Source organism: Pristis pectinata, chromosome 3, assembly GCF_009764475.1.
Source record: "Pristis pectinata isolate sPriPec2 chromosome 3, sPriPec2.1.pri, whole genome shotgun sequence".
Taxonomy (NCBI): Eukaryota; Metazoa; Chordata; class Chondrichthyes; order Rhinopristiformes; family Pristidae; genus Pristis; species Pristis pectinata.
The window spans coordinates 43,226,783-43,281,645 of record NC_067407.1 but is presented as its reverse complement, the minus strand read 5'-3'; the positions used below and the strand labels follow the sequence as shown (position 1 = coordinate 43,281,645).

The window sequence follows — 54,863 nt, the reverse complement described above, 5'->3', positions numbered from 1 at the left end:
ATATGGCTTTACATAAATATGCACAATATGATCCTCACAGCAGCCAGTCATCTTATCTCATTTTTTAAACTATCCTCTGGGATTTCTAATCTCAACCCCAGGGTAGCACTTTTCCTTTTAAATAGTTTGTCCTCACCCATGTTCCAGTTTTCCCTTTTTATCTCTTTCTCCTCACAGGCACAGAATTCTCAAAGGACTGTTTGAAAAAGTTGTTTTAATTACTTAGAGAGGCTTTAGATCATTGATTACTTAATCTCTAAAGAAAGACTTCTGTTTAGCATATTAACCACCATTCTTCTAGCCAAATTTTACAAAAACATTAAAAGTAACCACAATTTTTTTAATCCATGGAGCTGCATGTTGTTATTCTTGCACCTTGCCCTTTTTTTTTAAACTTCGTTATGTTTGACTTTATTTTCCAGTTAAATACAGTGCGAGAATAAAATATGGAATTTCTAATGGTTTGTTTGCCCCTCCCTCTCCAGCATTGTCTTCGAATCAATTACTCCATTCAAAAATCTGGAACTTGGCCTTCTTGCCTCAATTAACTCCTCAAATCCGTCCCATACTGATTAGGAATAGGCTACTCAGACCCCCAAGCCTGATTTGTATTTCAGAAGATCATGGCTGATCAGATTGTAACCTCAATTTCACATTCCTGTCTGCCTATGGTAACCTTTTTACCTCTGCCTTAAAAATATTCAAAGATTCTGCTTATTTGGAAGAATTCTAGGGACTTATGACCCTCTGAAAAAAAACTCATCTGCCTTAAATGGTCAACCCCTTATATTTAAATGTTTCTAGTGTCTCCAAGGGGAAACATCTTCACCCCAGGTACAAAGAGACAACTGCACGGCATCTCCTGTTTCAGTCAAGTCCCCTGCCATTCTTCTAAATGCCAGCAGATACAAATTTAGCCTCTCTAACTTTAAAGACAACCTTGCCATTCCAAATATTAGTGTAGTCAACTTCTCTGAACTGCTTCCAAGGCAGTAACATTCCTTAAATAAGGAGAACAGTACCATACATGGTACTCCAACTATGGCACTCCCACACATAATGTATAGGCGATGTCATATTTTTCCAAGTTGTACTCCATTTGCCACATGTTTGTGAACACTCAACTCATGCATATTACCCCTTTTATAGCCTCCTTTTGTCCTTTTTACCACTTACTTTTCCTAACTACCTTTGCAAGGACCTGGACCTCCTGCAATTCGCCTGCTGCCACAAGTCTACAGCAGACGCAATCTCACTGGCTCTCCACTCTGGAGCACCTAGACAACTGGAAGACATACATCAGGCTACTATTTATTGATTACAGCTTGGCGTTCAACACCATCATTCCCTCAGTACTGATAACCAAGCTTCAAAACCTGGGCCTCTACCTCCCTCTGCAAGTGGATCCTCGACTCCCTTATTGGGAAACCATAGTCAGTGGGGATCGATAATAATATCTCCTAGACACAGGTGCACCTCATGGGTGCATGCTTAGCCCACTGCTCTACTCTCTCTGCACTCATGACTGTATGGCTAAGCACAGCTCAAAGGCCATCTATAAATTTGCTAATGACACCACTGTTGTTGGTAGAATCTCAGATGGCAATGAGGAGGCGTACAGGAGTGAGATAGATCGGCTGGTTGAGTGGTGTTCCAACAACAACCTCGCACTCAATGTCAGCAAGACTAAGGAATTGATTGTGGACTGCAGGAAGAGGAAGTCAGGAGAACACACACCAGTCCTCATTGAGGGGTCAGCGGTGGAAAGGGTGAGCAGCTTCAAGTTCCTGAGCATCAACTACTCAAAGGATCTATCTTGGGCCCAACACATTCATGCAATTACAAAGAAGGCACACCAGTGGCTCCACTGGAGGAGATTATGTCACCAAAGACTTTTACAAATTTCTATAGATGTACGGTGAGAGAGCATTCTGACTGGTTGCATCACAGCCTGGTGTGGAGGATCCAATGCACAGAATCGCAAGAGGCTGCAGGAGGTTATAGACTCAGCCAGCTCCATCATGGGTACAACCCTCCCCACCACTGAGGACATCTTCAAGAGGCAGTGCCTCAAGAAGGAAGCTCCCATCATTAAGGACCCTCACCATCCAGGACATGTCCTCTTCTCGTTACTACATCAGGGAGAAGATACAGGAGCCTGAAGACCCACATTCAATGATTTAGGAACAGCTTCTTCCTCTCCACCATTTCTAAATGGTCCATGAATACTACCTCATTATTCCTTTTATTGCACCATGTTTTTGTAATTTATAGATTTTTATGTCTTTGCACTGTACTGCTGCCACAAATCCACAAATTCACATCATATGTCCATGATAATAGATCTGATTCTGATCTCTATCCCTAATCACTGTCTGAATTTAACCAGGTGGATCACAACTAGTGCCATTTTCAACCCAGAGGTATGATTGGACTGTGTATCCATAGGTACATTAAGTCTGCTTAGTTTTACTTCTGTAACACAACTTGATTCAGCTCTTCTGTTGTTGAAACTATCACCTCCATTCCAAAGCACTATTTACTTCTCTGTAAACTTGAAGTCATTCAAAATGCTACTGCCCGTTTCTAATGCGCATCAAATTATGTTTACTCATTTCTCCTCTGCTCACTGATCTATGCTGACTCCCTGTTAGGCCAATGCTTCCAGTAAAATCCTCAGATGTTTTCAAATATTTCCATGGTCTTGCCAAATAGTGCACTAAAAAAGACAAATCAATTCTCTAATGGTATAATGAAACTATTTATATTAGTTCATTGTTAGGGTATGGGCATTACTGAAAAGAAACATGTTTGCCCTGGAAAAAGGCAGTTGTAGCAGCTTTATATTGCAGAATGGTTTAATAATCATCATAATGTGGTTAAGAGCATATCATGTTGGTGTGACATTGCAGTCACAAATAATCTGGACTAGTTAAGAACATCAGAGAAGCAGTAAAGATTCGACGTCAACTGCTTGATTATCACTTTTACAAATATCTTTTTACTTTTTTTTTACTATTTAAGTCAAATTCCCAAATTGTCATGTTGGGATTTGAACTCATTTCCTGGTTTATTAGTCCAGGCCAACTGAATTGCTATTCCATTAACATAGTCATTATATCACTTCATCAAATCATTAGAACTGAAGTCAATCATTCAGCCATGGCTTTATTCCCTGTTGTAAGATCATGACTGATTGTACCTCAAATCTATTTAGCTACTTGTGCTCTATTGTTGACCTGATATACATAACATTTTAGGCTTAGGAATTCTAGATTTCTACTGCCAGTATGTGGAAAAAGGATTTCCGGATTTCATTCTTGCCTAGCTCACTGAACTGGATGGATTCAAGATTTTGCATTAATTTTAAAGGTAAATGTATGGAATTAGCACGTTTGTTTGCTTGCAAGTTCATTGAGAGCTTAGAAACGACTTAGTTGAGGAATAATCCTTTTCCATTTTAGTAGCCAGCAATTATTTTAAGCACTCCCTGGGTAGTATATAGTGCACTTCATCTTCTGAACTGTTTCAGAACTATTCCTTAACTAACAGCCTCAAAAGAACACCCCCTACTGCATTTCCATTTCACACACCATCCATCCTCGTGGCCTCTCTACACGAAGTCGTCCAATTATGCCAATAACTTGGGAATTATTTAAGGTTTATTGCAATGGGTTTCAACGCCACGGCGATTGGTATTGATCCTACCCAAATTAGGATCCTTAAACTCTCACTTCATTCTTGTCTTCAATATTCATCAGCGAGGAGCCTTCCACCCAGTGCCCAAGCTGGTTTTAAATTCGGTACTAGGTTTGAAATGACTGATAACATGTTGCCAGGTTGAAATAAAATCCTCTTCTGTGAAATTGTTTTATGGAATTGGGTGCAAAGAAAATAGGAACACAAAAAGATCTTGTACATCGCACGCCATCCGTATAAGGGGTGAATTTATATTTGCATGGAACTGTATCATCTACGGAGAGAAAGTGGCTCTGTTCGCTCGGCTGACACTTTTCAATTAGCTGTATACCAATATAATGGTAAGCATTAGCCCTTAAATGGGTGGGTTTAAGCACGATATATAGCAAGTACTCCACGTAATCAAGGTTTTCCACCCCCGCAGCACATCAGAATGAGAGTTTAAACATTTTTTTATCTCAGTGACTAATGCAGCATTTTAAAATTAAAGTTAATGTTTCCCATCTCAGCAAAAAACGTTATGGAATAAGGTTTGATAAATGCGCAATCCGAAGCTGTCGGGTTATGACCTGAGCCATTCCGGGGGTTGCTGCCAAGTATTGTTTTCAGTGTATAGCTCAATTATGTTCGCATTGTCCAAAAAGAGATAAGAAAGCCCTTGTTGCACGTTATAACCTGGGCACCACGAGTTAATGGGAATATAAATCCTGAAGCACATGATTGGACTCGTGTGGTTTTCTTTGCCCTGATCATTTTAAAACTAACAATATTGATATGAAGTATGTATTAGGTTGAAGAAATAATTGATCCAAGCATGTCTTAATTTCCAGTAAACATGTTTCACTACAGAATGTAAAATTGGGATTTTCAAATAAAGCAGTGGTCGTCACTAATTTCTTGGCAAAAATAGGTTTTAAGCAGTTTTGATGGAGCAACAATAGTGGGAGCGGGATTTCGCAGTAATTCCAGGGATGGTGCAGTTTATAAATGAGCAGCTCCGGATTACGCAGATTAATAGGATTTGTCAAACCTTTCTCTGAAACACATTTGCTGAGATTGAAACGTGATCTTTAACAGTTTAGAACTTTCTTTTCAAATTAAAAAAAATATGAGCATAATTAGTTTAAAATCCATGTTCGATGTGTTACGGAGGTAGAAAACCTTGATTATAGAGATGTTTATTGAATACAGTAAGATGTTTAATTCCGCCCATTTAAGACACCCACCGAAATTTGGTTTTCAGTGGGTTTTCAAAGCTAGCTAATTTTGTATTCAACTTGAAATAGGCGATTATATTTACCGAAGCATGAAATTGCATGTGTATTTATTTGCACAAAATAATTCAGACGTAGAAAGGGAATTGGTGTTCCATTCTTGCTCGATTTGTATTACAAGGTGAGTGGAGACGGCAGCTGTGATTCTTTGGAGTACCATTTACTGATGTATCTAAAATGAGCAATATGGGGTTAAACTACAGCACTGGAAAGTGCGTAACCTGGAGGTTCGATTCAAATGCTAGAGGATTATGTTTATCTCATTTGCCAATTAAGAGTAATGATTATAAAGTGGGCAGGATGATCGATCGAGTTATTCTGATCAGAATAAAGATCTGCGTCCTCCCAAATATTCCGTTGCATTATCAGTAAAATATAATGTGTACAGATGTTGAATTATATACCAAAGCGTTGCTGCAGAATACCGAATTATGCCGTCAGGATCTCTGTTCCAATACTGATCAGACTTCGGCCCGAACGGCCTGTGGCGAGTGAACAAATTTACGATGCAGGCTGTCAATGTCAAAATGATCTTGGTAAGTATTCCAAGGTGTCTCAGATCTACTGTACTCTTCAAGAACCAAGACATAGTTACTGTACTTTAAATGTTTCGAACGCCCAGTCTGGCGCTCTGAAAACACTTAAAATGTAACGCACTGAGGGAAGATATGCGCACTGATGTGAATGTAGATCCCAGAACTCCGTCCAGTATCCTGAAGACTGCGTTGACAGCCCGTCAATAAAATTAGGTTTTTCCAAGTCAAAATCAGTTCTGGATCAGTAAGGATCGCAGATTATTAGGCGCAGTATAAATATAGCCAAGAAATGGGGACGGGACGATTAATCTCTTGTGTCTAGAACGGCATCTTTAACTGAATAATCCCCAGTTCTCCAGGGGCCCCATTGTAACAGTCTACGTAGTGCCATTGGGTTACCATAGTTAAATAAATCAAATGCATGCACTCTTCAAGTAAAGATCTCAGAAAGGGTCAAACAATCAGATTTAATCTAAACTGGTTGCTTCAAACACGTGGGAGGGACAATGAACATAAACAATGCTGGAATTTCTATCCATAGACGATAAACCCGCAAGTTCTTTTCTGTAACGAACATATAGTGATGCAATGCACTGTGCAGCGAGAGTAAATTAGCTTGGTAGTTTTCTTTCCCCCGACAAAAGAAAACATTTTGTTGATGCTGTAGACGATCTCCCGTTAAAAGTCCTTCTGATTTTTGTGGAGCCAGTCTTTCCAGACATGTTGGAACGGATTATGTAATCTGAGAAGGAGCTGGACAGTGAATTCAACCTTTCTTCTGGAAACGTTGCCTCTGGCAGTGCAATCGCATTTTAGTTTTTAACTATTGTATACATGAATTTAATATTAAATCGCATTAAATCCCGTTGCTATTTTTAGAAAGAGTTGTGCACTGCACCAAATTCATAAAGTATTAATTCCTTGCATTTGGCATTAATTACCTTCAGTGTTTCCCTTATTCAGTCTGGTAGTAAATTACATAGTTACCTTTTAAATTTTGTGTGGATAGAAATGATTTTTAATTTTTTTTTGTGTTCGGGGCGGAGTGCGGAGCGCCATAAATCGCCCTCCAAATCCTGGTTCTTATCAAGATATAGTCAGATAAATGTGAAAGAAATTATCGCTAGCATTTTGCTGTAAGAAAATTATGCGATTGACACACTGTTATTAGAAACATTTTGTTCCATGCCTGTGTCTTAAGGTTATTTCGGTTTGGAAAAAAAACTTATAGTTTTACAGCATAACTCATTTTAAATGGATGAGTCAGAACAACCTATTAAACCTTTCAGGTTAAACAGTCTGTGAGATCTGTTATCTAGATTAGCAATCGGGCAAAGAAACATGGTAAAATATTGTAACACAGGAAAACAGGAATAATTGGAGAAAACTACAGGTTTTGTTTTCTGTTCTGATAACAGAGTTTTTTTAAAGTAAGCCATTAGAAATATGTCTTCATTCAATAATCGAGTTTATGTATTTATTTATTTTCCTTATTTGTTACTAAAACTTTCTAAATTTATAATGAAAATGACCCATTATCGTCCAAATGGTATATTTCAGGTCAAACTAAACACCCTCTTCCATATGGCATCTTTAAGCAGAGGACTGGTTAATTACTTAGCTATTAACAAACCTTGATATATATTATGCCATTTACTAACCGACATGAATACTAATAAATGCGACCTAACTTTAAAAATCAAAGAGCGTGTACCTTTGTTCTGAACGCCAAAAAAAATGCGTTGGATATGTAGAGAAGGTAAGATCATCTAGTTCAAGCATGTTTGGTTAGTTCTGGGGTTCTAGAACGTCTCGATATGCATGGCAATGCTTAAAATCAAATTGATTGATTATTTGCCAGCAGAGTAAACCTTATGTACGATATGAGAGCAATAGATTTTAGACGGCCTAACCACCATCGTATCAAATATATGGGCAATTTGAAAATCACTATTACCACTTTTTTATGCGCGTATCATATATACGTGGATGTCTTTGCTTCTGCAAGTGACTATTACAATTACTGCATCATTAACCCGGTTTGTGTGCACTGTAGATATCTTCTGTCAAGTTATTTGAAACTTTATCACCTCAAGTAAGAATGGACAAATAACTCTCCAAATAACGCCAGTTGTTGCGTTACATTCCCTAAACACAGCGCAGGTACTGATCAAATGGCAGGGCTGACCACGTGATTTTCCTTGTCTTAATACCTGTACGGCGTTTCAGATGGAAAGTAAACTTTTATGCGATAGTCATCGTTTCTTTAAAAAACATATTTGAAAATACTTTCTATTGTCCTGGCACTGAAGGATGCGTTTCATGTTCGCTAATTGCTGTGTGTGGGCATTTATATATATGTATACTGGGCATTTATATATCTATATATATACACACACAGTGATAAACAAGAACATGTACATGTGCAGTCATAAGTAATACATTTGAATGTTATCTCTGTAGTTAGCAATTATACGTATACACTTCAGACAAATGCAAAAGGGTGTCCACTTAGCCATTCACCTACCTGTCATCTGATTTATATCTCTTCCAATCTAGCACTACACGAACAATTTTACAAAAATCGCTTCTATAAATGTATTACAATGAAATAAATGAGCCGAAGTTTGGGGAGGTTTGATGTAATCGCATTTAAATCTCCAACTCTCATTATTAAGGCTGTGATGATAATGAGATATGCTGATCCCGCAGCAACTGTGAGCGTTGGATGCCTTCAGTCACAGAGTCGCAAGGACAGGGGTTGAAAAAGTGCCTAGGGATATAGATAGTCGGCGACTTGTTGTAGTCTTCAGTAAGAATATAAAATGCGATGTTAACGGAAGTGAAAAGGAGGACTGTTTTCAATAATGGGATTTAGTTCTGATGTGAGAGGAGGATAATCCAGAAGAAATGCACATTCATGTTATAATCAGTTTCCTTAAGAGGTAAACTTTGAATAGGATTCATCGAGGAATGTTTACATCCCATTTTATCTGCATATTGTTCCCGGTGCTTGTCACCAACTAATCTAGATTTCAAATTGATTACTGAGTTTAAACAGCCTCGCTGAAGGTATGTCATTGATGAACGGAATTTTAAAAGATGCAAGTGTATTAACATTACCCAAGAGTATTTCCGATTCCGGTAAATTCCACAAATCACGCAGTAAATGTGCTCAGGGGATTGCAGAGTTTAAATTTATTCCTGGTTTAATTGTGGCATCAAGCTTGTCTTTAATACCAATCATCGTGTGCTAATTGGAACGTGAAATATACCGGCTGATTCATATTCATGGTAGATAGGTGTTTGCTACTCTGGGTATCTTAGATACTAAATCTTCACATTAACATTCCCTTTACCAAAGCAAAACATTCGGTATTAGAATCATTTGGGAACAGCCAAATATTCAAAATATTATTAATTTTTATTATAATGATATTATTAATACATTCAGATTCATTCCCATTTCGCAAATTAATTTGCTTAAATTGTATTCTAATATACACTTACGGAAATATACCTGATTAATACTCAGAGTATCAAATACCTATCTACCATGAATATGAATTTCAATATTTTATTATATTTATATAGTAACATTACAACATATCACGACAAAGGAAATACGAGTTTCACGGCAGTCCTGCCTTGAAGGTAAATTTGTTTCTATGAAGGATTTATCTGTGATTCTATGAACTGAATTTAACCATCAGAGAAAGGAAACCCGGATTAGCCATTTATCCAAAATTGGTATTTACCTTATATGCATTGTGCCATTAAAACCTAACTTGGTTTTATTTAAATTATTACAGTAACAACATCTGTTTCAGATTCGCTCTGGAAATCAACAAATACAAATCCCCCTTTTCCGAACCATCTCTTTAATTGGCCCGTGTTGTTAATTGGAGAAGTCACGTAAAATATCGGCCTTTTAATTATTGCCTATTCGGTTGACTTAAAGAGACCATTTCAAGTATCATTTGGGAACCAAACAGTCCAATCTGTCAGTTCCATTGCTGCTTTCCTTTTCACATTTCACAAGAATATATGAACAGTTAAGGTCGGAAAATCAAGGTCAAGGTGCAGTTGGAGCACCGGGTACATTTGAAAATGTATTCTCAGTTTAAACCGAGAGAGAAAATGATTTTTACATGGTATGAGATATTTACCCAACACAATCAACCCTTAGGAGTACATAAAGCAAATGGAGTCAATCATCTTTCAAAGGCAAATGATCACTCTCTGGAACAGAAACAACACCATTTATTTTTAAGGAGTAATCGCTAATTTTACCCTGTGTCAGATCAAATATTCACTTCATTTATTGGCACGGACTTGTTTCTCAAATGGGCTCATTGCGAACTTCTGAAACAAACCAATATTTTGCAGATGTGAAATTGTGCTGACCATAATTTCATTTCAGAACTAGTGGTGCCAATGCGTCTGCCGTAAGGCAGATTTTTCAACAAAGGGTTTTGGGGTGAATCAAATCGTGGGAATTTACCCCGCCGCCCCTTCCAGGAGAAAACGCTGATACCCAGAGGCCAGATTGGAGCCAACCTTAAAGTTTTATGAATAAAATTCTTGGCTGTGTTTCCAGTAGATTTTTGCGGTTTCCTTAGGTAAAGGGATAGTAGTTTATGAACCAAAATTGAACAACTGTACCAGTTTGGTTTTTTTTTCGCAATGAAATGGATTGCACCAGCCGTTGACCTGAAATCCTAGCGGGATTTCATCTTGCAGGGGCTGACACGCACACTTGGAGCAAAGTTTCTGTTGAAGTGCTGGGCAGTGACCTCTTGTGATTATTAAAGAGCCGCCTGACCGCCACTCTGTTCCGTTGCCCTCATTTATAATAAAATATGGTTTTAGTGGCACTTTATTCGTACCACTTATCTTAATTAGAGTTTGGTCTACGCGGGGTTTTACTAGGATTGTGGGGGCGGGGTGGTGCACTGGGGGCACACAGATACAGAATGTGCTGTATATGTCTCTGAAGGATTTATGTGGAATAGAATGGTACACTGCGTGCAACAAAGTGAGTGTAAAAATAAGCCGTGGTTACACGGTTAACATATTGTAACTTTTAGGTAATCGATTACAATGGAATTAATTTCGGATGTTTTGTTTTAAAACATTTTAAACCGAGACTCCCGGTTAATTCCAGATGTATTGCCTTTAGAGTTTTGTTTTGCTTCTGATCTTTCACCATCGGAAAAGATAGCACACATTTCAGGAGTAAAGATTTGCATATGGGCTATATGGCCAAGTAGTTGTCAAAGGTTCCGACGAAGGCGGTCATACCAGGAACTTTAATTTCTCGTTTCTCTTTACAGGTACTGACACGCCTTCTGTCGTTTCCTGCATTGTTCTTCATTCCAAGTTTTCAGCATTTTTTAAACTTGTGTTCTGTAATATTCTAATGCTAGCATTCAACGGATTCAGCAAAAAGTTGTATGGATCATGGAAATAATGGATCACAGTGACAGGTTTCTATCGAGATAAATATAACTATTCACGGAGAGGATAACATTTAAAAAATCAATTCAACTTGTTTTATTAATAAGACTACGAAGGGACGTTGTGCTGATAACACAGTGCAATCTGATTACAAAAGCAATGTATATGTGTTCCAGACAGGAAGAAATGTGGTAGATTGTGAAGCAGTGTCCTTTGCAATGTACCACGCACATAGTACTAAACTGTATCAAAACCTTAGAATGCTCTGCTTTTCCACCGAATGTTTGTTATTGGACCTGCACCAGCGAATTCAACAGTATTTGATGACCACGTGAATTCCATTCATGTTCTAGATTTGACACTAACAGAGCTTTGCAAGAAATTGCAATGAATCTGCCCAATTCCATTAGGCGATGTGTTAAATTGTAAATTATAGAGAGTCTGGGGTTTCAACCAATCGGCACTAAAATCAACCGGAATTTAACACCAAACCAGGATAGTTGTATAAATTCACACGACTGCATCAATTTTTTTTTACTTGAGTCTATTTGGATGATTTTATTATAAGCGCACAAACACCCTTTTTATATTTGCGAACTTAAGAGGCCACCTGTAACCGAAACGTGAAGATTAGTAGATGCTTTTCACTCCCAAGAGAAATAATGTAAAACACCAACACAAATTAGGGAAAGAGCGTTTGTTTATATTTATAAACACAATGCATTAACCATTTGTTCTAAAACATTCTCTGTATTTTAGCGATGCCAATTATGTTAAGCTTCGCCTTTCAATGGTAGACAGATAAAAATGTGAAACAATCGGGAGAGTTTCTATGTTACATTGCTTCATCAATGTGAATTTTTAAATGATTCAGCTTTTGTGGATGTTTTGTTCAACAATCTTCTGAATAAACACTATCTGCAAAATTATTTGAAAGGGACTCGGAAACAAAATTCTAATTTTTCATATTTTAAACGACCACATCGACAAGACTCAAGGGGCACATTATCTTCACAGTTTTTTGATGAACACAAGATGTGAGCGCGTCAGGTGACAAAACAGATAAGCTAATTGCTATTTTAAAGGACCTCAAGAGAAATCACATACAGGAGTTAATCCATAAAATGAAGTTATACATCAATGAATAGATAATAATATACGATAGTAGCATTATTTGTTATATCAAACAGCTTTAATAAATGAAGAATAACTTTAAATATTAACGATTCCAGCATGGAAGTATCCCGGAATGAAACCATATATAATGGTGCATCCCCAATATCTGCTTTTCCTTTTTTGGAGGGCGGGCGTTTAAACTAACCCTTTATATCGTAACGCTTAAAGCGTTTCTTTGCAACATTCCATCACCATCCTTCCAGTTGACGGGACACCTTAGCACATGTATGTATGACATCCACTAAGATTAGTGAAGCGACCAGCCTGTATTTGACTGCCTGTGAATTCTAATCGAATGTTTGGTTCCACATATAAAGTGATCCCGGAATTGAAGGGAGGTGCCTCATTGATTCTACAGCCACCTGAAAATCTGAAACGAAGAAACGATCTAAATAATTCAATCACATAAAGATATTTTATGCCTGTAATTAACTCGAAGAATTTCCTCTCAAGTTTCCAGCATCTGTTTCTGTGTTTTTCTTTTACATTCGAATTCTATAGTTAGAAGCATTTGAAAATAAAAACTGGACAAAAATGCCAACGGCCAGGAAAAATGCAAACCAACTAGCTTTGATTGTTTTGACTGGTTAGCATCATGTGCGTTTTCATCGTCGCTTTATCAGCGCTTAAAGAAGAGCAGAAAAACCTGTGTTCAGTGTGTTGGGAACTTCTATAAAAGCAAATCTGACATGGATCTTATTGGGTAGAGCATATCAGACTGTATCCCGCCAATGATTAAACAAATCCATTCTCAGAATTATACCTCAGGTTATTATTAAGAGAGGTACATACTGAACGTGTTAAATTCTGATTCTACTTTATATGATTCTATTTTAATTTTAAATAACAGAATTCAAGTCTGTTCAACATCTTCAACACGAAGTGGATGTTTTTGGGAAGGAAGGGGTGATTTTTGTGGTACTTTAAGTGGGTCCCTCCGACGCACCCACGCCTGTAGAACTAGTAATAAGGCATTTTGACATCTGGCAAATTTCTTCAAAATAAAGGTTATAACGCGATTTGAAAAATAAACACGCACGCCGGTTGGAGGAGCAATTAGAAACCGTACAATATCAGGTTAATAAACTTCCTGGCGAGTTCATTTGACGTTTCCTTCCGCGTCTATGAGTCCGACTTTAACAAATAATGGGGAGAGGAGGAAAAGGAGGGGGGAGGGGAGCGTTTTCTCCAAACAGATGTTGACAGAAGTCTCAATTCAATGATATTTGTAGATGAAAAAGACAGACATATTGCACTGGCACCGAACTGGCCGCCCAAATCTAGGAAAATGGTCTGGAGGGAAACTAATGATGAAAAAAACGTCTACTCCGTCTCAGTTGCCTTAATTAAATGCATGGAAAGAACCGAGAGGCTCACATCTGGTTTCAATATGGTTCTCTTTGATGGCATCAAGTGTTCTTTTCCCATATCAGGCCGCTGCAAGTAATAGGACGTCTATTGCAGCTAGGAGCCCAGACTCCTGCCATTTCCACACATGGGCTCCCCTTCAGTCCTGTTGAGTCCTATTTCTGAAACCTCACGCAATCTTCGGAATGAGAGCAGGGTATTTGGGAGTGGGGGGGGGGGGGGAGGTGGTGAAATGACCACTTCTCCACGGCTATCATACATATTTGCAAAATTGTAATAAAAGCGAGAAAAAATTGAATCTTTAACAGTGCCCCCCCCCCCAGTATTGCGTTTAAAAGCACCGCGAGGTATTCATACAGATCGCCAACTCAAAAAAAATGCAGAAAATGCCTATCCGTGAAAACTTCGGGTTTTTCCCTCCCCCTTCTGATCCGTGTAGTTCTGATCGCTGCTGCACAAGTGAAACAAAAGCTAAATGCTCGCCGGGCCAGTTACATACAGGCTGGAGCACTGGCTGTGCGTCGCTCGCTCGCAATCGGAGCGCCCCGCCAACTACCGAGAGGCGCAGGAGCCTCGCACACGTTCAAACGCAACGGGGCACGGTTTCTATATCTACATGTAGATTTAAAATGTAAGTTAGGGCCATCGGATTAGCCTCTTCTTGCCACAAAGTTGACTTGGCGCTGCGTGTGTAGGTGAGTACATGGCCCTTGTAATATTTTCTTTTGCCTGAAGCAAGGAACTATTTATGGCCGTATGCAAAGGAAAAGCGGATTCTTTTTTGAAGGGGAGGGGGAGGGGAAGGTGCCCAACGATTGGTATAAAACATGCAAATTAGTTCTTTAACCGCAATACAAAACAAGTCTGGGTGAGTTGACGGGATAGATAAACAAGCTGACTCTTTGAAGTATTTTCCTGGCTGTCAGTTTCTCTCTTTTTAATATATTTTTCAGATGATAATTACGTCTTCTAACGAATTACAAAGGGATCCGAGGCCAGATTACAAGAGAGCAAAGGTTTCATTTGCCCGCTCTAATCAAAGTGGTGGGAGTGCTGTGATGGAGAGGGGTCTGTAGAACGTCAGAGGCACAGAACACAGGGGCTTTGCCACGTAATTACAGGCCCGTATTAGCAGAATCTCGTCTCCCTGGGGTCGCCAATTTTAATTTATTCGGCGCAAAACAATCCCTGGACGGCACTCTGCTGGCTTTTGAAGTGCCAGAAAGGCCTTTTTTTTCTGCAAGCAGAAGTATTGCACACTTCAGAGTTCCCCCGCCTAGAGTCTTCCAACCAAAAACTATTTTACCCTCCTGTGTGTGTCTCTCCCTCTTAAACCAGAGTAAGTTGAGAAACCTCACTCGTACATCTGCAAAACATCATTCTTTCTAAACTGATGTCACCTATGTGAGTCAAGAAGGAAGGACAACTTTTCCTCAAGTTCCTGACTATGTACTGCTGTTGCATGGGCGCTGGAGAAGTTACCAACTGTAAGGAAAGTTTGCTCATTTTTTTCCTTTTTTAACGTTTTGATTTTCCGGCGTGGGGTTCAAGTGCGTGGAGACCTATTCTGACAGTATTAGCCTAAACTGGAGGCGAAAGGTGCCGAGGTTCAGAAGATTTATAGAATTTGTATAGATAAATTTTGTTTTTTAAAAGAAGTAGTACCTAAGCCATGACCTCGAGTTATCCCCACGTTATGGACAGACAAGCGTCCTCTGTACCCAGTCGCTTGGAGAACACTATCACAGCAAGTATGGACAATTTACAGTCTAAAAAGAATTTCACGGTGAGTCACCTGCTGGATCTGGAAGAAGTGGGGGAGATGAACCTTCAGCAGGCCGACGAAGGTGTGAGTGAGGCGGGCAGGAAACTGCTCGAGTCTCCGGTGGTGACCAGCGGCAGTGACACTCCCCAACAAGAAAGTAAGTGTGAACAAAACATAAATAAAACGGGGAACAAGGGTTTACTAACGGGATTATCACTGTGGCGCAAAGAGTGATCATCGCATTAACACGTACGTGTAAATGTCGTGGAGCCGTTTGTTATTACGGAAGCGTGGAGATGTCGCTTGGCACAGTCCCGAGGCGCCTTTTATGAGGCAGATGGAGGTAAATGTTTGGGGGGGGGGGCGGGTGAAGGAAAACAGAACACTGAAAAGTTGATGATACAGCATTTCACCTGTAATAGCAAGGTTTTCTACATTCTCGCCTTCTATTTTAAATTCGTCCCTAATGCAAATACATTCTCGATGTAGTGGAGATGTTTAATGGCATCGAGATGGAGTATCGCCCCCTTGCACGCTGTGTTCTAACTAACTAGTGTTTGATACTAAAACCAAGTACAGGTATGCAGAAAAATAGAAACGACTGAAAACTGACAACTAACCAGTACCTTCACGCAGTAAAGTTGCAGTGCAATGTGAGCATTGGAGAGACATTGCATGGAGAGGTAGACTGTTACGTTCAGATGGTTCATATTATCCCACTGGAGAATATTTCAAGGTCATGTCTATATGGATAATAACATTGAATACAATTCATTTGGCAGAAAAGGGAGTATTGTAAATTTAGAGTTAATTATACGAAGAGAAATACGCCGTCCAGCTATTTAGCAGTGCGTCGCCCCCATTAGCAGAACCATATTGCTTTTGATCGTTCATTGTCTGGGAACATGTGTAGCCATTACAAAGTGGACGTATTGGATTTGACAAAAGTGCTTTAAGTGTCCCCACAGACAACAACACTGGTAATGACAGCTAATCTGATTAGTTTGATAAATTGATTGGTCATGCATCAACGATAAAAGACGACATCTTTGTTCTCAATGAATCATGCCTAGCATGTAAAGTTAAGGAAACATTTACTTCTAATTATCCACGGCAACACGCTGGCCAAAACTCACTCGCTCCCCGTGCACAGAATAACTCTGATTTTATCACTTTCTGAAGTAAAATAATTTCCATCTCCAGTAACACTTGAATCTTTTGCATTTCCTGTAAGCATTGAATATAAAGGAATGCGTGATCGGCCGCGGGAAAATATTTAAAATATCTACCCACATATCTTATATAGACGGAGGCCCACATGAGTAAAAGAATGTCAATTCGCACATGATTTGATCTGGGACAGTCCGTTTTATTTGCTTCAGATCTATGAAAAAATTACAAGCCCCCTAAAAAAAGTTTAATTCGATTCTCTTCCAGGTCTGGCACCAGTTCGCTAATAAAAGATAAGGAGGAAAGCGTGTAAATTCTTAGTTCCTTTCATCCTGGTGCAGTTAAGATAAAGATTGTTAGAAGTTTTCCGCCTGCCCCTGGATCAGAGTCTTGATGCTGTCTGATTGATGTGTGGTGTTCAGAATGTCCCCCTCTCTCTCTCCCCCATTCTCTCTCTGTCTTTCTCTCTCTCTCTCCTTCCCTCCAGAGACCCCTACTGACCATTAGATACGGCTTATTGAGCCAGCCTGGCCTAAATTCATCAGCCCCCACCCCTTTACATTTCTCTGACAGCACAGCAGATGTGGATCGGCGCCGGCAATGTGCCCCTGACCGGAGATCTGCCTTGATCCCCTGGTCTGAGAATCTGCCCCAAGCAACACAGCCAGCCTGACTTTCTGAAGAAGGCCCCGGAAAACGTTCGCTAACATTTTATAGTTTATAGTTCTTCCACTACATTTTAACAATCCAATTATGAAACATGTTGCTGGTTGAGAACATTTTGTATCTATAATGTATCTTAATGCCAGTTATTAAGCCAAAGGAATATTGAAAGAGAGGGAAGGGAGTCCGTGCCATCAAGTTAATTCATGCTTTCAAATGGAGACCCGTCTATCCCAATAAAGAATTTAAGGTTAAAGGCACAGTATTAACCGCTGGCCTCCAAGAGATGTGATATTAATCAACGCCTTTTAACAAAAGTAGCAGAAGGTAATTGGAAGATGTGTCCATGAGGGGCTCATCGCGATTTCATTCCGTTTTAGCTGAGCAACCAGTGTCACTCCCGACACGGTGCGGAGAGAGTTCGGGTGTTTTCACATAAACCCAGGGGATGATCCATTCAGTCTACACACTTCACACATTTAAACACTTGCGGCATCCACGCCAGACAGGCACGGACCGACTCGACGGCAACGTCAGAAAGTAAACGGAGTAACAATGCAGAGCGTTTATACAATTAAAACAACGTGATACCATTTCTAGAGGTGTTAGAACCTGGTTTGCTTCCTTTTTGAAGTAATAAAGAACTGGAGTTTTATCTGCACAATGAACATTAAGCGTTCTCAATGGTTCGCTTGAGGTTGAAGGATAATCACAATAATGATTGAATGAGTCTCTTAACAGAAGGGCCGTTACATAACCTTTCACCATTTGATTTTCCCTGGTAGAATGGAAGGCAAACATTGCAGAGACACGGCGATTATAATATGTTTCTATCAAGAAAGTTGTTATTTACTAATTTGATTCGGAGTCTTAATCATCGGTTACAGCTGTAAATAATTATTTAATGCTTGACAATAAGAATTATTTCAGTAGAGGTCTCCAGTGGATTTATTCGGAGATTATGATTTGCTGAAGCCTTGATCTGAAGCGTTTTCGTAGTGAATCAATCCCCCCATTAACTATTGTTCTGTGCGGCCACCAAGGAAATCACAAAATGCCTTGCGCAAGATTACAAACCAATTAACGTACCCTTATATAACAGCACTAGAATACAGGTTCTCGACTAGAGGAGGCGGTGGAATGCAAAGCCTTCACCGCGACAGAAATCAATTGTCTAAAAATTCCCTAAATTGGAATGTACAACCCGCTGGCACTTCGGGCATTATAGCCATTTCTTCAATTAATGTGCGAATCAGGGACATTAATTAAACCAAGCACATTAACTGATTCAGGCAAGTGGCTATATTCTTAAATCAGCATGTACCGCATCTACTGTCATAAAATTGTGATGCCTTCAAAATTTTCCCATTAATTCCAAAATATTCACCATGAACGGGTGGTTATTTCTTAATGCAATATGATGTGCAGTCTATTGTGACATAGAGTTAATTCGTACAATATGTAACTCACATACATCATATAAATATATTGTTCCTCAAACTGGAAATGCTTGGATACCCCTACACGAAACACCTTTCAGTGGTAGGAAGATGGCCATTTCATTGCAGTCTTAGCCATTGAAAGAACAGCCCTTTAACGGACAAAGAATTTATATTTCTCGACCCTCACGCAACTTCCCTGTGCTAAAGAAGATCCCTGCCGTGGTTTCAGTTTCAGTTACAGCTCGGGAAACTTGTAATTCTTGGGACAATATTGATGCTCAGAATCGCAAATCCTCTCATCAATCAAAGCATGGGCCTGGTTTTGGAAAGGGGAATTACAGATAAAAGAAACTGAGGTTTATTTAAGTAGAGGATGCAGCCCCAGGCATACAGAACAGAAATAGTGCTGGAAAAATATGGAACACACAGACCTTATTTTATGACCCATTTATGATTTATAAACAAATACCATCGCAAAGGGGCTCGAAAAGCAACAGGAAAGATTCATTTGATAAACTGAAGTCATATCAAGTACCAGAGACATTAAACTCGCATGGACACCTATGGTTAACATGCTACGTTTAGTAAGTAGTTGTTTAGGATCAGCTAGGCGTTTCGACTGGATATTTGCCCCTCACTTTGGGCGTTTGAGTAGTTTTGCGGACAATGTCAAGTACCCATTCCAAGTGTGGAAATCGAAATGGTTTTATTTTTGTGGCACACGGATTTTGTTGTCTCTCTCTCCCTTCTCCATTAGAGTTGTTTTAAAACAATGATAGTGATTGACCTTCGCGAACAGATTGTTGACGGGATAAGCGCAGTAGTGAGATAGAGAGACGGGCAAACACAACTGCCGTGGTGCACAAATAGCATGTTCTTCAGGTCCCTTGTACTCCTAGTGGAGTTTTTTTTCTCTCTTTTAATTCTGCAAGTGCTAACTGATTAAACGGTGCGTGTAATTGTTTTTATGGAGTGTAGGTGATAAAATAAACACAGAGCAGAAGAAGAAGCGGAAGCAGAGGAGGAACAGGACCACATTCAACAGCAGCCAACTGCAGGCTCTAGAGAGGGTTTTCGAGAGGACGCACTACCCGGACGCATTTGTACGCGAGGATCTGGCCAGACGAGTAAACCTCACCGAGGCCAGGGTCCAGGTAGCATCTTTTTATTCCGTTTTATATTTAGAACAATTGACTTTCCAGTGCAGATTATTTTCAATTTTCCTTGTTTGAGATAAAGGATGACAGAAAGTGAATAGAGAGGTAGAAAGCTATTTTCACAGGTTATTTACTCACTGTTGCTGCCCACATTTGTTATCAGTGTAGGATATGTTGTTTTCCCTTATGCTAAGAGTGGCTGAATACTAAATTATTTTCCCCCATCCCCAACCCCTCCAAATTCTTCGCTCTCAGTAAAGCGATATTGCCACAGACAGGTTGGATTTGGGCACTGAATTATTAGTGCATTCTTTCATGTTCAGTACGCATAATTTTTTTAACATTTATCCTTTTACGTGTACAAGAGCCAAAATGTGCGTACAGTTACAAGAACTTATCAACATGGACAATTTTATTTATGTACCTTGTTTAGTCTCCAATTCTCCAACAATGCTCTATTCCAACAATCTATTCCAACTCCAAAAATGATCGGATTCCAAAGTTGCAATGTTTCATATATCGTATAACGGCATTAAACAAATCAAAGACCAAACGATATCTATAATTGGCGGCTGATGTTGGGGCGAGCCCTTGTATTCTAAAGACTGACAGCATATATGAAGTGGGATTCAGAAATAGTGTGACTGGAAATGGCCACTGGCTATCAGGCACTGTGTTCATTTCAAAAGTAAACACAAAGCCCAGAGCAAACTGTAAGATTGGTAACAACGGATCTAAACCGCAGGAACAGAACTGGAATGAATATACTCTTATTCACTTGTCCTCCTGATAGTATTATTATTATTATTATTTCCAGGCAGTTTACCGTCTGTTATTTCAAACACACAACATAATTTTGACCAGTTTTGTTTTGCTCAAAACATTATCTCTCTGTGCCGGAGCTCCAGCTTGTTAAATTCTACAATCGAACTAATTTGTGCTTTAGTGTTAGATTTAAACCCATTATATCAAAGGGCGGGATCCAGGAGCAAGGAAGCTCCCTTTTAACAAAACATTTAAGTGTTTCAAATGAATTCAGTTGCGCGCGGCATTGATATCATTTGGTTTCTCCAGTTTCACTGGTCAATGTTTACTTGGATGAATTAACAGTATTAATTGTCCTTTCCTAAATTTCAATATTTTTGCACCTGGGCAAAGCTCCCTGATAAAATAGTCGAAGTGGCGCATTGCTGGACTATCTTCAAAAATTCCAAACAGGTTATACCTAGGCGGAACGTGTCCACTAGTTGCACATTTTCTCAACCAGCACACGGATGTTAGGGCTTCAATAGTATTAATTCACCACACAATGAAGTGAAATGGATAAATAGTTTTGATTAAACATGTGAAACAGAGCGACACACCACAATATACAAAGCCATTATAAAAGATGTATTTTAAACTGTGTACGAGATAATGTTTTTGTACCAGTTTATAAAGGAAACCTGAAAGGCAGAACTTTTTTCAATGAAATTTAATGGAAGTTTCCTTCCTGATTAGACTAGGTGTAACACACTAACAGAGTACACACCTACGAGTAGAAAGTATGTCGCAAATTATTGAATATTTATAGTACGGCGGCAGAATATACATTAATGCCCTTTAAATAATAGTGTGGGTAGGTTGGTGTGTTCACTTGCTCAAGTCCAATGAGATCCGCCGTGTAATATTAAAATCTGGACTCCCATAGATTCAAATGTAAGAAAACAACGAGGGGAGCTTTACACCTGAAGCAATGTGTACCTTCAAGTTGAGAACCAAATCTCGCTATCACGTGACCTCAAAATCAATAAGTATGCGTAAACCAGAAGTTGAAAGCTTTGTATCGGTGGATTATCATCCAATCCACCCACTCTCCAATGTAGATCTAATATGCCATGTTCCTTGGGAGATTTCATTGGACTGGAGCAAGTGATCACTTCAAACTGCCTACATTGCATTATTTGTTACGTTAAAATATGCACATTGTTACGAACCAGCAACAAAAGAAACACACTGAGTCATGATTCAGTGTTAAAAACTACTTTATTAATAGCTACTTATGATAATAAGAAAAATAGAAGTAAAAATGTTAGAATGTTAGAAGTAAAAATGTTAAACCTTAAACCTTAACCCCAAAAACTAAACTCGTAGTGTGTGTGTGTGGCAGATTCCCAAACTCCAAGTCCAGGAATGGTTCTTAAAGTTCAGTTCAGCAAGCCATAAAGTGAAACGTGAGCAAAGGCTTCTTCAACAACCATCGTTGCCTGAAGATAAGACCTAGATGTAGAGAGAAAATAGAGAGTAATTACGAAATCCACAGGTTCCACAATGGAACCCAAAGGACACCTCAGTGTTTACTTGGTAGTGACTTCCTCACCCCGAAAGGCTCTCGCATCGTGGCCGTCCACACAAATACCTGTTTCCTTCTACAGGTCAACAACAAAGTGAACTCCACTGTGTTGTTCCCAAGTATCTGCCACCCCGAAAAGCATCTGAAATGTGGCCGTCCACACAAATACCTGTTTCCCTCTGCAGGGTACCAACAAAGTGGACTCTACCAGATTACTCCAAAAATCCATACATGGATTGTAGTGACAGACACAGTTATTGTTTCTCATCCATAGAGAGAGAAACTAGCAGGCTAGTCTCTCTCTCTCTCTCTCTCCTTCAGACTGACTCTGACTGACTGCTTCAAAAACGTCATTACGTCCTTTATCTTCTGTTGTCATAACCACACCAACACACACACACACACACACACACACACACACACACACACACACACACACACACACAGAATGCTCTATCTTAAAGGGACATTCACCAATAGTAACCCAGTTCGTAACAACATTCCCTTCAGTGGCGGCCAGTATTTATTTCCCGATGTTTTGAGAATATGCCTTCTCAGCAGGTGTGGGTGGAAGTCCGGGAGCACTGGTGATCCATCATGCAGATGAGTGAAGAGGTTATGTTCCCCGGCATTGGGCATACGTATATATTTACACTCCATTTCTCTCGATTTTCAGACTCAGCAGGAAAGTTATAATTCCTCATCCTCCCACTGTCCACTGTCATTACCGTGGTCTAGGTCAGATATATCAATAGTTCCCGGTCAAGCCCTTCCAGGTGCGAGCCAGTTCGCAGGATAGCCTCTGCATTTTAGCCGTGCCATTAAATGTTATTCTGTGAATTGAAGTTGCTTCCTTAAATTTTTTTATATTCCTGTCAGGGAAAGGCGAAACCAACCATTTGTTTAAACAGTTAAGAGGTTAGAGTTGTGGACATTTTTTAGTGGTCAGCAAGGTCACTCAAAATGGACTGTCAACTCACCAACTTCTAAGTGGACCTCTTTGAATCTGTAAATGTTCCTAGCAGTTTATCTTCAAACTATTTCCAAAATATTGTATATTTTGAAAAAAAATCCCAGGAGTGTGATTTAACTGGGCACTGACTAGATTTCTATTTACATGGATTTTTTAAACTGAATAAAGGAAAATATCACAAATTAAAATGTACTATGTGGATTCACCCCCGTACGCGCGACGGTGTAGTTTCGTTTTGTTTTAATTGGACATAATGTGGACCGTCCTCTGTCTTCTAGTTTGCAGGGAGGGTGTCGTTAAAAATGAGTTATTGTCGTTATTGAGGGTTGTTCTTCGATTGTTTACAGTAGAAAAAACAGCCCGTTCTGCGCTGTACTGTATTAACGGCACTGTTCATAAAATGCGATACTGCATACATCTTGTCGCCAGTAAAGCAACATACCCGTTCTCTTGATTAGAATTGCAAATTACACTGCGGATTTGCAGAAATGCTAAAAGTTATATTCCTTTTAAATCTGAAGGACATTGGTTCTCGAGATTTATAAGGGTGACTTTCAGCTCCCATGAACATGAAGAGCTGTAAATTACAGTCCTTTCAGGTCCCAGCCTGTGAAGGAGATGGCTTCGTTGAAAGGATCTTCACTGGGAACAAGGTTAGATGTGTGCCATCAAAACACTTTTACATCGCAACTCTCAGAATAATAAACTTCTAGCAAATACTGCAATAGTTGAACCATCGAACGAATTTAAAATATGAGCTTTAAATTCGAATGTATCAACTTGAGAAACCAAATCCGATGGAATCTTAACACTCAGAAACTATTGAAGCCCTAACATCCGTGTGCTGGTTGAGAAAATGTGCAACTAGTGGACCCGTCCCGCCTAAGTAAAAAACCTGTTTGGAATTTTTGAAGATGGTACAGCAATGCGCCTGGCTTTTTCTTCGCGCAACGCCCCGTTCCACCGCCACCGTCCCAAATCAAAATAAAATTAAAAGATATAGCTTTAATGTTGTCCCCCAAAATGCCCCCCTCCCCCCAGGAGATTGCATCATCAAGGCCATTTTCTCCCTATCAGATGACGATCCATCAATGGCTGGCAGAAACCTTTTACTCGGGATATGTCCCGTTACAGAATGTAATGAGCAATGTATCTTTGGCCTGGCAAGAAAGTGAGCCAACGGGTTTTGGGCAAAGCTGGAATGGATAATGATGTTTAAGTGCACGGGGTTTATTGTTTTATTCTCTCCTCTCAGGTTTGGTTTCAAAACAGAAGAGCGAAATTCCGCCGAAACGAGAGAGCCTTACTGGCCAGTAAAAATGCATCCATCCTGAAATCATTCAGCGGAGAGGCAGTGGAGCAGCCCATGGCGCCGCGCCCTGCACCCAGAGCCCAGGACTACTTGTCCTGGGGAACGACATCTCCATATGGGTAATCTCTTATTGGTAATATATATATATAATAACCACATTGCTGGAAATTGCCACTATATAGTAATAGCCAGTCAGTCCTGAACTCAGCCTCCAAGATTCAGAGTTAACTTCCCCAACATGGCGCTCAGCATAATATCGCCTATAAACTCATTAAATTCGAAGCTGTATCCAGATCACGCAGCCTAGTATTAACTTCCCACTGTGAGTAATTCAACTGTGACTAACAGTTTCACTCTAAGCACAACTAAAATTTGACGTCCAGAACCCAAGAACACTTGTTCTGGTTTAGTCCTTTGGTTAATCCACAGTATGAAGGTAATATGCAACCTACTTAACTGCAGTATATGGAAGAATATGTATATAGAATAATGGATATCTGCCGGTAGCAGTATCAAAGTTATAGAGGTGACTGTATTTCAAAAGTACTTTGGCTGCCAAGCTTTTTGGAACGTTTCCATAAAATGGAAGCTGTAGAAATTAGAAATGATTTCTTTATAACAGACAAGCGGCAACATCACAAGGAAGAAACAATTCAATGGCATCACGAAATTAGACAATTACCTACAGGCCAGGGACTGGTGGTTGTCGTTGCAGTATGTGCTCATTCTCAATATAGTGGCAATAATCCGGTAGAGATTTTGTTGTGTCCTGTAGATCCAGACTGAGAAGTGGTTCCGAACATTTTCAATTTCTAGGGGATATTTGACAGAAAATTTGAGTTAAATCCAGTGTAGATCCAGAGAAGGGCTACCCCTACCCAATTAGCTCCAGCATAACTCCAGTTCCCCATACCCACTTTGAACCTCTGTTGTCCTTGATACTGGCCCTAAAATGGCCAAAGAAAAGTGCATTTGTGCTACTTGCAGTTTTTCTCTGAAAATTGTCTGGATATAGCCAGTATTCTTTGCTTCAGATAATCATGACCCAAAGTAATAAACATGTCTGTAGGCATATTTCTTGGCAGGCAAGGCATCAATGTCTCCATGGCAATTTATAATGGCAGGAAAATAAAGCATTCTGGTGGCAGATTTTGGACTGTTTGCTGTGGTAACAAGGAATTGAGTTATACATGGACTCAGTTCCCATTTGGAACTATAGACAAGGCAAAAATGTTAATTAATGTGCAGTATCTGGATCATCAAATATTATTCAATAGATTGAGGATGGTATAAAAACCTCTAAAATATTTCATATAAATGATCAGTTTATGAATGGAAACTCAAATTCAACTCAGTGGCATTAACTCATCTCCAGTATATCATTTTCACAATTCCTGAAATTGATATAGTATGCTCTGTACATACCACATATTTATTAAGATAAATTAAAAAAGAGATAAGCTGAATATTTAAAGTGTTTTGCTGAGGATAATAAATATTCTTTGGAGAATAACTATTCAGAATTCACATTCAATTTCAACCCCACCTGGAGCATTTGGCTCCAGTGAAATACAGGTAATTCTAATACCAATGTTCATTATTTAAGAATGAAACTTTACAGTAAGTTTCGCGTTTAATTGTTTAAAATCAAAGAAGATCATTCACTATTGCACTACATGAGAACAACAGTAATTTTCTTTTCTTTCAGTACCAGTACTACGACCACCAGAACAGTAAATAGCTTCATTGCATTTTTCCATAAATTCCGATGACTACACCATACACACTCTGGATTGAATATCATAATTATAACTAGATTGAGAAAGTTTTGCAATGCATTTCCCTCATTGGAGAGACTGAGTTTAAAACAATAATTACTGGCTATTAATTATACACCCAGATTTTGAGAGATTTTTCTGTTTTAATTGGAATCTGTAATTAGGTGATTAACTTTTTGATGGTTCATCTCATGCTTGTCAGGAACCAGCTGTGACTTGTTAAAATAGTTTGCTCTTTGTTAATTAGTGGATTCAGGAAAGAGATCATTCCATTCTGTGTTCCTCATAGCAATCATAGTTATGGATTTCAGCTTGGTGGTTGTAAATAGAAAGCAACAGAAATATTGTATAATGTTGAAATTCACAGCTAGATCATATTCAGCGGATACATTTTCCCAATATTTTTAGTATCATGCTAGTGTGAATGCATTTTTTTGATTTAACTTACATTGTTATGATTTTTACTTTGCTGTCAGTTTCATGATTTTAAAACTAAATGAAGATAAGTAACGCTCTTAATGGGGAAATGTCAGTTAATGGCAAATATTATACAATGAAATGCAATCTCTCACATCCCTTGCCTTTGCTTTGTTTTATATTTTAAAGCTGTAACTAAGAGGTGGCATGGGAACAATTATTTTGTTTACGAGATATAATGAAACAATAGATTAGTGATTTCATCAGTATTGAGGGCCGGATACAGCCACGCCCTTTTCTCGAAACTATTTAACATGAGTGGACATCACGATATTACATAGAGAAACTATTCAAATGTATGTCCTAGATTGCCTTTGCTAACAAAGAACAAATTAGATAAGCAGCATGTAAATAATTATACATTATTTATCATTGTTGTAATTCAGCATTGTATTTTGAAGTGGATATTTACCATATTTTTAGTGCAAAATGCTATGCAGAAAATACAATGAAGAAGATTTTGATTTAATAGTCAAACACTGTAGATAAAAACAGACAGCTTGGTGGATATGCAACTAGGTTGAAATAGTGTGTGGGATGATTAGTTTAACTTGCAACCATATTGGAAGCTGATACTTTTATTGACCTATTGTACATATTGTAAATTTGTACAAATTGGGTTGCTTGAATATTGTGTGCAAAGTGGTTGAACTATCGCAGAGTAGAACTTTGCCCTTCATACTTTTGAATATTTGCTCCACTTTCCAAAAAGTAAGTAACAACAGAAATCATCACTAACTGAGATGAATGTTACTAACATTACTACAGCCATTAGCTCAATAATTTTTTCATTGTAGTCTATATCTGTTGTAGACAAATGCTGGCTGTCTAACAAATGAATAGATTAGAAAATGAGCCCATTTAAAAATATTACAATAAAAATAATCTGAGAATCCAGTTAATCTTAATTAAACTGATTGGATTTAATATTTTAGCTGCTTCTATGAAAATTAATGATTCCAAACCCACCTGCTAAGTGTTAAGAGAACAATACTGTTAATGGGATTGTCAAAGAAAAAAACCCACTTGGTGACACTTTATTTTTATTCATGACCTGGAGTTCCTCTTATAACTATTTTCCACATTACTCATGTGTTTTACCATATAATTCAGTTTTCAAGTGGTTAACCTAGACACCTTGTTAATGCTCTTGCTTGATTCTAAAGGGATAAAATAAAACTAATTTTTCCTTATAATAATTGCACCCATCCCTTTCAACATCCTGGCCACTCTTATTGGAACCTTTGCTAATGCCATTGCGTCTTTGCTGTAATCTCATCACCAAAAGTGGACAGAGGACTTTAGTTGTCCAGTTAATGTTTATTGCAACTCCCTTTGCATTCTTGGCTCCACCAAGAAAAACATTTTCTGGTATAACTTCTGAAATACCTGCCCTCCAATCTTCAGGTATCTGTGGACAAGTTTTTCCTGGTCCCTCTGATTCTCTACACTTCTCAGTATCATACCATTTATTGTGTATTTCCTCTGTAAGTGCCTTACCTCACATTACATGGATTGAATTCCATTTGCCATTTTTCTGCCCACTTCACTAGTCTGCCAATATTGTCCTGCAGCATGCAGCTATGTTCTTCAATATCAACCATAAGCCTAGTTGGTATCTTCTACAAATGTTTTAATCTATTTTTAAGTCTATTCCACTGATGTATTTCACAAAAAGCAGTGGGTCTACCAATGAGCCCTGCAAGCCTCAAAGTAAATGGCGGCACGGTAGCGTAGTGGTTAGCACAACGCTATTACAGCGCCAGCGATTGGGGTTCAATTCCCATCGCTGTCTGTAAGGAGTTTGTACGTTCTCCCGTGTCTGCGTGGGTTTCCTCCGGGTGCTCCGGTTTCCTCCCACATTCCAAAGACGTACGGGTAGGTTAATTTGGGTTTAAAAAAAATGGGCGGCGCGGACTCATTGGGCCGGAAGGGCCTGTTACCACGCTGTAAGTAAAATTTAAAAAAAAATTTAAATAGCCTTTCAGTCACTAGCAATAGTTGGCAATAGACTCTGCTTTCTAACTGAGGCATTTTGAATCCAACTTGTCACCTCCTCTTGTACCTTTTTTGTGGTCAATCTCCTATGTGACCTTGCTAAAATCCACATATCCCTTTCCCACACATCTGGCACTGCAGCATTGAAAATAGCTGGAGCATGGCGGAGAAGCTTGGCCTACAAATTAAGTCTTCCTCCCTTTGTGCAGTAGTGGGTCCCACTCTAGTAGTGTGGCTGAAGTTTATATTGAAGCCCTTATAAGGTTTTCAGAATACAATGCAGCACTCAGTCAGACTGTGATACAGAAAGAGTCAAATCATTTTAAGGATATGTCCCCATGAGCTTTACAAATTTTAGGGTATGTGTCCAGAGCACAAGATTAATCCCATGAAAAGTTACTCCATACAATATGAGAACAACTTGCATTAATGTAACACCTTTAATATAGAAGTATATTCTGAGGCACTTTAAAAAGTGTAATATGACAAAATGAACCTCAGATAATCATTTAGTTGCCTTCATATAAAAACTCTCCATATTTCAGTCCATTTTTCCTTAATCTAGGTATCCAGGTTAGGTTGAAATTCCACATTCCTAATCTTGACAATCTTCTATCCTGTGGACCGATATGTTATTGCGCATAATCAGTAATAATATATGATGTTTTGAAACAATTAGTAGATTATGATTCAGCATATAATCCTTACATTATGTATCGTAACTATTAAAGGCGATGCCATCTGTACATATTCCTAACCCACATATACTAAGATCTTAACATATGGAAATCATTCCCTCCCTTGGTCCTTTCTTCATACATTCACTATGCTTTCAAGCTTGATATTACCTAACCACTATTTCTGGATTTACCTACTCATTTCAAATTTGTTGACCTGGAATATGAGCCATGGATCATCTTCTTTGTGCATTTATGTGATTGGCACAAAGTCCTAATAATAAGTCCTTTGAATCAGTTAGTTAACACCTATAAATATGGAAGGGAAAGATGGCATGGTTAAAGACCTAATTTTCAGGTATTGGCTTACAATCAATGTCTAGGACAATAATTTATATAAACATCCTATCCACAGTTATTTTACATTTATAAATTACTTACTCGATCAGCTCATTATTCATTTCTACAAATGAAGTTCATCTCATTTTCACACTTCAGATGAAATACCTACTGATGACAATTTTACCAGTAGGGTCAGTATGTACAAATTGGGATGGAGAAGAAATTTCACACTGATAGTAGCTTAATCCAGATTTGTTTTTATGTGCACAAAATTCCATCAGTTTTTGCTGCAGTTGCTAGAAACTGAAGAGTAAATCAGACAGATTTCATGAAACTAAGAGAAATTGATCATCCTCATGGCTAATTCAATAGGGTAGAGAGGGGAAATGTGGACTTTATGTGCTTGCAGTCCTTGTAGCCTGCAAAGTTTAACAGAAAAGCAAATGTTTTAGGACTATGCATTTTTGCATCCTACATACTCACTGTATAACTTAATCTATTCTTTCATTACATGGACTCATGAACCACAGATCTTTGTTCATCAAGGCACTGGAGTGTTAAGGTCTGAGGCAGGGTCTCGCCAGCCAGCTGCTTCAATGTGCATTATTGAATAGTCTGACATTTCTTTTCTCTCCTTGTAAATAAAAATATTGGCCTCCATTCAGCCCCTCCTTACTGGTGTGATTAAAATTTATTGAGTGCCATTCCATGAGGTCCAGTAAGGCATTTTGTTTGAATTAATTCATTTTATTTTCAATTTGCATTTTAGTCCCTGTTTGCTTTCCCTGTTTTCCTTTTAATCTTCTCTCTTCCTTTCCTCAGACAGTGCCACTAACCCTTTAGTATTCAACCCATGTGGCCGTTTTCTTGTGTGAACCTGGGTTGTGAATGGTGATGTCAAAATTGGCAGTGTCACAGCCCAGTCAGATCCTTTCCTCAAACATTTACAGTGTGTAATAGGAATCACCAAATACCAACCGCAAAGATAACAACTTGTACTTGTGTTGCTGAAGTGATTAGAATTTGAAACACTGATTTTTTTTGGGCAAACTAGGTTAAGTTATTTGAAACTTTGCAACATGTGTCCCAGATCAGTTAATTATGTGCAGACTGGGGACAGCCTGTAACAACCTGATTTTTATTGTTTGATGTTACAACAGGCATTTATCCACAATAGTGTTTATCCACTAAGAGGCAGCAGGGACTTGAAAATTTAAATGTTTCTGCATAAATGATCAGTTAGTGTGGGATGTAGTTTAAACATACACTGTACATCAAAAGCTACCTCCAACTTATTCTCAGCACACTTCTTACAATGTGTTCGATCCATACCCAGACTGTCTGTCACATAGAGTCATTTGAAAAATAATACTTGTTACTACTGCCATACTATTGCCATGGGGGCTGTCTTAACCTTGCTATTTATATTTCTCAGCACTTCTGATTTTGATGACAGAAGATCCTTTTCTTCCTGCCTGTACATACTGTTATTACTAATTATCACGTGCAGGCTTTTTTTCCTCTTGTTTTCTAACCAGAGAAAAATAAAGGCATTGGGGTCCCCGCTATTTTGGGGAAATTTGCTGTGGGATTTAATTATGTCCAAAATTACTTGGAACTCACATCTTATATATTTCAGGTCATGACAATTAAAGTTTCCAGCCAATTGTGTGGATTAGGCATAAAATGCTTCAGGACATGCAAACTTGGAAATGTTCCAAGTTTTAATGTGCCATAAATATGTTTAACATAATATAAAATATAGTGTATAATGCAGCAAGAATTTTTACTTACATTTCTTTAAAATTTCATTAAAATATCTGCCAGTGGAAAATGTTAAAAAAAATTATTGAAGTTATAATAGCAGGGCACATAGAAAAATTTAAGGTAATCAGGCAAATTCAACATGGTTTTATGAAAGGGAAATTGTGTTTGACCAATTTATTGGACTTCTTTTAAGAAGTGAACTGCTGTGGATAAAGGGGAAACCAGTGGATATGTTGAACATGAGACTACATCTCAAATACTGTTTACTTATATTAGGAATGATGTATGTATATTGGAAGCAGTTCAGGAAGGTTTATTAGACTGACACTTGGAATAGGTAGGTTGCCTTGTGAGGATAGGTCAGGCTTGAATCTGTAGGAGAGGTGACTTGATTAAATATACACGTTCCTGAAGGGTTTTGCAATTTGGAGAGGATATTTCCTCTTGTGGGAGAATATAGAACTAGGCGTCACTGTTTAAATTAAGGGCTCACCCATTTCAAACAGAGGTGAGGCTAAACCTTTTCTCTTAGAAATCTTGAGTCTTTGGAACTTTCTGTCGAAGAGCAGTAGAAGCAGAGTCTTTGAATATTTTAAGACAGAAGTAGATAGATTCTTAATAAGCAAGGGGGTGAAAAACTACCGGAGGAAGGAGGAAGTATGGAGTTGAGCTTACAATCAGATCAGCAATGATTTTACAGAATGCCAGAGCAGGCTTGAGGAGCCGGGTGGCCTACTCCTAAACCTTATTTGTATGTTCATGTTCATCAGAATAATGTTTTGTTTCCTTCTTCCCCTAAAACACTAGATGTAATTTTACACTGATTTTAAACAAAAGTAATTTTGGGACATTTGCATGTACAACTCATAATGGCTTCTCCCCTGTGACAATGAACCGAGATATATTTGCGTGCAGGAGTCAACATACCTGTAGTAGTTTACACATTTATAAGCATGTCAAATACAAATGTTTCCTTGATATTTTACTCTCTGTATTTATGAATCAATTATGTCTGTTGGCAATAATAAGCAAGAAATGTCCCCGCTAAAGTATCCACTTCCAAATAATAATCTTACCTACTATGGTCCTTGAATTTTGTCTTCAAGCACAGCAATATTAAAAATATACACAGAAAGGAATATCTTAAAACATAAATGCCTCACATTTGAACTTTTCATAGAAGAATATATAAAATTTTGCAATAAAAAATATCAGAATACATTGTGTTGAGTGGAATTTGAGAGGAAAGTCAACTGGTCTGAAGAGAATCTATTCTAGATTTATGCAGGAAACAGTGACATAATTAGCAGAAGTCACAATTTTTCAGTATCGTTGACTACAGGAAGATTGCAAGAGGTTTGGAGAATTGTTAATGCTTTACCACTATTCAACAAAGGGGAGAGTGATAACCCAGAAATCTACAAGTCAATTACTTTAACATTGGCAGCAGGGAAATTATTGGAAACCATTATCAGTGCAAAATAAATTTCTTATTTGGAAATGCTTGAATTAATACCACATTATATCTGACTTATTTGACTAAATTCCTTATGGTATTGGGAAAGACTTATCAGTGTGCTGTGGTAGATAATGCTGTTGTATAGATAAGATAAGATAACTTTATTAGTCACATGTACATCGAAACACATAGTAAAATACATCTTTGTGTAGAATGTTCTGGGGGCAGCCCACAAGTGTCGCCACGCTTCCGGCGCCAACATAGCATGCCCACAACTTCCTAACCTGTATGTCTTTGGAATGTGGGAGGAAATCGGAGCACCTGGAGGAAACCCACGCAGTCACAGGGAGAACGTAAAAACTCCTTACAGACAGTGGCCGGAATTGAACCCAAGTTGCTGGCACTGTAATAGCGTTACGCTAACCACTATGAAACACACAGACACAGACACACACACAGAGTTCTCTCCAAACCCCTGCCCGAGCCCCCCCCCACCCCTGCCATACCCAGTTTTATTCCCCTATCTGCCCATCACCCACACACTTCATCTACTGGGTCTCCCCCTCCCACCTGTCCATCATCCCTCCCTTATCTGGTTCCACCAATCACCTTCCAGCCCCCGACTCTCCTCTCCTTCCCCACCTAGCTCCATCTACCTATCACCCCCCACCCCCCCCTTTGCCTGGCTCTACTCATCACCTTCCAACTTTGCCCCCCCCCGCTTCACTTTGTACCGGCCATCTCCCTCTCCACAGGATTGTAACTAGGTTCAACAGGGACTAACAATGAAGGCCGAAGCAATGCAATTAAGAGGAACATGGTATTATGGAGATTAAATTTGAATTAGAGACAGGAAGCAGGACCTGGTGAAGGAAGATGAATACTTTTCATACTAGGAGCAGGTTTGCAGTTTCCAAGGTTCAGTTTTAGGTCTATGACTCTTCTTAATCTTACAAGGAAATTGGACTTGGGAGTCGGAAGCAATGTTTGAAGATGCAAAACTTATGAAGATGGTTGTTCACTTCTGGATGATGTAAAGGTTGTGAAATGGGCAGAAGCTTGGTAGAAGAAGCTTAATGTGGCAAAGTGTGGCAAAGGTAATTTTTGAGAGGAATAATATGGGAAGACAATAAGCTGTAAATGGCCCAATTTGGGTGAAAAGAGACCAAATGCACAAATTCTTAAAGGTGGTAACACAGGTTAATATAATTTCAAAAGTATATGGATGGCTTGGTTTTTAATATAAAGACATAGAATATAAAATCTACGAGATCAAAGCTTTATAAATCATTGGTTAGATCTGGAGCATTGTGGACAATTCTGGGGCACACACTTCAGCAAAAATATAAAGGATGTAGAAAGGGTATAAGGGAGGTTTACTGAGATGTTACCAAGGATGAGGAACTTCAGTTATGAGAAAAAACTGAAAAACCTACAAAATTTGTTTTGTATCAGAGAAGGTTAGGATTTGACTTTACTGAGGCTTTTAAGATGATGCAGGCTTTTTCAAGATAAACTATTCTCTCTGCTGGGTGAGTCAGTCTCCAAAGGCCATAGGTTTAAACCCCTTTGCAGAAAAAAATGATAAGGAGACTTCTTTTTTTCATTAAGTTTTTGATATCTGTAATGCTCAGCCTAAAAAGGCAGTGGAAGCTGATTCAGTTAATGGTTTTAAGAGGGTTGAGCGAGTTCTTGAGGTTGAGGAACTGTGGGCTTACAACAAAAAGCAAGATGTGAGACCAAGCATGACTGCTATTTCAAATAGCTGGCAGAGCAAGATGGGACAAATATCTTCCTTCTTTGTTGTAAGTGTCCATGATTCTCTGTGGTAGAATTATCCCAGCATCCATAAACAGAATGAAAGTTCCCTATTGGTGTTTAGACTCTATGGTTTCAATTAAATCTTGTTCATGTTTAGAATTACTGGTGCTGATAATCAGAACATTGATGCACCCACACATAGACAAACACAGACATAGCAACACGCGTATGTGATTCTAACTCTCGTGCTGTGCTACGCAATCTGAAATGTATTTATTCACTTGAGACTGAAGTTATTAATTTGGAGTGATTGCCTTGTCAATTATCTGATGTCAATAGAACATTATACCAGTACATCAAGGGTAATTTCCACATTTTCTGTGCAAAACCTTTCTGAACAGACTTTATACACTTGAGGATCAACCTTACCCTTCAGCTAGTCTCTTTGGCCGTACATCCTATTGGACTCCATAAATCCCATCCACAATTCCTCTGTACACAATAGGTATGTATCAATCACATTAATATACACTGTACCCATAAAACCTTGATGTAAAGAGCACTAATCAGTAACACTCAAGCAATGTACACCTGTTATTTTACAGAACTGTAGTTCAGGTGAGTCAGGAAGCATGTAACAACAGGGATCAACTCATGTACTGTATACTGTATACCCTGGTGTTCTCCTGTCTTTGTCTGTCTCAGAAATACACACACACACACACACACACACACACACACACACACACACACACACACACATAGACTATACACATAATACATCTGTATTATTCTACTCTTTTTGAATGTTTGTTATCTATCTTTGTTCCTTAAGAAAATAAAGCAGATGTTTATTCAACTGAAAGAGAAGTTACCATTGAGAACATTAAAAAGTTATTCTAAAATTAAAAGACACAGAGAAAGTATCATAGCATCTATGCAATATTAATGCCTTCCATAATAATTTTTATGCCTATGATGAAATTATGTGTACTCATGATTATGTTAACTACTTAATAATATGAATTATTAAATTCCTAAGCAAATATAATCATTGTTAGCCATTGTGACAGCCTGTCAGTCAATAATTTTTCTATATTGTTTATGAATTGTGTTGGAAGTCATGGAAACTAAGTGAATCAGATTTAGGATAGAATTTCAAGTGAAAAGTAAAGAATATATGCAAAGATAATGTTTTGGAGAACACTGATATCTATCATTTAGAATCTTTATAGATCAGTAAAAAGTTGCACTCTTGCATGAGTTAGGAGCCATGCTTGTGGTTGATATTTTAAGTCTATGGTTTCTGTTGATTGCTTGTGTTGAAATATGTCCTCTTATGGCCACTTGAACAGTTTCAGTGCTGATAAGATCATAAGTACTTAAAGACATAGGAGTAGGAATAAGCCACTTGGCTCTTTGAATCTGCTTTGCTATTCATCGAGATCATGTTCATCATGTTCATCATATTCATCTTCGACCTCAGTGCCATTTTCCTGCACTATCCCTATGACCCCCTCACCCCACCAAGAAACAAAATACTATCTGCTTCTGTTTTGAATGAACTCAGTGACTCAGCCATCACAGTTTTCCGGGATAAAAAATTTCAAAGATTCACTTCCATCTTGAGTGAAGAAATTTCCCGTCAACTCTGACCTCAATTTTTCTTCAGTTCAGTGCTAAGTGGCATACCCTTTATTCTGACACTGTGACCCCTGGTTTTAGACTCTCAACCAGGGGAAACATCCTCCCTGCATCTACACTGTTGAGTCGTGTAAGAATTTTTTAAGTTTCAACGAGATCACCTTTTATTCTTTTAAACTCTGGAGAATACAGATCTATTTTACTCAAAGTCTCTTCAGATAGCAAGCAGGCCATCACAGGAACCACTCTAGCAAATCTTCACTGCAATTCTCTATGGAAAATTTATCTTTTTTTAGGTAAGGAGACCAAAATTGTACACAATACACTCGGTGAAGTGTCACCAAAGTCCTATATAATTGTAATAAGATCTCTTTGTTCTCCCAATAAAAGCTAGCATACCATTTACCTTCCTAATTGCTTGCTGCAATTGCATGTTGGTTTTCAGTGGTTTGTGTACAAGGATACCTAGGTCCCTTTGAATATCAATAGTCTTACACGATTTAAACATTACTCTGCTTTTCTGTTTTGTGCACCACAGTGAATAATTTCATATTTTTCCATGTTATATTCCATTTTCCATGTTCTTGCCTTCTCTCTCAGCTTGTCTTTACCCCCTTAGTTAACAAAAGATCTAAGTGATCCATGTTGAATTAATGTGAGTAACAGGGTAATCAGTTCTTTATTAAGTTAAACACTTTTACTCACAATCTGATGATAGTGAGCCTGCAAAGTGCAAATACGATATAATACATGAATGCAGGATTCTGCTTTATTTAAGCTTGGTTAAGTTGAGGGGGGGGGGGAATGTAACAATCATATTGCACACTGAACAATGAAATACTGGATAGGTAGATTGAATGGCTAGGATTTGAGTGAATTTCCATGTGAAATTAATGAATAAATAGTTGAAAACTTGAAAATTCAGGCAGAGGCATAGCATGTGGCAATTTGGTTATTGCTTAGTGGCATCAGACTCCCAGATAACACCCCCTCTTGCTATTTTCCATTTTGAAATGCCATGGGGTTCAGGATATTTAAGATTCCAATATTTTTAGATACCCATAAAATTAGATGTTGAGTAAACAAACCCACCAGCTCCTGCGTGCATTTCTGCATTGTCTGCATCAGTGAGCAGTTATCTTGTCCCCAGGATTCCGATTGTTTAACCAAACTGAAATTTGAAAAATGCATGGAAAATGAATTCTCGATCATGTATGTTTTTGTTTGGTGGGCCACCACATCTTTTTGCTAAGAACTCCACCATCTCTCTCATGTGCCTCTTCTTTCCATAAATTGCAGGTAAACTTCTTTCTCTTGTTCCATATTTGCATCTGATTGTGGTCTAGTTGAACATCTGAAACCATTACATTAAAGTGGGTTGCTGTTGTACTCCCTGTTCCCCCCTGCTTTTTCACTCCTCTGCTCCATAGCAGATGTAAAGGGCTCAAACCTGCAGCAGAGTGCATTCTAGATTTCACATTTCAACAATTCCTTGGTTCATTTGTTGTTGCAGCTTTATGCAGACATTGCATCACATAGCCAAATTGGGGACTGTTTATTCATGTGAAATGATTCAGACCAGTATTTTATGAGCAGCATCAAAACGCATTGAACTGCAAAAGAGCAATTCATTTTGCAAGGTGATAGCATTTGTACTGTCAGTAAGAGAATATGAATGTAATAAGATCTCCATTTTCCACAATAGATGTTTTCTTTGAAATAGATCCTGATCATATTTTATGCCACTTGTAATTTATCTCTGTAAATATGCAAAGACTACTGATCTACAAACACATTGGAAATTACCATGGTAACAAAGAAAATGTGTAATTAGGTATTATTTCAAGGCATGGTTTTGTTGCTCACTAGCCAACATTGTGTGTTTGTCCCACAGTGCAATGGCCAGCTATTCCTCCACCTGTGCTACCACTAGCCCGACTCAAGGAATGAATATGGCCAACAGTATTGCAAACCTTCGCCTCAAGGCCAAAGAGTACAGCTTACAAAGAAATCAGGTGCCCACCGTGAACTGAGTACCCCTCATGGACTATAGCAACCACGGGTCCGTTCATTCTCCGCAAACAGACATCATCAGAAACAGGTCTCAATGAAGGGACAAGAATGAAAACTACATACATCAACATAATCCCAATGCAACAGGCTAATAAAACACACCGACGCGCACAAATACTTGACCTGTATAGAGCCAGAATTGCTGACGCGTTTCATCCCTGTGGATTTTTAAGTAAAGGCAAGAGTAAGTATATATTCCAGTTTTGTCAAATAAATGTTTTTCAACCCAGATTTAATATACTGGGACACAATTTTTCAAACTTTGGCTAGACCAATTACAAGATTTTTTTTGGTGTATGTTTTAAAGGGACTTTTATTGGGTCTCCAACTGAGTGTTGTATTAAAGTTATATTGTATTGTTTCTATACAGATTTTACATTTTGTATCCATGACAAGGTTATTGTTAGCAATGCATTTTTTTCTATAGAGAAGCTTGGTATGGCTATTTTTTTTGTTGACCAAACATTTTCTTTCAAGATAAGGCAAATCTGATTTCCTACTCTCTCCATGTCTGTAACAACCTTTACCAATTCTGAAAGGGAAAATGGTTCTTCTGTGTACAATAAACAAGCACTCAAAGACGTGGGTTTATATCTGACTAGAAATACATCAATAAATTATTATGAAAATATTGCTGGTGCCAAATGGGTCTTTTTCAAAAATATTTTGGTGAATATTTTGTTGCAATGATGCACCTTGCACAGAAGTCATGCAGGCAAGGACCAATGGGCATTAATGTCTATTGGGTGGAAAGCATGCATGCTCTGGACTGTTTAGTAGCAAGTTCTCTAAGTTTCTGTTGTGAATGTGAGAGCATTAGTGAATAAAAGTGAGCAGGACCCCTTCCGTCCCATACTTCATCCTTCCCCAGGGCACTTTCCTAATCATTCAACAACGCTTCAGACTACTTAGCCTCTGCCAGTTCTCTTTTAAATATGTTGTTAGCCACTATAAATGTTAGACCATAAGACACAGGAGCAGAATTAGGACGTTAGGTCCTTGGAGTCTGCTCCGCCATTCGATCATGGCTGATTTATCTTTCCCTCTCAACCCCATTCTCCTGCCTTCGCCCTGTAACCTTTGACTAATCAAGAACCTATCAACCTCCGCTTTAAATGTACCAAATGACTTGGCCTCCACAGCCATCTGTGGCAATGAATTTCACAGATTCACCACCCTCTGGCTAAAGAAATTCCTCCTCACCTCTGTTCTAAAGGGATGTGCTTCAATTCTGAGGCTGTGCCCTCTGGTCTTAGACTCTCCCACTAGAGGAAACATCCTCTCCATGTCCACTTTGTCCAAGCCTTCCAATTTTCGGTAGGTTTCTGACATACTTTACCAATGGATGATTTGTATAATGATTTAAATGTTGGCCAGAAACTGCAAGTTTATATCTCAAGGATGTACATCCAGATGCAGAATAGAACAAAATTTAAGAGTTGTTAACACAGAACTGAGAATATTTGATATTTGTAACACTATCCTGACGGAGATAGAAAAAACAAAACACACCTGGTTTCTCTCCTGTCAGAGATTCACAGAATTAAAGGAGGCCTTTATGTCCACCAAGTCAATAGCCCCTCTATATAAGAGCGATCTAACTAGCTCCCCGGTCCTTTTCCTACAACCATGCAAATTCATTCATTTTAGATACTTATTCAGTTCCCTTTTGAACACAACAGTTGAATCTGGCTTCACTGTCCCCTCTGGCAGTGCATTCCTGACTCCAACCACTCATTTTGTAAAAATATTTTTTATCATGATATTTTTATTAGTGTCCAGAGCAATTCTCATCATTCAGTAAATGTTGGGATCTATTGGCCACTTACAGCAGAGAAACACAACATGGGGTCCACCCCCTCTGTGTCAACTTGTGTCCCACACCCCAATCATCCAATCCAACCAGCATATCTCTCTCTAGTTTATGGTTTTCTCTAGATTCCACTTTGATTTCTATGGCATTCACCTTAATTACTTCCTGCATTCTAAACAATGTCTGGATAACAAAGTTTTTAGTCTGGTTTTGCAGTAAGGGTGAAAGGTAATGAGTAGCAAATGGTCTCAGAGAAGAAAGGAAGAAGTTTGACTACTTTGGTCATGGTGAGACAATGACTCGAGGATGTTGGTCTGGGGATATGTGTTCCTGGTAAAACGGTGCACATATGGAGAAGCTTTTGTTCATTTCAGTTGAGTGGGGTAGATTTTCAGGGACATTGCTTTAATATACCAACAGAGCATATTAGTGCAAGAGTGGACACCATGCAATGTAACTCAAACAGCTGTGAAGTTCTTTAAACTGTTGGGACATTCCCTAGGTGTTAAATTTCTAAGTTAAATCAATTCAGAGTGTACTGGAACTTTGAAAAGAGTAAAGTCATCCTCTCCCCAATCTGATGGAAAGAAATTTCCTAAACCCATCTTGCCCAACCCATTGTTCAAGGCAAACTCATTTGTTAAACTCTTGAAGCAAGAGCAGAAATGAACCATCTCAAGAATCAGCATAGTTGGGTTAAAAAGGAACACTTTCAACGCCTTGGTCTTTGACAGAAGTCCCTCAAGGATTTTCTCAAGAATCATTCAAATAATTAGAAATTGTTGAAAATGGACACAGACCATTCAGTATTAATTTTACAGGGTGAGGGTTCAATGCTGAAAATTATATTCTTTGTGAAGTGACTTTTCACTTCTGTAATTTGGAGCTCCTGCCATTAATCCATATGTTTATCATATTTCCATCCTGTCATGAAGATGGATTTAGAATTAATTTCTTCCAAAACACTTTTGGTCCTATCTATATTCACACAAAATGCCATTCAACCATCACCTCTGCGTCCTGGCTAAAAAAGACCAGATTTTAAAATTTTGATCTGTTTTCAACTTTCTCCATTTCCTTGCCCATCTCTATCTCCCAGCCTCTGTAATTCTGCATCTCTCCAATTCTGCACATTCCTAATTTTAATTACTACATCTGTAGCTGTGCTTTCAGTTGCAAGGCCCTAGCCTCTGGAATTGTCTTCCGAAATGTTTCCATCTCCCTTGTCTTTTTACCTTAAAGATAGCCCTTAAAGATTATGTATTTGACTAAGCTTTTGCATAGCTATCTTAATAACTCCCTATATGGCTTATTTTGTTTGATAGCACTTCTTGGGACATTTTCTATTTAAAGTAAACTGTTGTTATCTTAATCTCTGAAAACCTGTAAGTGCTGATAAATTATCAGAGCCAGATGGCAACAACTGATTGTGTGCAATGTGTTGGAATTACATGGGCAACTGCAGCACCATTCTCTCCAGGGTCCAATTAAAGTCACATCAATGGAAGGCCATGCGGATGTGGAACATCTGAAATATGTACTGGACAGAAATGAGCGTTTCTCTTTCCACCATGGTGGTAACACTTACCTTGCTAATCAAGTTAAAATGTAGTTTCAATGTTTATTAAAATATAACTAGTTGTTTATTCCTGTAAATCCATACATTTCAATCTGCACTTTCAGCTGGATGCAGTTATTCATGCATTTTAGTGTCTGCTACCCTGTTATTTTTAATTGTCTATTACTTTTATTCTTCATTGATATCTGTGTACATCTTTATATTTCATTTCTCTAGACTTATTTCTGGCTTTGTTTCTTATTTATATGTCTCTGATTATATTTGTGCGTCTCTCTCTAATTTCATGTACATTCATCGCTGTATGCATATTTACTTGCCATTCTAACATTATCTGTATTTACTTAATTCCCTCCTTATTTATACATTTATAAACACATCAAACAATTTCACATTATAGCACTGAACATCTAGTTGTTTATCACACTCCCAAACATTCACTCAATAAAAGAGTAATCCAATGTTTAGTTAAAAAATTTACGGCAACCCGTTAATTTTATGAAAGACATAAATTTTACAAAGTTTTGTGACCCATTGCAGATAACCCTTTTGTTTCTGAATTCTATAAACACAGTATTCCATTTTCATCAAAGGCTTCCACAATATGTCAGCAGTAGAAATAATATAAATTTTGCAGAGTTCTGCAAGATGGATCGTGTATTGATCAGCTTTCCTCCTATCATCTATTTCCAACCTTTAAATGCTTTCTGCTTAGTTTTTGGCTTTTTCTCTTTCTCTATCCCTCTTTCTATCTTTCTCTTCCTATTTCAATACTAACTTATTCTTTCCCTGTCCATTGGTCTCTCCCTCTTGACAGTTTGGAGGCTTAAGTTAGTAGTAACACATTTACCTGTGAATCAGAAGGCCAAATGTTCAATTTTGATGACCTGAGCACATAATCTCAGTTGATATTTCAGTGCCGTACTGAGTGTGTGCTGTGCTAACTATTGATGAGACAATAAACTTAAGATTTGCCTGTTTTTTTCAGATGGATAGAAAAGATCCCACAGTTCAGTGAAATAAAAACAGAAAATGATGGAAGTTCTTAGCAAGTTAGGCAGCATCTGTGGAGAGAGAAGCACAGTTAACGTTCCAGATTAATGACCCATCAGAAGTGGACATATGAGAAACAAGTGTGTCTTATGTTGAAGAAAGGGTGAGATTTGGAGTGAACAAAGGGAATTTATGTGATTGGGCAGAGGTCAATGTTGTCCAGGTGACACAATTGCTTTTGCTATTGTCTGGTTAATAGATGAATGAGGGCAGTTAAAAAGAGAAAAAAAAACAAAAAAATGCTTTGGAACTGTGAGAAGCAGAGTGCAGCAGTTGCTGGAATTCTGAAGCAAAAGTAAACACTGGAAATACTCAGCAAAACAGGCACCACATGTGGAGAGAGAAGAGCTGAGCTAATGTTGCAGGTGGATGGCCCAACATCAGAAATGACCACTTCTGACACATAAATTGGGAAGGCTGGTTTTCTGGAATTGTTGAATTTAGTACTGAATGCTGAGGGCTAGAAGAATGGTTTGGGTCCCAGGATAGTGGGAAGGGATGAGAGAAGATCCTTTCAGATGAAACAGCAATTAACTTGCATTTTTTCCAATCCAGGGTATTGCATTTAGTATTCATGATGTGGTTTCCTCTAAAATTCTTTGCAAAACACCTTCATTTAGTCCACAAGGCCAACCCTGACTCATGTAGTTGCTTAATGCCATGATTTTCCCTGTTTTCTTGACCAACATGAATCTGCATCAACATCATCAAAATAGATTACGTGCTTACCATCTTGTTGCAGATTGTGGAGTCCTGTTGTATGCAGAATGATTGCAGTGTTTAAAGCATTATTCCCTCTCTCCTCTCTTTCCTGCTCCCTGACACTAATTCTATCTTGGCCTCTATTAATCCCTTTGCATCTCTGCCTTGATTTCCCTTTCCTTTGCTTCTATCCACCTCACTTTTTCTGTCCTTTTAGCTTCCTTTACTTCCATCTGCTCCCTTATCTCTCTGTCTCTCTCTGCTCAAATACCTGTCCCCTGCAGTTGCTTATAATCCTCTCCTTGCACCTAACCATTTCCCTGTATTTCTAAATATTTTTTACCATCTTAAATATTCTCCCCATCTTTCCCTTGCCTTCAAAGATTACACGCCTCTCTGCCCTTATGTCCCATCCCTTTGAATGTTCCCTGGAGGCGCACATTACTGACCATTGACAGATTAAAGTGAATAAGAGATTTGTGAGCTTGCCAGCCTCGGGAATGGCACAGCTTCAGAACTGTGCTACTTCCATGTTATCTCATATCAGATGGAAACAAAAAGTACCTGTGAGTATTACTTTTCACCAAATGAAAACAACAGTCTCCAGGACAGAACACTCATAACATCCATACATGTTATGTGAACAAAGTGGAGAATTGATTATCTTAGCAGCAGCAGCAGCAGTAGAGAGGTCAGTCCAACAGTGGATGGAGGGAGGGATTTAGGGGTAATGTGTGTTTAATGTGGCTTCAGATGACAGTATGACCCACAGTTTGGGAAAAGTTACTGATGTATGCCCATCCCATATGAAAGTTGCAACAAAAAATTCCCAGAAAATCCACTTGTGCGTGATAAATGTCAGCCTTGGTTAAGTGGTAACACTTCTGCTTCTGAGTCAGAAGGCTGTGGTTTGAAGTACAATATCGAGGCTGACACTTCAGAGTAGTACCGTGTGAGTGTTGGCCTGTCATGGAAAGCCCACTTAAAAACAAATCCCAGGCATAAGTTTAAAAGCGATGGAGAGTTTTCCCAAAGTCGTGGCTCATACTTATCCTTCAAATAGTATTACCATGGTAGATATCTGGTTTTATCACATTGTTTTTTGTGAGATCTTGCTGTGAGCAAATTAGTAGCATGTTTCCTTATGTTACAGTGACGACTACACTAAACAAGTACATCAGTGGATGAGATATACTCTGCGACATCTTGAGGCTATTTATCCATTCATTCACAGGACGCAGATATGTCTGGCAAAGCCAGAACTTATAGCCCAGTCCTAAATGCCCCTTAAAATTAGTGGCTTGTTAGGCTTTTTCACCTGTTCAGTTAAGAATCATTCACATGGGGGGACTAGATCACAAATAGGACTGAACAATAAAGATGGCAGATCTCTTTCCATGAAGGACACTAACAAGCCAATTGAGTTTTAAAACAATCTACAATAGCTATCATTTTTTATTTTGAAGTTATTTAATAACTTGAATTAAATTTGTCAGGTGCCAAGTTGGGATTTCAACTCATAGCTCTGGATGAATCATCAAAGCTTCTGGATACAAGAACAGTAACTTAACCACTAGATTCCCAAATTCAATTCCTTTGCAAGTAGAGCTTGAGTTTTCAGATTTTTAAAGTTTAGATCTTTTTCTTTTTATTTTATTCAACAAAATCCGTTAATTTTAATTACTAAAAGTCTACATCAATGGGGTGTACATATTGTCACTCTTAGTCTCCATGTGCAATTCAGTTGGAATAACATATAGATATTAAAATTCACATTTCATTAAAATGTATTTAATTCATTACTTGTGCTTTTACATAATTTTCTTCCATTAATGCTTCTCCTAAAATAACAAGTATTTAAAATACTGGTATTGGTATTGGTTTATTATTGTCACTTGTACCGAGGTACAGTGAAAAGCTTGTCTTACAAACCGATCGTACAGGTCAATTCATTACACAGTGCAGTTACATATATACAGGATAATAAATCATTTAAATATATATGCATCCAGCTGTAAGTATGAAGACCAGAGATGAAGTGTGGATGTCCACATTTAAGATTAAGAAGATCCAGAAAACACATTGTGGTAAGTCATGGCAGACATTATTAGTAAGACATTGGTGCTCTTTCTTTACATTTATTGATGACACAAATCTGAGAGGAGTAATACTCCATGTTTACACAAACTGTGGCCACTGCCAACTACCGGAAGTGGTGGGTAGATTAACGGAGCACAAATGTTTTGCATGGAGAGCAGTTCAAATACTTCCAAAGGCTACTCTCAAGAAATGTTTTATTTGAACCATACCTAAAGAGATGCAGACATTGCTAGTCATGTTTAAAGATACAAATGCCATAATACTCTCCCCAGTGCCCACAGCATCTTCGCACTGTTCCACTCACTGCCCCCTTGCTGTTTCATTCACTATCCCGTCACTGAGTCACTCATTGCCCCCAATATGGTCAGCTCCCTATATTTCCTATACTCCTTCCCACTTTGTCTGAACTGTGTCCACCAGTACTGTACCCATTTTACAGTCATAGACTAATGTCAATCAGTCTAGCATACCTGGGATAGAGCTGTATGTGGAACCCAGAAGATCAGACCAGGCTCCAAAAGTGTCCCTGGTTCTTTGATCCCTGAAAGCCTGCTCCCAGCCTCGGACATTTCCGGACCCCACCCAATTTGTCCTTGGTCTCAAGACAGATATCAGGGCACCAAGGTTCCATGCTGGGAAGACTCCAAGGTGTTACATCAGGAGGGCCTTGAGGTCTAATTCTGGGGGGGACCTGAAGGGAGTGCATCAGAACGCTCTGGAGAATAGTGAATCTGGGCCAGATGTGGCCTCGGGCAATATGCTCTTTCAGCCTGGGGGTAAAGCAAGCATGCATTCCAACTGATTCCACAGAAGCTTTTGATCTTCCCACACATTGTTGCCATCCGTCTAATTCCCTTTGGCTTATCCTCTGCAGCCTTACAACTCATATGACGACCAACTATCCCCTTTTTTCTACTGAGTCTTTTGCACTGAATTCATTTTATTGAAGCTAATTAACTTACCAGTGCATCTTCGGAATGAGGGAGCAAACCAGAGCAGCCGGAGATAAACTATACGGTCACCAGAAGAGCATGTGAACAGTACAGAGGAAGGTCCCAAGGTCAGAATTGAACCTGGTCCCTGTAGCTGTAAGACAACAGCTCTAACTGTTGTGGCACTGTGCCACCCTTAGGGATACCCGTACAACTCCAACTGTTGGGACTGAATTTTTACATTTTACATGTTATGTACAGCAGCGGGTGCTCTGAAATCTGACGGGTTGTTTTACCAGTAACCACACTAGTGCAAGTCTTCCCTTAATTACATTTCTGACAAAATCTTCACTGTCTTTTACATGGTCTTATGATTGTGCATTTCTTTGATTTCTTGCTGTACTTCTGTCCATGAGTTTATTCTTTGGTTTCTTTCTCCATCTCGTCACAGACTAGTGCATTCTCAGGATAAATGGCATTAGTCATTAGTTTACACCATGTGCATTTTAAAAGCCATGTGTAGCAGTCTGAAAACAAAATGTAAATTCTGCATGGTTGCCATTTATTGCAGGGCTTTATCGCCAGGAAAAAAACCTGACTTTTCTAAATAGGCCTTAGGGCTTTTTGTTTTTGTCAGTTAAAAACAAAAAAAAATAAAACCATCTTTATATATAAAAAAGCCATTTATTATAATGAATTTTCAATATGGTAGTCCTGTCATCCCACTGTAGTTTGAGGGTGCTTTTTGCATTTTCTGCTTTATTCTATAGGCTTTTATGTTTAATTATTGGAAGGGTTTATAACACCAATGTTTTCTTTTCAAACACATGGTATGAAGTAGACAGCAAAAGGAAACAGCATTAATCAGAAGGGCAATCAAAAATTATAAGGTGTTAGTGACTAGCTAACTCTGTTCATAATTAAAATGTCACTACTCACTAAATAAGCACCAAATCCAATTGGTGCATGACCTTGTCTCATGGTTCTCTTTATTTGCTAAATTGTTTTTTTTAATTGTTTCAAGGGATTTCTCAGTACTTTTCTTCTCCACACTGCCATTGACCAAAGCTCCCACTCCTCCCAAGCACCCAAGTGCTGATTCCTGCCATACTAACAACTAAAAGGTATCATCACTACGTACTTGCTTAAGTGATCTTTTTCATTTGTTGACTTGGACAGTAAGTGCTGGCTGGCTACTTGAAGGAATGCAGTAGCCCACGCCGAGACTTCATCTAAAATCCCTGAATGTAGGGATTGATATCCATAGGGATATCAATTGGGAATGGAAGGTTTTGAACCTCATTAGTACAAGCATCCTGATCCATTTATATCAAGCAATTATGTATCATCTGAATATTTTTTCTTGCTATTTACAGGAGCTTCAGCGCTCTTGATATGATAATAGATTTTTGTATAGATCATTTTACATATCATGGAGTGATCGCATGGAGTCAAGAAAGGAATCATTCTTATCATTTTTTAGATGGTGTGGAATTGAATTCTTCTTTGGTAGAATTTTTATAGATAGTATTAGACCAAAGGCAAAGGTGTATACATGTTGCCAAAAAAAAACTCAGCAAATTTGAGGGTTGAAAAAGTTTCAGAATTCAGCAAAGAAGGATCAAGGCATTGATAAAGGACAGACAAAAGTAGAATATGGCTGAAGGGTGGCAAGAAATATATAAACAGACTAGCTGTTATATAGCTATTATATAACAGAATATATAAAAGATTAGCTAAGGTTGATATAGGTCTCTGGCAGAATGAGACAGGAAAAAATATAGGGGAATCAGGAATTGGGAGAGAATTTAAACTGCGAGTGTATTTTGCATCTGTCTTCACAGCAGAAGACACTGAAAACCTTATGGAAACGTAGGCCAAAAGTGAGTGAAGAGCTTAAAGAAAGTAGCATTAATATGAAATTAGTACTGGAAAACTCATGGGACTAAAAGCCAATACATCCACTTCTGGATTAATGCTGTATTCTTTTAATGTCTACTTTATACCATCTGTTTGAAAAGAAATATTTGTGTCATTAATCATTTCAATAATTTAAATAATACAGTACTTGATGACTTGCATCACTGGGCTTTTGAAAGAGGTAGAAATGGAGATGGTGGGTGCAGTAGATGCCATCTCCTAAAATTTAACAGCTTCCAGAAAATATGCCCACTATTTGAAAGAGAAAGAGAGAAAGTTTAGACCAGTTAGCCTGACATTAGTAGGAAGGAATCACAGTATAGTTATAGCATTGAAGGAGGCCACTAGATCCATTGTGTCCATGCAGGCTCTTGACCAGAGCAAATCAATAGTTCCACCCCTAACTCTTTCGATGTAGTCTTGCAAATTTTCCTCCAGCATCTATTTATCCAGGTCCCTCTTGAAGGCCACAGTGGAACCTGCCTGCACCACTGCAAGCAATGTGTTTTAGATTCCAACCATACTCTGCATTGAAAAGTTTTTCTTCACATCATTATTAATTCTCTTCCCCTTTATTTTGTTCCTGTGACCTCCAAAACTCAAGTCCTCCACCAACAGACTTCCACTATCCACTCTGTCAAGGACATTCGTCATTTTATGTATGTCTATCAAATGTCTCCTCAGCCCTCTCTAAAGAAAACAATACTAGCCTCTAATCTAGCCTTGTGACTGTGGACCCTCATCCAAGGAAATATTCTTGTAATTCTTTTCCAGACTCTCCATAATGCCTTCAAATCTTTCCTGTAATGAAATGGCCAGAATTAAAGGCAATATCCCAGTTGAGGCTAGACCAGCACTTTATAAAGGTTCAGTATGACTTCCCTGCTTTTATACTCTGTGCTTGAATGATGAACTCAAATTTGTGCCTGCCTTATTAACTGCTTTCTCAATCTGTCCTGCCACTTTCAATGATTTGCAAACCCATATCCTCAGATTCTTTTGCTCCTGCATCCCGTTTATAACATTCTATATTGCCTCTCCTCACTTGTCCTACCAAAATCATCACCTTGCATTTCTCCACATTAATCTTCTTCTACCATGTGCCTGCCCCTTCCACATGTTTGTATCTTGCTGCAACTTATCACTTCCCTCTTTGTTGATCCCAACGCTGTCAAGTTTAACGCCATCCACAAATTTAAAAACTGTGGCTTGCTCCACCAGGTTCAGGCCATTAATATAGATCAAAGCAAGCAATCACCTGAGCACCGAAGCCTGGGGAAAACCACGATTCACCATTCTGAGTATGATAAACAAACATTCACCATGGTCGTCGAATGTCTGTTACTTAGCCAACTTTGTATCCATGCTATCTATGAACCTTTTATGCCATGTGCTTCAACTTTGCCTGTAATGCTGCACATTATCAAAAGTCTTCTGGAAGTCCACATACATCATGTCAACTGCATTACTATTATCAATTTTATCTGTAATCTCATGAAAAAAAAATTCTCTCAAATTGGTTAAACACAATTTGCCTTTAACAAATCTATGCTGGCTTGCTTTATTTAATCCATTTTCCTCCAGATGACTATTAATCCTGCCCTGGATCAATGTTTCTAAAAGCTTTCCCACTACTAGTTTAAACACATTCCAATTCTTTTTTGAACATGCTCCAATTCTCTGGCGCCATTGCATTGAAAGACTATAGCCAATCTGCTCATGATTTCCTCTCATAGCTTCCTTCAAAATCCTAGGATGCATCCCATCCAGTCTTGCCGATGTACCTATTATAAATTGAACCAATTTTTCTAATATCTTCATGCTATCAATTTCTAGTGTTTGAACTATTTTCAAGAAAGGCAGCATGGATAAGCGAGGTAATTACAGGCACGTGAGTCCAACATCAGTGGAAGGGAAGTTACTATAAAAAGTCCTGAAGAACAGGATTAATTTACACTTGGAAAGGCAGGGATTAATCAAAGATCATAACTATAGCTTTGATAGGGAAATCCTGTCTGACTGATTTATTTGAATTCTTTCAGAGAGGTAACTAAGAAAATGAGGTTGTTGTAGTCTACATGGATTTCAGTAAGGCCTTTAAATAGGACCCACATGGGAGAATGATGCACAAAGTTAGAGCCCATGGAATCCAAGGCAAGTTGGCAAACTGGAGCTGAAATTGGCTTGGGTAATAAGAAGCAGAGGGAGATAGTGGAAGGTTGTTTTTATATGGGATCCTTGCTGTTCATCATTTACATTAATGTCTGGATGTATGATTAGTAAGGAGAAAGGTTAGGTTACAGTGCAATATTGTTGAGTTGGTAAAATGGGCAGAGAAAAGGCAGAATTAATTTAATCCTGATTAATATGAGATGATGCATTTTGGGAGGACTAATTGATCTAGGACATGCACAATCAATGGTAGGGCCCTTCTAAGTATTGCAGAACAGAGTGACCTTGATGTATACGTCTTAAGATCCCTGAAGTTTGCAGCACAGGTAGATGTGGTTAAGAAGGCAAATGGGATACTTACCTTCATTAGATAGAACAAAGAATATCAAAGTAGAGAGGTTACGATACAAGTTTATGAAACATTAGGTACGCCACAGCTGCAGTACTGTGTGGAGTTCTGATCTTCACTCAATAGGAGAGGGTGCAGAGCAGATTCACCAGGATGTTGGCTGGGATGGAGCATTTTATTAATGAGGAGAGACTAGACAATCTGGCTTTGTTTTCCTTGGAGTGGAGGAAGCTGATGAGGTATGTAATTGATGTATAGAAAATCATGAGGGTCATAGGTAGGGTACATAATAAGTAATTATTCCCCATAGCACAGCTGTACAAAACCAAAAGGCATAGGTTTAAGATCTGGAATAGGAGTTTTAGAGGTGATCTGAGGAAGATTCTTATTCTACCCAGAAGATGGTTGGAATCTAGAATGATCTGCCTGAGTTGCTGGTGGTGATGGAGACTTCCATAATGTTTGAATCGCTAAGGCGTAGAAGGTCAAGTGCTGGAAAATGGGTGAGTACAGATGCGCACGCAATGGTCAGCATGGATTTGATGGGCTGAATATCCTCTTTCTGTGCTGTTTGATTTTACGACTCTAGAAGATTTGAGGACAGGAGTAAAGAGGTCTTATTGTAATTATATAGATAGATGTATTTGCCATGGAGGCAGTGCAGTAAAGATTCACTGAATTGCTCACTGGAATGGCGGGTTTGCTACACGAGGAGAGGTTGAGTAAACCAAGCTTGTATTCTCTAGATTTTGGAAGAATTGGAGGAGACCTCATTGAAAATTACAATATTCTGACAGGGCTCAACAGAGTGGGTTCAAGGAGGATGTTCCTCCTGGTTGAGGAGTCTAGAACTAGGGTCACAGACTCAGAAAAAGGGGTAGGTCATTTTGGACTGAGATGAGTAGAAATTTAGGACTGACATAATGATAATTTTCTTCACTCAGAGGGTGGTGAGTCTTTGGAATTCCCTTCCCCAAAGGGCTGTATTCATTCAAAAGAGGGATTGGTAGATTTCTGGGCATCGAGGGAATCAAGGGATATTGAAACAGAGCTGGAAAATGCACTGGGAAGAGGATCAGCCATGATCTTGATGAATGGGAAAGTAGGCGCAGAAGGCAAGATGGCCCACTTCTGCTTCTTGTTCTCATGTTCTTATCTGACCAAGGAGGCCCTTTTTAGCTGAGTGACCTGATGTGCACAAAAATCTGAGGGATTGCATTTGGAATAACATGGCTAAAAATTGCAGGGAAGAAATTATCTAAATACTTTACAAGTCCTTAATAGAAGGAGCAATACACATTAGTAATACGTGCCTTTGCTAGTATGTCATACTCCTTTTAAATGAATAAACAGCTAATAAAATCAGGAATAGAGTCCACGTTACTGCCATGGATCATATACCTGATCCAACACAAAAAACCTAACCCAAGGTTAGAATTTTGGGAGTCTGCACCACAGCCCATTGTACAGAGCTCCTCTTCCAAGTATAACATTTAATTCTGAAATTCTGTTCCAAATGTTTAACACTTCCTGTTCTATATAATTAGCAAAAGTGATCTTTTGCTATGCACATTAAATTACACAATTCACTGCCAGACAAGGCTTTACATTTTAAACTTTGACCAACCTTATGAAAATGGCTTCTTTACTCTTTTGGTGAAGTCATTAACCCGTTTATTTTAAACAGTTTAATGCCTTGTTAAAACAGAGTCCCCAGCATTTTGGTCCCACTACCGTCCAACAACTTGTTAGAGCTTACTGGGTGCTCGTGTCAGTAGTATGCTTTGTTTGCTTACTTAACTGGCTTCTAGCTAATCAACACTACAATTCCTATCCTTGTTTTCAAATCACTTCATTTCATTGCCCCTCCTCATCTCTGTAATCTCCCCAAGCACAACAATCTTAGGTGTCTATGCTTCTCCAGTTTTGGCATCTTGTGAATCCTTGATTCTTATTACCCCACCATTAATAATTCTGATCCACACGCATTGAACCTGACGCATCACAGCATGGAATGCACGTAGTTTGTGTTTCAAATGAAAAAACATCATGATACACCTCTGTTAACAGTGAGGAACAAGACATCTCAATAAAATAGCAACAATATCCTGAACAAAGGCCTCATTAGTAACCCTTTGTATCCAATACCTGGATTAGATCTTCTACACAACATATGGACAGCCCTATGCTGTATATAAACTGGACAAGGAAGTTGTCGCCACCTTTTACATTGATTTAAACACCAATCATATCCTGGTTGTAATACTGTGCACATAATCCACACACATACAATCAAAATCCAGCCTTGTCACTAGTTGCAACAAGGTGATGGTCAGTAATTGACTGAGTGTTGGTGAAGATGGAATAGTGAATCAGGGAGTTGCAGTCAGAATAGTCCTTTTGGATTGCTGAATCAGGAAGAGAGGAGAGGGAAGAAAGCTTACATGTGGGAAATGGGACAGGCATGTGACCCAGTAATTGAAGTGCACCATGTAAAATTTACATGACAATTTCATTGCACTGGTCAAAAAGCAACAAAAAGCTCTGTAAACACATCTATATGTACAACAAAACCCTATCCACTACCACCCTCCTTCAGTGGGCTGAATTGGTTCCAAATTGAACGATTTCTTTTTTAATTCCCCTGACATCCTCAAAGTCAAAGATATAGCTGTGGGAACTTGCATGACTCTTTGCAGAATCTGTGGAACAATCCTTGTTCTCGTCCAACTTGGGCCCCTTCCCTCATATTCTTTTCCACATGTGTGATGAGTCTACTGTTTCCTGTTCTGATACATACAGTATTTGCTGCCAGTTTCCACCATGCTTTCACATTCACTCTTCCCTTTCTTGACTAATCTATGTTCATTTCAGGGGTTAGGTCAGTGATCAATTTGCTTCACAAGTCTACAGAGAATAGTTATCATGACTACACCTTTCCCACTTCCATTCCATTCTTCCACTTCCTTTAGTTCCTTCACATCTATTCTGATGTCCTCTTTTAACCTCAACTGTGGCTTCCCCTTCACCTGTTGTTGGGGCTCTCAACCATGCCAGTCCCATTTCCCACATTTACGCTTTCTTCCCTCTCCTCTCTTTCCGATTCAGCAATCCAAAAGGACTATTCCAGCTGCAACTCCCTGATTCACTATTCCATCTTCACCAACACTCAGTCTCCTTCTCACATCACCTTCCTGTGAAACTGCAGGAAATGCAACACCTGCTCTTTTACTTCATCCCTTCCCACTAGCCAGAGAATCAAACAGCCCTTTGAGGTGAAGCAGACAATTTATGGTATTGCATTTGGTATTCACAATGTGGTCTCCTCTGCTTTGGAGAAACCAAACACATGTTGGAAGACCACTTTGCAGAACACCTCTGTTCAGTTCACAAGAGTGACTCTGAACTTCCAGTTGATTGACACATTAATTCTTTACCTGACTCCCACTCTTTATTTTTGGACACTGTTCCAAAAAGTACCAATAAAAGCTTGAGAAACCACATCTGATCCTCTGATTAAGCATGTTACAACCCTCAGGATTCAACATCAAACTCAATGATTTCAGTAAGCGAACTTTCCAGTTTGTACCAGAAATGGACGATTCTGATGAAAGATCATCAACTTGCAATGTTAACTCTTTTTTTCTTTCCACAGAAGCTGACTGACCTGCTGGGTATTTCCAGCATTCTCTTCTATTGAAGATTTCCAGAAACTGCAATGTATTATCTCTCTCCCAGCATTGTCTATGTTTCCCTCTCTCCACTGTCCTCATTTATCTACTTTTCTTTACATCTCCATTTTGCTCCAACAGCCAAGAAGCTTGGCACCACCCAGAACAAAGCAGCTTGATTGATTGAGACCCCATCCATATAAAAACATCAGGAAAAAAAAAGCAGGAGCAGGTGAATTGCCACCCACCACCCCCAACACAGCCCACATTGT

The 54,863-nt window shown here is 38.7% G+C and overlaps 1 protein-coding gene across 2 annotated transcripts; it reads left to right on the top strand.

Annotated features, from left to right (window-relative positions):
- The first annotated feature begins 14,039 nt into the window (after positions 1-14,039).
- prrx1b (paired related homeobox 1b) lies at positions 14,040-38,934 on the top strand. Of its 2 annotated transcripts, XM_052011946.1 has the most exons (6): positions 14,040-14,208; positions 14,467-15,435; positions 19,532-19,707; positions 24,271-24,446; positions 34,988-35,091; positions 38,125-38,259. In XM_052011946.1, exons 2-5 carry the CDS (start codon positions 15,186-15,188, stop codon positions 35,058-35,060), a joined length of 675 nt encoding a protein of 224 aa, XP_051867906.1. In that variant the 5' UTR covers positions 14,040-14,208; positions 14,467-15,185; the 3' UTR covers positions 35,061-35,091; positions 38,125-38,259. The 2 variants fall into 2 exon arrangements, with proteins under 2 accessions (XP_051867906.1, XP_051867905.1); XM_052011945.1 differs by lacking the exon at positions 34,988-35,091 and having other exon boundaries at positions 38,125-38,934.
- The last annotated feature ends 15,929 nt before the right edge of the window (positions 38,935-54,863 follow it).

Excerpts from the sequence above, each read along its gene's own strand:
- prrx1b (XM_052011945.1), top strand. The coding sequence starts at position 15,186 with ATGACCTCGAGTTATCCCCACGTTATGGACAGACAAGCGTCCTCTGTA. Across the intron at positions 15,436-19,531 it reads TGACACTCCCCAACAAGAAA|GTGATAAAATAAACACAGAG; the intron begins GTAAGTGTGAAC and ends TATGGAGTGTAG. Across the intron at positions 19,708-24,270 it reads TCACCGAGGCCAGGGTCCAG|GTTTGGTTTCAAAACAGAAG; the intron begins GTAGCATCTTTT and ends CTCTCCTCTCAG.